Raw genomic sequence first — 72,089 nt, 5'->3', positions numbered from 1 at the left:
CCTCTGTACCCCCTTGTACCACGCTGTGTAACGCTGTACCTGCCCTGTACCTCTGTATCCCCTGGTACCACGCTGTGTAACGCTGTACCTGCCCTGTACCTCTGTACCCCCTGGTACCACGCTGTGTAATGCTGTACCTGCACTGTACCTCTGTATCCCTTGGTACCACGCTGTGTAACGCTGTACCTGCACTGTACCTCTGTACTCCCTGGTACCACGCTGTGTAATGCTGTACCTGCCCTGTAGCTCTGTATCCCCTGGTACCGCACTGTATAATGCTGTACCTGCACTGTACCTCTGTATCCCCTGGTACCACGCTGTGTAACGCAGTACCTGCCCTGTACCTCTGTATCCCCTGGTACCACGCTGTGTAATGCTGTACCTGCACTGTACCTCTGTACTCCCTGGTACCACGCTGTGTAACGCTGTACCTGCCTTGTACCTCTGTACCCCCTGGTACCACGCTGTGTAACGCTGTACCTGCCCTGTACCTCTGTACCCCCTGGTACCACACTGTGTAACGCTGTTCCTGACCTGTACCTCTGTATCCCCTGGTACCACGCTGTGTAACGCTGTACCTGCCCTGTACCTCTGTATCCCGTGGTACCACGCTGTGTAACGCTGTACCTGCCCTGTACCCCTGTACTCCCTGGTACCATGCTGTGTAACACTGCACCTGTCCTGTACATCTGTATCCCCTGGTACCACGCTGTGTAACGCTGTACCTGCCCTGTACCCCTGTACCCCCTGGTACCACGCTGTGTAACGCTGTACCTGCCCTGTACCTCTGTACTCCATGGTACCACGCTGTGTAATGCTGTACCTGCCCTGTACCCCAGTACCCCCTGGTACCACGCTGTGTAACGCTGTACCTGCCCTGTACCTCTGTACTCCCTGGTACCACGCTGTGTAACGCTGTACCTGCCCTGTACCTCTATACTCCCTGGTACCACGCTGTGTAATGCTGTACCTGCCCTTACCCCCTGGTACCACCTGTGTAACGCTGTACCTGCCCTGTACCTCTGTACTCCCTGGTACCACGCTGTGTAACGCTGTACCTACCCTGTACCCCGGTACTCCCTGGTACCACGCTGTGTAACGCTGTACCTGCCCTGTACCTCTGTACTCCCTGGTACCACGCTGTGTAACACTGTACCTGCCCTGTACCTCTGTACTCCTTGGTACCACGCTGTGTAACGCTGTACCTGCCCTGTACCCCTGTACCCCCTGGTACCACGCTGTGTAACACTGTACCTGCCCTGTACCTCTGTACTCCCTGGTACAACGCTGTATAATGCTGTACCTGCCCTGTACCTCTGTACTCCCTGGTACCACCTGTGTAACGCTGTACCTGCCCTGTACCCTTGTACCCCCTGGTACCACCAGTGTAACGCTGTACCTGCCCTGTACCCCAGTACCCCCTGGTACCACGCTGTGTAACGCTGTACCTGCCCTGTACCCCTGTACCCCCTGGTACTACACTGTGTATCGCTGTACCTGCCCTGTACCTCTGTACTCCCTGGTACCACGCTGTGTAACGCTGTACCTGCCCTGTACCTCTGTACTCCCTGGTACCACGCTGTGTAACACTGTACCTGCCCTGTACCTCTGTACTCCCTGGTACCACCTGTGTAACGCTGTACCTGCCCTGTACCCCTGTACCCCCTGGTACCACGCTGTGTAACGCTGTACCTGCCCTGTACCCCTGTACCCCCTGGTACCACACTGTGTAATGCTGTACCTGCCCTGTACCTCTGTAATCCCTGGTACCACGCTGTGTAATGCTGTACCTGCCCTGTACCTCTGTACTCCCTGGTACCACGCTGTGTAACGTTGTACCTGCCCTGTACCCCTGTACCCCCTGGTACCACGCTGTGTAACGCTGTACCTGCACTGTACCCCTGTACCCCCTGGTACCACGCTGTGTAGCGCTGTACCTGCCCTATACCCCTGTATCCCCTGGTACCACGCTGTGTAACACTGTACCTTCCCTGTGCCTCTGTACCCCCTGGTACCACGCTGTGTAACGCTGTACCTGTCCTGTACATCTGTATCCCCTGGTACCACGCTGTGTAACGCTGTACCTGCCCTGTACCCCTGTACCCCCTGGTACCACGCTGTGTAACGCTGTACCTGCCCTGTACCTCTGTACTCCCTGGTACCATGCTGTGTAATGCTGTACCTGCCCTGTACCCCCTCGTACCACGCTGTGTAACGCTGTACCTGCCCTGTACCTCTGTACTCCCTGGTACCACGCTGTGTAACACTGTAACTGCCCTGTACCTCTATACTCCCTGGTACCACGCTGTGTAACGCTGTACCTGTCCTGTAGCTCTGTACCCCCTGGTACCACGCTGTGTAACGCTGTACCTGCCCTGTACCCCTGTACTACCTGGTACCACGCTGTGTAACGCTGTACCTGCCCTGTACCTTTGTACCCCCTGGTACCACGCTGTGTAACGCTGTACCTGCCCTGTACCTCTGTACTCCCTGGTACCACGCTGTGTAACACTGTACCTGCCCTGTACCTCTATACTCCCTGGTACCACGCTGAGTAACGCTGTACCTGTCTTGTAGCTCTGTACCCCCTGGTACCACGCTGTGTAACGCTGTACCTGCCCTGTACCCCTGTACCCCCTGGTACCATGCTGTGTAACGCTGTACCTGCCCTGTACCTCTATACTCCCTGGTACCACCTGTGTAACGCTGTACCTGCCCTGTACCTCTATACTCCCTGGTACCACGCTGTGTAACGCTGTACCTGCCCTGTACCCCTGTACCCCCTGGTACCACACTGTGTAATGCTGTACCTGCCCTGTACCTCTGTACTCCCTGGTACCACGCTGTGTAACGCTGTACCTGCCCTGTACCTCTGTACTCCCTGGTACCACGCTGTGTAACACTGTACCTGCCCTGTACCTCTGTACTCCCTGGTACCACCTGTGTAACGCTGTACCTGCCCTGTACCCCTTGGTACCACGCTGTGTAACGCTGTACCTGCCCTGTACCCCTGTATCCCCTGGTACCACACTGTGTATCGCTGAACCTGCCCTGTACCTCTGTACTCCCTGGTACCACGCTGTGTAACGCTGTACCTGCCCTGTACCTCTGTACTCCCTGGTACCACGCTGTGTAACACTGTACCTTCCCTGTACCCCTGTACCCCCTGGTACCACGCTGTGTAACGCTGTACCTGCCCTGTACCCCTGTACCCCCTGGTACCACACTGTGTAACGCTGTACCTGCCCTGTACCTCTGTACTCCCTGGTACAACGCTGTATAATGCTGTACCTGCCCTGTACCTCTATACTCCCTGGTACCATGCTGTGTAACGCTGTACCTGCCCTGTACCCCTGTTCCCCCTGGTACCACACTGTGTAATGCTGTACCTGCCCTGTACCTCTGTACCCCCTGGTACCACGCTGTGTAGCGATGTACCTGCCCTGTACCCCTGTACCCCCTGGTACCACACTGTGTAATGCTGTACCTGCCCTGTACCTCTGTACCCCCTGGTACCATGCTGTGTAGCGCTGTACCTGCCCTGTACCCCTGTACTCCCTGGTACCACGCTGTGTAACACTGTACCTGCCCTGTACCTCTGTACTCCCTGGTACAACGCTGTATAATGCTGTACCTGCCCTGTACCTCTGTACCCCCTGGTACCACACTGTGTAATGCTGTACCTGCCCTGTACCCCCTGGTACCACACTGTGTAATGCTGTACCTGCCCTGTACCTCTGTACTCCCTGGTACCACGCTGTGTAACGCTGTACCTGCCCTGTACCTCTGTACTCCCTGGTACCACGCTGTGTAACACTGTACCTGCCCTGTACCTCTGTACTCCCTGGTACCACCTGTGTAACGCTGTACCTGCCCTGTACCCCTGTACCCCTTGGTACCACGCTGTGTAACGCTGTACCTGCCCTGTACCCCTGTACCCCCTGGTACCACACTGTGTATCGCTGAACCTGCCCTGTACCTCTGTACTCCCTGGTACCACGCTGTGTAACGCTGTACCTGCCCTGTACCTCTGTACTCCCTGGTACCACGCTGTGTAACACTGTACCTTCCCTGTACCACTGTACCCCCTGGTACCACGCTGTGTAACGCTGTACCTGCCCTGTACCCCTGTACCCCCTGGTACCACGCTGTGTAACGCTGTACCTGCCCTGTACCTCTGTACTCCCTGGTACAACGCTGAATAATGCTGTACCTGCCCTGTACCTCTATACTCCCTGATACCATGCTGTGTAACGCTGTACCTGCCCTGTACCCCTGTACCCCCTGGTACCACACTGTGTAATGCTGTACCTGCCCTGTACCTCTGTACCCCCTGGTACCACGCTGTGTAGCGCTGTACCTGCCCTGTACCCCTGTACCCCCTGGTACCACACTGTGTAATGCTGTACCTGCCCTGTACCTCTGTACCCCCTGGTACCACGCTGTGTAGCGCTGTACCTGCCCTGTACCCCTGTACTCCCTGGTACCACGCTGTGTAACACTGTACCTGCCCTGTACCTCTGTACTCCCTGGTACAACGCTGTATAATGCTGTACCTGCCCTGTACCTCTGTACTCCCTGGTACCACCTGTGTAACGCTGTACCTGCCCTGTACCCTTGTACCCCCTGGTACCACCAGTGTAACGCTGTACCTGCCCTGTACCCCAGTACCCCCTGGTACCACGCTGTGTAACGCTGTACCTGCCCTGTACCCCCTGGTACTACACTGTGTATCGCTGTACCTGCCCTGTACCTCTGTACTCCCTGGTACCACGCTGTGTAACGCTGTACCTGCCCTGTACCTCTGTACTCCCTGGTACCACGCTGTGTAACACTGTACCTGCCCTGTACCTCTGTACTCCCTGGTACCACCTGTGTAACGCTGTACCTGCCCTGTACCCCTGTACCCCCTGGTACCACGCTGTATAACGCTGTACCTGCCCTGTACCCCTGTACCCCCTGGTACCACACTGTGTAATGCTGTACCTGCCCTGTACCTCTGTAATCCCTGGCACCACGCTGTGTAACGCTGTACCTGCCCTGTACCTCTGTACTCCCTGGTACCACGCTGTGTAACACTGTACCTGCCCTGTACCTCTGTACTCCCTGGTACAACGCTGTATAATGCTGTACCTGCCCTATACCTCTGTACTCCCTGGTACCACCTGTGTAACGCTGTACCTGCCCTGTACCCTTGTACCCCCTGGTACCACCAGTGTAACGCTGTACCTGCCCTGTACCCCAGTACCCCCTGGTACCACGCTGTGTAACGCTGTACCTGCCCTGTACCCCCTGGTACTACACTGTGTATCGCTGTACCTGCCCTGTACCTCTGTACTCCCTGGTACCACGCTGTGTAACGCTGTACCTGCCCTGTACCTCTGTACTCCCTGGTACCACGCTGTGTAACACTGTACCTGCCCTGTACCTCTGTACTCCCTGGTACCACCTGTGTAACGCTGTACCTGCCCTGTACCCCTGTACCCCCTGGTACCACGCTGTGTAACGCTGTACCTGCCCTGTACCCCTGTACCCCCTGGTACCACACTGTGTAATGCTGTACCTGCCCTGTACCTCTGTAATCCCTGGCACCACGCTGTGTAACGCTGTACCTGCCCTGTACCTCTGTACTCCCTGGTACCACGCTGTGTAACACTGTACCTTCCCTGTACCCCTGTACCCCCTGGTACCAAACTGTGTAATGCTGTACCTGCCCTATGCCTCTGTACCCCCTGGTACCACGCTGTGTAACGCTGTACCTGCCCTGTACCTCTGTACCCCCTGGTACCACGCTGTGTAACGTTGTACCTGCCCTGTACCCCTGTACCCCCTGGTACCACGCTGTGTAACACTGTACCTGCCCTGTACCTCTGTACTCCCTGGTACCACCTGTGTAACGCTGTACCTGCCCTGTACCCCTTGGTACCACGCTTTGTAACGCTGTACCTGCCCTGTACCCCTGTACCCCCTGGTACCACACTGTGTATCGCTGAACCTGCCCTGTACCTCTGTACTCCCTGGTACCACGCTGTGTAACGCTGTACCTGCCCTGTACCTCTGTACTCCCTGGTACCACGCTGTGTAACACTGTACCTTCCCTGTACCACTGTACCCCCTGGTACCACGCTGTGTAACGCTGTACCTGCCCTGTACCCCTGTACCCCCTGGTACCACGCTGTGTAACGCTGTACCTGCCCTGTACCTCTGTACTCCCTGGTACCACACTGTATAATGCTGTACCTGCCCTGTACCTCTATACTCCCTGGTACCATGCTGTGTAACGCTGTACCTGCCCTGTACCCCTGTACCCCCTGGTACCACACTGTGTAATGCTGTACCTGCCCTGTACCTCTGTACCCCCTGGTACCACGCTGTGTAGCGCTGTACCTGCCCTGTACCCCTGTACCCCCTGGTACCACACTGTGTAATGCTGTACCTGCCCTGTACCTCTGTACCCCCTGGTACCACGCTGTGTAGCGCTGTACCTGCCCTGTACCCCTGTACTCCCTGGTACCACGCTGTGTAACACTGTACCTGCCCTGTACCTCTGTACTCCCTGGTACAACGCTGTATAATGCTGTACCTGCCCTGTACCTCTGTACTCCCTGGTACCACCTGTGTAACGCTGTACCTGCCCTGTACCCTTGTACCCCCTGGTACCACCAGTGTAACGCTGTACCTGCCCTGTACCCCAGTACCCCCTGGTACCACGCTGTGTAACGCTGTACCTGCCATGTACCCCCTGGTACTACACTGTGTATCGCTGTACCTGCCCTGTACCTCTGTACTCCCTGGTACCACGCTGTGTAACGCTGTACCTGCCCTGTACCTCTGTACTCCCTGGTACCACGCTGTGTAACACTGTACCTGCCCTGTACCTCTGTACTCCCTGGTACCACCTGTGTAACGCTGTACCTGCCCTGTACCCCTGTACCCCCTGGTACCACGCTGTGTAACGCTGTACCTGCCCTGTACCCCTGTACCCCCTGGTACCACACTGTGTGATGCTGTACCTGCCCTGTACCTCTGTAATCCCTGGCACCACGCTGTGTAACGCTGTACCTGCCCTGTACCTCTGTACTCCCTGGTACCACGCTGTGTAACACTGTACCTGCCCTGTACCTCTGTACTCCCTGGTACAACGCTGTATAATTCTGTACCTGCCCTGTACCTCTGTACTCCCTGGTACCACCTGTGTAACGCTGTACCTGCCCTGTACCCTTGTACCCCCTGGTACCACCAGTGTAACGCTGTACCTGCCCTGTACCCCAGTACCCCCTGGTACCACGCTGTGTAACGCTGTACCTGCCCTGTACCCCCTGGTACTACACTGTGTATCGCTGTACCTGCCCTGTACCTCTGTACTCCCTGGTACCACGTTGTGTAACGCTGTACCTGCCCTGTACCTCTGTACTCCCTGGTACCACGCTGTGTAACACTGTACCTGCCCTGTACCTCTGTACTCCCTGGTACCACCTGTGTAACGCTGTACCTGCCCTGTACCCCTGTACCCCCTGGTACCACGCTGTGTAACGCTGTACCTGCCCTGTACCCCTGTACCCCCTGGTACCACACTGTGTAATGCTGTACCTGCCCTGTACCTCTGTAATCCCTGGCACCACGCTGTGTAACGCTGTACCTGCCCTGTACCTCTGTACTCCCTGGTACCACGCTGTGTAACACTGTACCTTCCCTGTACCCCTGTACCCCCTGGTACCAAACTGTGTAATGCTGTACCTGCCCTATGCCTCTGTACCCCCTGGTACCACGCTGTGTAACGCTGTACCTGCCCTGTACCTCTGTACCCCCTGGTACCACGCTGTGTAACGTTGTACCTGCCCTGTACCCCTGTACCCCCTGGTACCACGCTGTGTAACGCTGTACCTGCACTGTACCCCCTGGTACCACGCTGTGTAGCGCTGTACCTGCCCTATACCCCTGTATCCCCTGGTACCACGCTGTGTAACACTGTACCTGCCCTGTACCTCTGTACCCCCCCTGGTACCACGCTGTGTAACGCTGTACCTGTCCTGTACATCTGTATCCCCTGGTACCACGCTGTGTAACGCTGTACCTGCCCTGTACCCCTGTACCCCCTGGTACCACGCTGTGTAACGCTGTACCTGCCCTGTACCTCTGTACTCCCTGGTACCACGCTGTGTAATGCTGTACCTGCCCTGTACCCCTGTACCCCCTGGTACCACGCTGTGTAACGCTGTACCTGCCCTGTACCTCTGTACTCCCTGGTACCACGCTGTGTAACACTGTAACTGCCCTGTACCTCTATACTCCCTGGTACCACGCTGTGTAAAGCTGTACCTGTCCTGTAGCTCTGTACCCCCTGGTACCACGCTGTGTAACGCTGTACCTGCCCTGTACCCCTGTACCCCCTGGTACCACGCTGTGTAACGCTGTACCTGCCCTGTACCTTTGTACCCCCTGGTACCACGCTGTGTAACGCTGTACCTGCCCTATACCTCTGTACTCCCTTGTACCACGCTGTGTAACACTGTACCTGCCCTGTACCTCTATACTCCCTGGTACCACGCTGTGTAACGCTGTACCTGTCCTGTAGCTCTGTACCCCCTGGTACCACGCTGTGTAACGCTGTACCTGCCCTGTACCCCTGTACCCCCTGGTACCACGCTGTGCAACGCTGTACCTGCCCTGTACCTCTATACTCCCTGGTACCACCTGTGTAACGCTGTACCTGCCCTGTACCTCTATACTCCCTGGTACCACGCTGTGTAACGCTGTACCTGCCCTGTACCCCTGTAGCCCCTGGTACCACACTGTGTAATGCTGTACCTGCCCTGTACCTCTGTACTCCCTGGTACCACGCTGTGTAACGCTGTACCTGCCCTGTACCTCTGTACTCCCTGGTACCACCTGTGTAACGCTGTACCTGCCCTGTACCCCTGTACCCCTTGGTACCACGCTGTGTAACGCTGTACCTGCCCTGTACCCCTGTACCCCCTGGTACCACACTGTGTATCGCTGAACCTGCCCTGTACCTCTGTACTCCCTGGTACCACGCTGTGTAACGCTGTACCTGCCCTGTACCTCTGTACTCCCTGGTACCACGCTGTGTAACACTGTACCTTCCCTGTACCCCTGTACCCCCTGGTACCACGCTGTGTAACGCTGTACCTGCCCTGTACCCCTGTACCCCCTGGTACCGCGCTGTGTAACGCTGTACCTGCCCTGTACCTCTGTACTCCCTGGTACAACGCTGTATAATGCTGTACCTGCCCTGTACCTCTATACTCCCTGGTACCATGCTGTGTAACGCTGTACCTGCCCTGTACCCCTGTACCCCCTGGTACCACACTGTGTAATGCTGTACCTGCCCTGTACCTCTGTACCCCCTGGTACCACGCTGTGTAGCGCTGTACCTGCCCTGTACCCCTGTACCCCCTGGTACCACACTGTGTAATGCTGTACCTGCCCTGTACCTCTGTACCCCCTGGTACCACGCTGTGTAGCGCTGTACCTGCCCTGTACCCCTGTACCCCCTGGTACCACGCTGTGTAGCGCTGTACCTGCCCTGTACCTCTGTACTCCCTGGTACCACGCTGTGTAACGCTGTACCTGCCCTGTACCCCTGTACCCCCTGGTACCACGCTGTGTAACGCTGTACCTGCCCTGTACCTCTGTACCCCCTGGTACCACGCTGTGTAACGCTGTATCTGCCCTGTACCTCTGTACTCCCTGGTACTACGCTGTGTAGCGCTGTACCTGCCCTGTACCCCTGTACCCCCTGGTACCACGCTGTGTAACGCTGTACCTTCCCTGTAGCTCTGTACCCCCTGGTACCACGCTGTGTAACGCTGTACCTTCCCTGTACCTCTGTACTCCCTGGTACCACGCTGTGTAACGCTGTACCTGCACTGTAGCTCTGTACTCCCTGGTACCACACTGTGTAGCGCTGTACCTGCCCTGTACCTCTGTACTCCCTGGTACCACGCTGTGTAACGCTGTATCTGCCCTGTACCTCTGTACTCCCCGGTACCACGCTGTGTAACGCTGTACCTTCCCTGTAGCTCTGTACCCCCTGGTACCACGCTGTGTAACGCTGTACCTTCCCTGTACCTCTGTACTCCCTGGTACCACGCTGTGTAACGCTGTATCTGCCCTGTATCTCTGTACTCCCTGGTACCACGCTGTGTAGCGCTGTACCTGCCCTGTACCCCTGTACCCCTTGGTACCACGCTGTGTAACGCTGTACCTTCCCTGTAGCTCTGTATTCCCTGGTACCACGCTGTGTAACGCTGTACCTTCCCTGTACCTCTGTACTCCCTGGTACCACGCTGTGTAACGCTGTACCTGCACTGTGCCTCTGTACCCCCCCTGGTACCACGATGTGTAACGCTTTACCTGCCCTGTACCTCTGTACTCCCTGGTACCCCGCTGTGCAACGCTGTACCTGCCCTGTACCTCTATACTCCCTGGTACCACCTGTGTAACGCTGTACCTTCCCTGTAGCTCTGTACCCCCTGGTACCACGCTGTGTAACGCTGTACCTTCCCTGTACCTCTGTACTCCCTGGTACCACGCTGTGTAACGCTGTACCTGTCCTGTACCTCTGTACTCCCTGGTACCACGCTGTGTAGCGCTGTACCTGCCCTGTACCCCTGTACCCCCTGGTACCACGCTGTGTAATGCTGTACCTGCCCTGTACCTCTGTACCCCCTGGTACCACGCTGTGTAACGCTGTACCTGCCCTGTACCCCTGTACCCCCTGGTACCACGCTGTGTAACGCTGTACCTGCCCTGTACCCCTGTACCCCCTGGTACCACGCTGTGTAATGCTGTACCTGCCCTGTACCTCTGTACCCCCTGGTACCACGCTGTGTAACGCTGTACCTGCCCTGTACCCCTGTACACCCTGGTACCACGCTGTGTAACGCTGTACCTGCCCTGTACCTCTGTACCCCCTGGTACCACGCTGTGTAAGGCTGTACCTGCGCTGTACCTCTGTATCCCCTGGTACCATGCTGTGTAACGCTGTACCTGTCCTGTACATCTGTATCCCCTGGTACCACGCTGTGTAACGCTGTACCTGCCCTGTACCTCTGTACTCCCTGGTACCACGCTGTGTAATGCTGTACCTGCCCTGTACCCCTGTACCCCCTGGTACCACGCTGTGTAACGCTGTACCTGCCCTGTACCTCTGTACTCCCTGGTACCACGCTGTGTAACACTGTACCTGCCCTGTACCTCTATACTCCCTGGTACCACGCTGTGTAACGCTGTACCTGTCCTGTAGCTCTGTACCCCCTGGTACCACGCTGTGTAACGCTGTACCTGCCCTGTACCCCTGTACCCCCTGGTACCACGCTGTGTAACGCTGTACCTGCCCTGTACCTTTGTACCCCCTGGTACCACGCTGTGTAACGCTGTACCTGCCCTGTACCGCTGTACTCCCTGGTACCACGCTGTGTAACACTGTACCTGCCCTGTACCTCTATACTCCCTGGTACCACGCTGTGTAACGCTGTACCTGTCCTGTAGCTCTGTACCCCCTGGTACCACGCTGTGTAACGCTGTACCTGCCCTGTACCCCTGTACCCCCTGGTACCACGCTGTGTAACGCTGTACCTGCCCTGTACCTCTATACTCCCTGGTACCACATGTGTAACGCTGTACATGCCCTGTACCTCTATACTCCCTGGTACCACGCTGTGTAACGCTGTACCTGCCCTGTACCCCTGTACCCCCTTGTACCACACTGTGTAATGCTGTACCTGCCCTGTACCTCTGTACTCCCTGGTACCACGCTGTGTAACGCTGTACCTGCCCTGTACCTCTGTACTCCCTGGTACCACGCTGTGTAACACTGTACCTGCCCTGTACCTCTGTACTCCCTGGTACCACCTGTGTAACGCTGTACCTGCCCTGTACCCCTGTACCCCTTGGTACCACGCTATGTAACGCTGTACCTGCCCTGTACCCCTGTACCCCCTGGTACCACACTGTGTATCGCTGAACCTGCCCTGTACCTCTGTACTCCCTGGTACCACGCTGTGTAACACTGTACCTGCCCTGTACCTCTGTACTCCCTGGTACCACGCTGTGTAACACTGTACCTTCCCTGTACCCCTGTACCCCCTGGTACCACGCTGTGTAACGCTGTACCTGCCCTGTACCCCTGTACCCCCTGGTACCACGCTGTGTAACGCTGTACCTGCCCTGTACTTCTGTACTCCCTGGTACCACGCTGTGTAGCGCTGTACCTGCCCTGTACCTCTATACTCCCTGGTACCACGCTGTGTAACGCTGTACCTTCCCTGTAGCTCTGTATTCCCTGGTACCACGCTGTGTAACGCTGTACCTTCCCTGTACCTCTGTACTCCCTGGTACCACGCTGTGTAACGCTGTACCTGCACTGTGCCTCTGTACCCCCCCTGGTACCACGATGTGTAACGCTTTACCTGCCCTGTACCTCTGTACTCCCTGGTACCACGCTGTGTAACGCTGTATCTGCCCTGTACCTCTGTACTCCCTGGTACCACGCTGTGTAACGCTTTACCTGCCCTGTACCTCTGTACTCCCTGGTACCACGCTGTGTAACGCTGTATCTGCCCTGTACCTCTGTACTCCCTGGTTCCACGCTGTGTAGCGCTGTACCTGCCCTGTACCTCTATACTCCCTGGTACCACGCTGTGTAACGCTGTACCTTCCCTGTAGCTCTGTACTCCCTGGTACCACGCTGTGTAACGCTGTACCTTCCCTGTACCTCTGTACTCCCTGGTACCACGCTGTGTAACGCTGTACCTTCCCTGTAGCTCTGTACTCCCTGGTACCACGCTGTGTAACGCTGTACCTTCCCTGTACCTCTGTACTCCCTGGTACCATGCTGTGTAACGCTGTACCTTCCCTGTAGCTCTGTACCCCCTGGTTCCACGCTGTGTAACGCTGTACCTTCCCTGTACCTCTGTACTCCCTGGTACCACGCTGTGTAACGCTGTACCTGTCCTGTACCTCTGTACTCCCTGGTACCACGCTGTGTAGCGCTGTACCTGCCCTGTACCTCTATACTCCCTGGTACCATGCTGTGTAATGCTGTACCTGCCATGTACCCCTGTACCCCCTGGTACCACGCTGTGTAATGCTGTACCTGCCCTGTACCTCTGTACCCCCTGGTACCACGCTGTGTAACGCTGTACCTGCCCTGTACCCCTGTACCCCCTGGTACCACGCTGTGTGATGCTGTACCTGACCTGTACCTCTGTACCCCCTGGTAACACGCTGTGTAACGCTGTACCTGCCCTGTACCCCCTGGTACCACGCTGTGTAATGCTGTACCTGCCCTGTACCTCTGTACCCCCTGGTACCACGCTGTGTAATGCTGTACCTGCCCTGTACCTCTGTACCCCCTGGTACCACGCTGTGTAATGCTGTACCTGCGCTGTACCTCTGTATCCCCTGGTACCACGCTATGTAACGCTGTACCTGCGCTGTACCACTGTACCCCCTGGTACCACGCTGTGTAATGCTGTATCTGCCCTGTACCTCTGTACTCCCTGGTACCACGCTGTGTAGCGCTGTACCTGCCCTGTACCCCCTGGTACCACGCTGTGTAACGCTGTAGGACAGATGTACTAAAAGAAATAAAGTGGAGAGAGATAAAGTACCGGCCAATCATCTCCTGCCATGTTACCGGCTGTGCTTGGAAACTGTAGTTTATCTGTCTCCAAGGCTTGGTACATCTGCCTGTCCTGTAGCTCTGCTCCCCTGATACCAGGCTGTGTAATATGCTACAATGTAACTAATGGGACAGACGGTAACGAGGACAAGCTGTGACTAGGCACAGTGCACAGACCATACGCTTGCAGCACCTTCTGTATCATATAATCACTATAGCTTTCCCCACCTCATGCCCCCTCCCTGTCCCACGCACTGATTGGAGGGCTCAGACACCAGTACCTGCCCCCCCAGTCCTCCCCTGCCTCAGCTCTCAGCACATCAGAGGGAAGAGATTTGGGGAACATTGCAGACTGTAGTGTCCCGAAGTTACATCTGTCTGGCACAGGGATGTCCCTGAGCTCAAGAGCTTACGCTTTTTCCGTGGAGGCATTAGTGGGTTCCTCTACTAAGAGAGCGCTGGAGGAACATGGAGGGGAGAGCCAGCATGGGGCCCCAGATACAGCGGAGGGGGCCACACTTTGCCAGATGGCCCCCAGGGATGAGGAGCCTGGTTAGTGTTGGGGCTCTGTGGCAGCTGCTGCATAGGGGAGATTTATAGGGCAAATACTCCCCAGACTTCCCAGAGATACCCCCACATCCCCCTACTGCTGCCCATTGCATCACCAGGACACACAACTCCTGAGGTGCCACCAACCTGCCGGGATCACAGGGTTCCCAGGGAACCACTTAATGGGGGTTATTAGGGATGTGCCCCCCTAACGCCACGGGCCAGTGACAGCTATAATTGTAACTGCCCCACATATTCCTTTCTCGTTGTATTATTACCCCTGTGGTATATAGCGTCCATCAGCTCCTGAGTTATTCCAGGGATTTTATCCGGCTATATAACCCCTTGTTGCTCTATTCCCAGCAGAGAAGCGTCCCAAATCCTCTGCGCCACTTTCTCCGGACACCGCACCTCACAGCGCAATAAGGGTGGAGCTGCAGGGCTGCGAACTGTGGCGGAGATTTCACGAGATAGGAACCGAGATGATCATCACCAAGGCCGGGAGGTAGGAGACCAACGCAGGAGAGGTCATCATTATATTCCCTGTATTATATTATCCAGCATTATATTATCCAGTGATATATTCCCAGCATTATATTATCCAGTGATATATTCCCCCACATTATATTATCCAGCATTATATTATCCAGTGATGATATTATCCAGTATTATATTATCCAGTGATATATTCCCAGCATTATATAACCCAGCATTATATTATCCAGTGATATATTCCCAGCATTATATTATCCAGTGATATATTCCCAGCATTATATTATCCAGTGATATATTCCCAGCATTATATTATCCTGCATTATATTATCCAGTGATATATTCCCAGCATTATATTCCCCCGTATTATATTATTCAGTGATATATTCCCAGCATTACATTATCCAGTGATATATTCCCAGCATTATATTATCCAGTGATATATTCCCAGCATTATATTATCCTGCATTATATTATCCAGTGATATATTCCCAGCATTATATTATCCAGTGATATATTCCCAGCATTATATTATCCAGCATTATATTATCCAGTGATATATTTCCCAGCATTATATTATCCAGCATTATATTATCCAGTATTATATTATCCAGTGATATATTCCCAGCATTATATTATCCAGCATTATATTATCCAGTGATATATTCCCAGCATTATATTATCCAGTGATATATTATCCAGTGATATATTCCCAGCATTATATTATCCAGTGATATATTATCCAGTGATATATTCCCAGCATTATATTATCCAGTGATATATTCCCAGCATTATATTATCCAGTGATATATTCCCCCACATTATATTATCCAGTATTATATTATCCAGTATTATATTATCCAGTGATATATTCCCAGCATTATATTATCCAGTGATATATTATCCAGTATTATATTATCCAGTGATATATTCCCAGGATTATATAACCCAGCATTATATTATCCAGTGATATATTCCCAGTATTATATTTCCAGCATTATATTATTCAGTGATATATTCCCAGCATTATATTATCCAGTGATATATTCCCAGCATTATATTATCCTGCATTATATTATCCAGTGATATATTCCCAGCATTATATTCCCCCGTATTATATTATTCAGTGATATATTCCCAGCATTATATTATCCAGTGATATATTCCCAGCATTATATTATCCAGTGATATATTATCCAGTGATATATTCCCAGTATTATATTATCCAGTGATATATTCCCAGCATTATATTATCCAGTGATATATTCCCCCACATTATATTATCCAGCATTATATTATCCAGTGATATATTATCCAGTATTATATTATCCATTGATATATTCCCAGGATTATATAACCCAGCATTATATTATCCAGTGATATATTCCCAGCATTATATTTCCAGCATTATATTATTCAGTGATATATTCCCAGCAATATATTATCCAGTGATATATTCCCAGCATTATATTATCCTGCATTATATTATCCAGTGATATATTCCCAGCATTATATTCCCCCGTATTATATTATTCAGTGATATATTCCCAGCATTATATTATCCAGTGATATATTCCCAGCATTATATTATCCTGCATTATATTATCCAGTGATATATTCCCAGCATTATATTATCCAGTGATATATTCCCAGCATTATATTATCCAGCATTATATTATCCAGTGATATATTTATTTCCCAGCATTATATTATCCAGCATTATATTATCCAGTATTATATTATCCAGTGATATATTCCCAGCATTAATTCCCCCGTATTATATTATTCAGTGATATATTCCCCCGCATTGTAATATTCAGCATTATATTCCCTGCATTATATTATCCAGTGATATATTCCCAGCATTATATTATCCAGTGATATACTCCCAGCATTATATTATCCAGAGTTATATTCCCTGCATTATATTATCCAATGATATATTCCCAGCATTATATTCCCCCGTATTATATTATTCAGTGATATATTCCCCCGCATTATAATATCCAGCATTATATTCCCTGCATTATATTACCCAGTGATATATTCCCCAGCATTATATTATCCAGTGATATATTCCCCCCGCATTATATTATCCAGTGATATATTCCCAGCATTATATTATCCAGTATTATATTCCCAGCATTATATTATCCAGTATTATATTATCCAGTATTATATTACCCAGTGATATATTCCCAGCATTACATTATCCAGCATTATATTCACAGCAATATATTATCTAGCATTATATTATGTAGCGTTATATCCCCCAGCGTTATATTATCCAACATTATATTATCCAGTAAAATATTCCCCTGCATTATATTATCCAGCGTTATCTCCCCAGCATTATATAACCCAGAATGTTATTATCCAGCATTATATTATCCAGCATTATATTATCCAGCATTATATTCCCAGCATTATATTATCCAGTGAAATATTCCCGTGCATTATATTCCCAGCATTTATTATTCAGCATTAAATTGTCCAGCATTATATTACCAGTGTTATATTCACCAACATTATATAAAAATTATTACCCAGCATTATATTAACAGCGTTATATTTACCTGCATTATATTACCAAGCATTATATATATATATATATATATATATATACACACATTATATTACCCAGCATTCCGTCCCAGCACTATATTCCCATTATACAGTATTCAACACTATATTCCCAGCATTAAATTATCTAGCATCTCTAATATTTGCATTATATCACAAAGCATTATATTATCCATCATTATATCTCCAGCATTATATAACCCAGAATTATATTATCCAGCATTACATTATGCAGCATTGTATCCCCAGCATTACATTATCCAGCATTATATCTCCAGCATTATATAACCCAGCATTATATTCCTCAGCATTATAACCCCTAACATATTATCCAGCATTATATTATCCAGCATTATATTCCCCCACATAATATTATCCAGCATTATATTCCTCCACATAATATTATCCAGCATTATATTCCCCCACATATTATTATCCAGCATTATATTATCCAGCATTATATTCCTCCACATAATATTATATTATCCAGCATTATATTCCCCCACATAATATTATCTAGCATTATATTATCCAGCATCATATTCCTCCACATAATATTATCCAGCATTATATTCCTCCACATAATATTATCCAGCGTTATATAGCCCAACTTTCCCAGCAATATTTTCCCAGTGTTATATTCCCAGCATTATATTATCTAGCAATATACAGTATCATCCAGCATTATATTATCCAGCATTATATTATCCAGCATTATATTATCTAGCAAGATACAGTATCATCCAGCATTATATTATCCAGCATTATATTATCTAGCAAGATACAGTATCATCCAGCATTATATTATCCAGCATTATATTATCTAGCAAGATACAGTATCATCCAGCATTATATTATCCAGCATTATATTATCCAGCATTATATTATCTAGCAAGATACAGTATCATCCAGCATTATATTATCCAGCATTATATTATCCAGCATTATATTATCTAGCAAGATACAGTATCATCCAGCATTATATTATCTAGCGTTATATATTCCGAGCATTATATTACCTAGCGTTATATTCCCAGCATTATATTATCTAGCGTTATATTCCCAGCATTATATTATCTAGCGTTATATTCCCTGCATTATATTATTTAGCATTATATCCCAGCATTATATTATCTAGCGTTATATTCCCAGCATTGTATTATCTAGCGTTATATTCCCAGCATTATATCCCAGCATTATATTATCTAGCGTTATATTCCCAGCATTGTATTTTCTAGCGTTATATTCCCAGCATTGTATTATCTAGCGTTATATTCCAAGCGTTATATTATCTAGCATTATATTCCCAGCATTATATTATCTAGCATTATGTTCCCAGCATTATATTCCCAGCATTATATTATCTAGAGTTATATTCCCAGCATTATATTATCTAGCGTTATATTCCCAGTATTATATTATCTAGCGTTATATTCCCAGCATTATATTATCTAGCGTTATATTCCCAGCATTATATTATCTAGCGCTATTTTCCCAGCATTATATTATCTAGCATCATATTCCCAGCACTATATTATCTTGCATTATATTCCCAGCACTATTATCTAGCGTTATATTCCCAGCATTATATTATCTAGCATTATATTCCCAGCACTATATTATCTAGCATTATATTCCCAGCATTATTATCTAGCGTTATATTCCCAGCATTATATTATCTAACGTTATATTCCCAGCATTGTATTATCTAGTGTTATATTCCCAGCATTATATTATCTAGCGTTATATTCCAAGCATTATATTATCTAGCGTTATATTCCCAGCATTATATTATGTAGCATTATATCCCAGCATTATATTATCTAGCGTTATATTCCCAGCATTATATTATCTAGCGCTATTTTCCCAGCATTATATTATCTAGCGTTATATTCCCAGCATTATATTATCTAGCGCTATTTTCCCAGCATTATATTATCTAGCGTTATATTCCCAGCATTATATTATCTAGCGTTATATTCCCAGCATTGTATTATCTAGCGTTATATTCCCAGCATTATATTATCTAGCGTTATATTCCCAGCATTATATTATCTAGCGTTATACTCCCAGCATTGTATTATCTAGTGTTATATTCCCAGCATTATATTATCTAGCGTTATATTCCAAGCATTATATTATCTAGCGTTATATTCCCAGCATTATATTATCTAGCAGTATATTCCCAGCATTATATTATCTAGCGTTATACTCCCAGCATTATATTATCTTGCGTTATATTCCCAGCATTATATTATCTAGCGTTATATTTCCAGTATTATATTATCTAGCGTTATATTCCCAGTATTATATTATCTAGCGTTATATTCCCAGCATATTATCTAGCGTTATATTCCCAGCATTATATTATCTAGCGTTATATTCCCAGCATTATATTAACTAGCGTTATATTCCCAGCATTATATTATCTAGCGTTATATTCCCAGCATATTATCTAGCGTTATATTCCCAGCATTATATTATCCAGCGTTATATTCCCAGCATTATATTATCTAGCGTTATACTCCCAGCATTACATTATCTAGCGTTATATTTCCAGTATTATATTATCTAGCGTTATATTCCCAGCATTATATTATCTAGCGTTATATTCCCAGCATTATATTACCTAGCGTTATATTCCCAGTACAGGTTGAGTATCCCATATCCAAATATTCCGAAATACGGAATATTCCGAAATACGGACATTTTTGACTGAGAGTGAGATAGTGAAACCTTTGTTTTTTGATGGCTCAATGTACACAAACTTTGTTTAATACACATAGGTATTAAAAATATTGTATTAAATGACCTTCAGGCTGTGTGTATAAGGTGTATATGAAACATAAATTAATTATGTGAATGTAGACACACTTTGTTTAATGCACAAAGTTATAAAAAATATTGGCTAAAATTACCTTCAGGTTGTGTGTATAAGGTGTATATGAAACATAAATGCATTCTGTGCTTAGATTTAGGTCCCATCACCATGATATCTCATTATGGTATGCAATTATTCCGAAATACGGAAAAATCCGATATCCAAAATACCTCTGGTCCCAAGCATTTTGGATAAGGGATACTCAACCTGTATTATATTATCTAGCGTTATATTTCCAGTATTATTTTATCTAGTATTATATTCCCAGCATTATATTATCTAGCGTTATATTCCCAGCATTATATTATCTAGCGTTATATTCCCAGCATTATATTATCTAGCGTTATATTCCCAGCATTATATTATCCAGCGTTATATTCCCAGCATATTATCTAGCGTTATATTCCCAGCATTATATTATCCAGCGTTATATTCCCAGCATTATATTATCTAGCGTTATACTCCCAGCATTACATTATCTAGCGTTATATTCCCAGCATTATATTATCTAGCGTTATATTCCCAGCATTATATTACAGGTTGAGTATCCCTTATCCAAAATGCTTGGGACCAGAGGAATTTTGGATATCGGATTTTTCCGTATTTTGGAATAATTGCATACCATAATGAGATATTATGGTGATGGGACCTAAATCTAAGCATATAATGCATTTATGTTACATATACACCTTATACACACACAGCCTGAAGGTAATTTTAGCCAATATTTTTTATAACTTTGTGCATTAAACAAAGTGTGTGTACATTCACACAATTCATTTATGTATTATATACACCTTATACACACAGCCTGAAGGTCATTTAATACAATATTTTTAATAACTTTGAGTATGAAACAAAGTTTGTGTACATTGAGCCACCAAAAAACAAAGGTTTCATTATTTCACTCTCACTCAAAAAAGTCCGTATTTCGGAATATTCCGTATTTCGGAATATTTGGATATGGGATATTCAACCTGTATCTAGCGTTATATTCCCAGCATTATATTATCTAGCGTTATATTCCCAGCATTATATTATCTAGCGTTATACTCCCAGCATTATATTATCTAGCGTTATATTTCCAGTATTATATTATCTAGCGTTATATTCCCAGCATTATATTATCTAGCGTTATATTCCCATTTGCAGATAACCAATGCTCCATACATACTACATATACTATAAATAATACATATTTTAAATATATTCATTCCATTGCATAGTACTTTCTCTGTGGGTGTCACTGTGGTCTCTTGACATGGGTCCCTGTCAGGACTGAAACGCTGACATTTCCCATGTACATATTGCTGCTATGAGTGAATGATTGTGACGTTACCATGCAGTGAAATGACTGCCTGCTGAGCTCTCTCTCACCCATTGCTCTATACTGGGGGCTTCATGCTCCTATGATGCTTTGGAGACTCTGCCCCCCAGCACCATGCTGTCAGTCTATGTGAGTGTCTCTTATCGTGGATTATAGCGCCACTTACACCTGAAACACATCTCATCCCATCAGGACACAGCCCACGTCTTTATTCCTGGTATGGGATGTGTCCTGATGAAGGTCACAGTACACAGAGGCCTATATACTGTACATAGGGTTACCTTATTATTCCTTTAATAATGAATTACACAGGTTCTGTGGCTGGGTGACTTCAAGCCTGCGGGTCACCTGGTTTTACTCAGCCACAGAACAAGTGTAATCCATGAGGGACCCGGGTTATAGGGATAGTATGGTAAGCATATATATATATATATATATATATATACAGGGCTCCCTGCGAGCCATCTGATGCCGGCTCAGGACACACAGGGGGTGATAGATCAGTGTCCTCGCTGCAGCAGGAGTTTCTGTTTATCTTACTGTCTGCAACAGATGGATCATTACCTCCTGCAGCAAATGCTTAGCAGCCCCCAACACACCCTACAGGGGAGTCACAGTGTATAATGTATACAGGAGCTGTATATAATAATATATATAATATACAATGGCCGTCTTGTGAGTGTCGCTGTGTAATAACAGTATCCACATTTCTGTCCTGGATAAGGAGAATGTTCCCCTCTGTACGAATCAAAGTGAAGGGTCTGGAACCGGCCAAACAGTATTATATCGCCATGGACATCATCCCTGTGGACTCCAAGCGATACAGGTCTGTATAACATTATCATCATCATCCCATCCGGTAATGCTCTGCACCTGTATACACCTGTTCCAATCTGCCATTGCCCCGCAGGTATGTCTATCACAGCTCTCAGTGGATGGTGGCCGGGAATACGGACCACACCTGCATCTCCCCCCGACTCTACCTCCACCCCGACTCCCCCTGCTCCGGGGAGACCTGGATGCGGCAGATCGTCAGCTTTGATCGGGTCAAACTAACCAACAATGAGATGGATGACAAAGGACATGTAGGTATATATTCTATATATTATTATATTTATATCATTACCTATTCTATATATCATTATATTATTACCTGTCATATATATATATATATATTCTATATACTATTATATTTATATCATTACCTATTCTATATATCATTATATTATTACCTGTCATATATATATATTCTATATACTATTATATTTATATCATTACCTATTCTATATATCATTATATTATTACCTGTCATATATATATATTCTATATACTATTATATTTATATCATTACCTATTCTATATATCATTATATTATTACCTGTCATATATATATATTCTATATACTATTATATTTATATCATTACCTATTCTATATATCATTATATTATTACCTGTCATATATATATATTCTATATACTATTATATTTATATCATTACCTATTCTATATATCATTATATTATTACCTGTCATATATATACAGGTTGAGTATCCCATATCCAAATATCCGAAATACGGAATATTCCGAAATACGGACTTTTTTGACTGAGAGTGAGATAGTGAAACCTTTGTTTTTTGATGGCTCAATGTACACAAACTTTGTTTAATACACAAAGTTATTAAAAATATTGTATTAAATGACCTTCAGGCTGTGTGTATAAGGTGTATATGAAACATAAATGAATTGTGTGAATGTACACACACTTTGTTTAATGCACAAAGTTATAAAAAATATTGGCTAAAATGACCTTCAGGCTGTGTGTATAAGGTGTATATGTAACATAAATGCATTCTGTGCTTAGATTTAGGTCCCATCACCATGATATCTCATTATGGTATGCAGTTATTCCAAAATACGGAAAAATCCCATATCCAAAATACCTCTGGTCCCAAGCATTTTGGATAAGGGAGACTCAACCTGTGTATATATATATATATATATATATATATATATATATATATTCTATATATTATTACATCTGTTTTTTATTTCAGTTTTATATAGTATTACCACATCAATTTCAATATTATTATATCTACACATATTATTATGTCCCCAAGTTATTATTTCTATATATTATCACATCTATACATTGTAAATCATAAAGTCTTCTCTGTATCTATTCTACAAATTGTATATATAGTCTATACATTATTACATCCTTTATTTAAATATTACGTATATTATATAACATCCATACATGGTACTTTATAATATTTATACAGCTTACATCTTTATATATTATATATTATATATACCATACTATTACATCTATATATTCTATATTTGATTTCCTCACTTTTTATTTTCCATATGTTATCACGTGTGTGTACAGTATGTGTGTGTGTGTGTATGTATATATATATATATATATATATATATCATATCTACACATTTATATTAACTATTTGTTCTGTTTAAATATGATATATAATATCATATCTATACATTCAATATAATTTCTAAATACTATAACTTCCTCTATTCATATATTAAGTATGTTATTATATCGATTTATTATACTGTGTATTATTTACATCTTTTCTGTGTACATCCTATATATTGTATATAGTCTACATTTGATTACATTGAATTTTTTTTTTATTTTACATATCACTACATCTTTATATTTTATAAAGAATATATAATTTATTTTATACATTTTATACACTGTATATATATATTTTTTAATAACATTACTAATGCATGTTTTTATAAAGATATATATATATATATATATATATATATATATAGTGCTAAGCCTCTATTTATATTATGTATATATTATGTATATATTAATACAGTTATACTTTTTTTTATATATTTGTATGTAACTTCATTTTTACATGTCCTATTTATTATTAGAGTTATTTCTACACGTATATCAATTGTATAGGTCCAAATAGGGGTTTCTGTATGATTTAGCGTTGGCTGCGCTCGCCACGCATCGGGGCTGATGCTCGCCACACTATTATATTCCCTCTCGGGTGGTGGCATAGACCACCAGCCGATTGGGAATTCCAGGCTGTGGTCGGGATTCTGACCACCCGCATTTCACCGGCTGTTGGGATTCCTGTTTCAGTATCCTGAACGCCAAGATCCTGACAACCTGTAAATTAACCGCATCCCCTACATATTATATATGATTGTATATAGGATTGTTCTATATTTTATTATACAGATGGAGCCATGCTTATTGAGTGTGGCTACATCACAGGCGGCGAGCGGCGTTCCTTGGCACACCTGCACCTCGGCGCACCGCCGAGCATACCCAGACGCTCACATTTGCTCCCATTCACACGCACCGCGTTCGCTCCCGCCGGTCCACCTCACAAGGCGCGCCCAGGCACAGATGGAGCCACGATTAGCGTGGCTCTATCTGTAATTATCTAACAATAATGATACAATCCAAATGAATAGAACAGCTGCTGTATATACATATATAGAATACTGTATTTATTTTATATATGCCTTTATTGATTAGATATTGTGTAAGTATTCCATACTGTCCAGCCATAGAGAATGGCTCTATATTATGTTCTATATACAGCTTCTCACTGGTGTGATCACCTCTGCCTGTCAATCAGGGTGGGAGGGGACGTGCCAATGGCATTAGAACGCTGTTGGTGGGGCACAGTCTGGACAACGTAGCTACGCTGCACAGGTAGGAAGCTACTTGGCGGGTGCAAAAGCAATGCTGCCGTGCAATGATTTTGCAATCGTGCGGGGGAAGGGGGAGGGTTTGGCATGCAGGGCAGCCTAGCCCTGTGCTGGGCGTCCCCCCGCATGTCAGAAAAACTAATTGTAGATGTGTTAAACTTAGGACATCTTTGATCGGGTCTGTAACATCCCCCGGAGAGAGAGAGAGAGAGAGAGAGAGAGAGAGAGAGGAATGGTGGCACAAGAGATACTGAGAGAGCTCCTGATAGATAAAGAGATAGAGAGAGGGAAGAGGGTACATGGTGGCTTGAGAATACCGAGGGTTAAGTCACAGGTATAACTGCTGGACTGCAGGAGCAGTGAGAGAGACTGTGCACTGTGGATGCTGCTGGAGCACAGCGAGGGTTATAGCACAGGTATAACTGCTGGACTGCAGGAGCAGTGAGAGAGACTGTGCACTGTGGATGCTGCTGGAGCACAGCGAGGGTTATAGCACAGGTGTAATTGCTGGACTGCAGGAGCAGTGAGAGAGACTGTGCACTGTGGATGCTGCTGGAGCACAGTGAGGGTTATAGCACAGGTGTAATTGCTGGACTGCAGGAGCAGTGAGAGAGACTGTGCACTGTGGATGCTGCTGGAGCACAGCGAGGGTTATAGCACATGTGTAATTGCTGGACTGCAGGAGCAGTGAGAGAGACTGTGCACTGTGGATGCTGCTGGAGCACAGCGAGGGTTATAGCACAGGTGTAATTGCTGGACGGCAGGAGCAGTGAGAGAGACTGTGCACTGTGGATGCTGCTGGAGCACAGCGAGGGTTATAGCACAGGTGTAATTGCTGGACTGCAGGAGCAGTGAGAGAGACTGCACTGTGGATGCTGCTGGAGCACAGCGAGGGTTATAGCACAGGTGTAATTGCTGGACTGCAGGAGCAGTGAGAGAGACTGTGCACTGTGGGTGCTGCTGGAGCACAGCGAGGGTTATAGCACAGGTGTAATTGCTGGACTGCAGGAGCAGTGAGAGAGACTGTGCACTGTGGATGCTGCTGGAGCACAGCGAGGGTTATAGCACAGGTGTAATTGCTGGACTGCAGGAGCAGTGAGACGGACTGTGCACTGTGGATGCTGCTGGAGCACAGTGAGGGTTATAGCACAGGTGTAATTGCTGGACTGCAGGAGCAGTGAGACTGTGCACTGTGGATGCTGCTGGAGCACAGTGAGGGTTATAGCACAGGTGTAATTGCTGGACTGCAGGAGCAGTGAGAGAGACTGTGCACTGTGGATGCTGCTGGAGCACAGCGAGGGTTATAGCACAGGTATAACTGCTGGACTGCAGGAGCAGTGAGAGAGACTGTGCACTGTGGATGCTGCTGGAGCACAGCGAGGGGTAGAGCACAGGTGTAATTGCTGGACTGCAGGAGCAGTGAGAGAAACTGTGCACTGTGGATGCTGCTGGAGCACAGCGAGGGGTATAGCACAGGTGTAATTGCTGGACTGCAGGAGCAGTGAGAGAGACTGTGCACTGTGGATGCTGCTGGAGCACAGCGAGGGTTATAGCACAGGTGTAATTGCTGGACTGCAGGAGCAGTGAGAGAGACTGTGCACTGTGGATGCTGCTGGAGCACAGTGAGGGTTATAGCACAGGTGTAATTGCTGGACTGCAGGAGCAGTGAGAGAGACTGTGCACTGTGGATCCTGCTGGAGCACAGCGAGGGATATAGCACAGGTGTAATTGCTGGACTGCAGGAGCAGTGAGAGAGACTGTGCACTGTGATGCTGCTGGAGCACAGCGAGGGTTATAGCACATGTGTAATTGCTGGACTGCAGGAGCAGTGAGAGAGACTGTGCACTGTGGATGCTGCTGGAGCACAGCGAGGGTTATAGCACAGGTGTAATTGCTGGACTGCAGGAGCAGTGAGAGAGACTGTGCACTGTGGATGCTGCTGGAGCACAGCGAGGGTTATAGCACAGGTGTAATTGCTGGACTGCAGGAGCAGTGAGAGAGACTGTGCACTGTGGATGCTGCTGGAGCACAGTGAGGGTTATAGCACAGGTGTAATTGCTGGACTGCAGGAGCAGTGAGAGAGACTGTGCACTGTGGATGCTGCTGGAGCACAGCGAGGGTTATAGCACATGTGTAATTGCTGGACTGCAGGAGCAGTGAGAGAGACTGTGCACTGTGGATGCTGCTGGAGCACAGCGAGGGTTATAGCACAGGTGTAATTGCTGGACTGCAGGAGCAGTGAGAGAGACTGTGCACTGTGGATGCTGCTGGAGCACAGTGAGGGTTATAGCACAGGTGTAATTGCTGGACTGCAGGAGCAGTGAGAGAGACTGTGCACTGTGGATGCTGCTGGAGCACAGCGAGGGTTATAGCACATGTGTAATTGCTGGACTGCAGGAGCAGTGAGAGAGACTGTGCACTGTGGATGCTGCTGGAGCACAGCGAGGGTTATAGCACAGGTGTAATTGCTGGACTGCAGGAGCAGTGAGAGAGACTGTGCACTGTGGATGCTGCTGGAGCACAGCGAGGGTTATAGCACAGGTGTAATTGCTGGACTGCAGGAGCAGTGAGAGAGACTGTGCACTGTGGATGCTGCTGGAGCACAGCGAGGGTTATAGCACAGGTGTAATTGCTGGACTGCAGGAGCAGTGAGACGGACTGTGCACTGTGGATGCTGCTGGAGCACAGTGAGGGTTATAGCACAGGTGTAATTGCTGGACTGCAGGAGCAGTGAGACTGTGCACTGTGGATGCTGCTGGAGCACAGCGAGGGTTATAGCACAGGTGTAATTGCTGGACTGCAGGAGCAGTGAGAGAGACTGTGCACTGTGGATGCTGCTGGAGCACAGCGAGGGTTATAGCACAGGTATAACTGCTGGACTGCAGGAGCAGTGAGAGAGACTGTGCACTGTGGATGCTGCTGGAGCACAGCGAGGGTTATAGCACAGGTATAACTGCTGGACTGCAGGAGCAGTGAGAGAGACTGTGCACTGTGGATGCTGCTGGAGCACAGCGAGGGGTAGAGCACAGGTGTAATTGCTGGACTGCAGGAGCATTGAGAGAGACTGTGCACTGTGGATGCTGCTGGAGCACAGCGAGGGTTATAGCACAGGTGTAATTGCTGGACTGCAGGAGCAGTGAGAGAGACTGTGCACTGTGGATGCTGCTGGAGCACAGCGAGGGTTATAGCACAGGTGTAATTGCTGGACTGCAGGAGCAGTGAGAGAGACTGTGCACTGTGGATGCTGCTGGAGCACAGCGAGGGTTATAGCACAGGTGTAATTGCTGGACTGCAGGAGCAGTGAGAGAGACTGTGCACTGTGGATGCTGCTGGAGCACAGCGAGGGTTATAGCACAGGTGTAATTGCTGGACTGCAGGAGCAGTGAGAGAGACTGTGCACTGTGGATGCTGCTGGAGCACAGCGAGGGTTATAGCACAGGTGTAATTGCTGGACTGCAGGAGCAGTGAGACGGACTGTGCACTGTGGATGCTGCTAGAGCACAGCGAGGGTTATAGCACAGGTGTAATTGCTGGACTGCAGGAGCAGTGAGACTGTGCACTGTGGATGCTGCTGGAGCACAGCGAGGGTTATAGCACAGGTGTAATTGCTGGACTGCAGGAGCAGTGAGAGAGACTGTGCACTGTGGATGCTGCTGGAGCACAGCGAGAGTTATAGCACAGGTGTAATTGCTGGACTGCAGGAGCAGTGAGAGAGACTGTGCACTGTGGATGCTGCTGGAGCACAGCGAGGGTTATAGCACAGGTGTAATTGCTGGACTGCAGGAGCAGTGAGAGAGACTGTGCACTGTGGAAGCTGCTGGAGCACAGCTAGGGTTATAGCACAGGTGTAATTGCTGGACTACAGGAGCAGTGAGAGAGACTGTGCACTGTGGATGCTGCTGGAGAACAGCGAGGGTTATAGCACATGTGTAATTGCTGGACTGCAGGAGCAGTGAGAGAGACTGTGCACTGTGGATGCTGCTGGAGCACAGCGAGGGTTATAGCACAGGTGTAATTGCTGGACTGCAGGAGCAGTGAGAGAGACTGTGCACTGTGGATGCTGCTGGAGCACAGCGAGGGTTATAGCACATGTGTAATTGCTGGACTGCAGGAGCAGTGAGAGAGACTGTGCACTGTGGATGCTGCTGGAGCACAGCGAGGGTTATAGCACAGGTGTAATTGCTGGACTGCAGGAGCAGTGAGAGAGACTGTGCACTGTGGATGCTGCTGGAGCACAGCGAGGGTTATAGCACAGGTGTAATTGCTGGACTGCAGGAGCAGTGAGAGAGACTGTGCACTGTGGATGCTGCTGGAGCACAGCGAGGGTTATAGCACAGGTGTAATTGCTGGACTGCAGGAGCAGTGAGAGAGACTGTGCACTGTGGATGCTGCTGGAGCACAGCGAGGGTTATAGCACAGGTGTAATTGCTGGACTGCAGGAGCAGTGAGAGAGACTGTGCACTGTGGATGCTGCTGGAGCACAGCGAGGGTTATAGCACAGGTGTAATTGCTGGACTGCAGGAGCAGTGAGAGAGACTGTGCACTGTGGATGCTGCTGGAGCACAGCGAGGGTTATAGCATAGGTGTAATTGCTGGACTGCAGGAGCAGTGAGAGAGACTGTGCACTGTGGATGGTGCTGGAGCACAGCGAGGGGTATAGCACAGGTGTAATTGCTGGACTGCAGGAGCAGTGAGAGAGACTGTGCACTGTGGATGCTGCTGGAGCACAGCGAGGGTTATAACACAGGAGTAATTGCTGGACTGCAGGAGCAGTGAGAGAGACTGTGCACTGTGGATGGTGCTGGAGCACAGCGAGGGGTATAGCACAGGTGTAATTGCTGGACTGCAGGAGCAGTGAGAGAGACTGTGCACTGTGGATCCTGCTGGAGCACAGCGAGGGATATAGCACAGGTGTAATTGCTGGACTGCAGGAGCAGTGAGAGAGACTGTGCACTGTGATGCTGCTGGAGCACAGTGAGGGTTATAGCACAGGTGTAATTGCTGGACTGCAGGAGCAGTGAGAGAGACTGTGCACTGTGGATGCTGCTGGAGCACAGCGAGGGTTATAGCACAGGTGTAATTGCTGGACTGCAGGAGCAGTGAGAGAGACTGTGCACTGTGGATGCTGCTGGAGCACAGCGAGGGTTATAGCACAGGTGTAATTGCTGGACTGCAGGAGCAGTGAGAGAGACTGTGCACTGTGGATGCTGCTGGAGAACATAGAGGGTTATAGCACAGGTGTAATTGCTGGACTGCAGGAGCAGTGAGAGAGACTGTGCACTGTGGATGCTGCTGGAGCACAGCGAGGGTTATAGAACAGGTGTAATTGCTGGACTGCAGGAGCAGTGAGAGAGACTGTGCACTGTGGATGCTGCTGGAGCACAGCGAGGGTTATAGCATAGGTGTAATTGCTGGACTGCAGGAGCAGTGAGAGAGACTGTGCACTGTGGATGCTGCTGGAGCACAGCGAGGGTTATAGCACAGGTGTAATTGCTGGACTGCAGGAGCAGTGAGAGAGACTGTGCACTGTGGATGCTGCTGGAGCACAGCGAGGGTTATAGCACAGGTGTAATTGCTGGACTGCAGGAGCAGTGAGAGAGACTGTGCACTGTGGATGCTGCTGGAGCACAGAGAGTTATAGCACAGGTGTAATTGCTGGACTGCAGGAGCAGTGAGAGAGACTGTGCACTGTGGATGCTGCTGGAGCACAGAGAGTTATAGCACAGGTGTAATTGCTGGACTGCAGGAGCAGTGAGAGAGATTGTGCACTGTGGATGCTGCTGGAGCACAGAGGGTTATAGCACAGGTGTAATTGCTGGACTGCAGGAGCAGTGAGAGAGACTGTGCACTGTGGATGCTGCTGGAGCACAGCGAGGGTTATAGCACAGGTGTAATTGCTGGACTGCAGGAGCAGTGAGAGAGACTGTGCACTGTGGATGCTGCTGGAGCACAGCGAGGGTTATAGCACAGGTGTAATTGCTGGACTGCAGGAGCAGTGAGAGAGACTGTGCACTGTGGATGCTGCTGGAGCACAGCGAGGGTTATAGCACAGGTGTAATTGCTGGACTACAGGAGCAGTGAGTGAGACTGTGCACTGTGGATGCTGCTGGAGCACAGCGAGGGTTATAGCACAGGTGTAATTGCTGGACTGCAGGAGCAGTGAGAGAGACTGTGCACTGTGGATGCTGCTGGAGCACAGCGAGGGGTATAGCACAGGTGTAATTGCTGGACTGCAGGAGCAGTGAGAGAGACTGTGCACTGTGGATGCTGCTGGAGCACAGCGAGGGGTATAGCACAGGTGTAATTGCTGGACTGCAGGAGCAGTGAGAGAGACTGTGCACTGTGGATGCTGCTGGAGCACAGAGGGTTATAGCACAGGTGTAATTGCTGGACTGCAGGAGCAGTGAGAGACTGTGCACTGTGGATGCTGCTGGAGTACAGTGAGGGTTATAGCACAGGTGTAATTGCTGGACTGCAGGAGCAGTGAGAGAGACTGTGCACTGTGGATGCTGTTGGAGCACAGCGAGAATTATAGCACAGGTGTAATTGCTGGACTGCAGGAGCAGTGAGAGAGACTGTGCACTGTGGATGCTGCTGGAGCACAGTGAGGGATATAGCACAGGTGTAATTGCTGGACTGCAGGAGCAGTGAGAGAGACTGTGCACTGTGGATGCTGCTGGAGCACAGCGAGGGTTATAGCACAGGTGTAATTGCAGGACTGCAGGAGCAGTGAGAGAGACTGTGCACTGTGGAAGCTGCTGGAGCACAGCTAGGGTTATAGCACAGGTGTAATTGCTGGACTACAGGAGCAGTGAGAGAGACTGTGCACTGTGGATGCTGCTGGAGAACAGCGAGGGTTATAGCACAGGTGTAATTGCTGGACTGCAGGAGCAGAGAGAGAGACTGTGCACTGTGGATGCTGCTGGAGCACAGTGAGGGTTATAGCACAGGTGTAATTGCTGGACTGCAGGAGCAAAGAGAGAGACTGTGCACTGTGGATGCTGCTGGAGCACAGTGAGGGTAATAGCACAGGTGTAATTGCTGGACTGCAGGAGCAGTGAGAGAGACTGTGCACTGTGGATGCTGCTGGAGCACAGCGAGGGTTATAGCACAGGTGTAATTGCTGGACTGCAGGAGCAGTGAGAGAGACTGTGCACTGTGGATGCTGCTGGAGCACAGCGAGGGTTATAGACAGGTGTAATTGCTGGACTGCAGGAGCAGTGAGAGGGACTGTGCACTGTGGATGCTGCTGGAGCACAGCGAGGGTTATAGCACAGGTGTAATTGCTGGACTGCAGGAGCAGTGAGAGAGACTGTGCACTGTGGAAGCTGCTGGAGCACAGCTAGGGTTATAGCACAGGTGTAATTGCTGGACTACAGGAGCAGTGAGAGAGACTGTGCACTGTGGATGCTGCTGGAGAACAGCGAGGGTTATAGCACAGGTGTAATTGCTGGACTGCAGGAGCAGAGAGAGAGACTGTGCACTGTGGATGCTGCTGGAGCACAGTGAGGGTTATAGCACAGGTGTAATTGCTGGACTGCAGGAGCAAAGAGAGAGACTGTGCACTGTGGATGCTGCTGGAGCACAGCGAGGGTTATAGCACAGGTGTAATTGCTGGACTGCAGGAGCAGTGAGAGAGACTGTGCACTGTGGATGCTGCTGGAGCACAGTGAGGGTTATAGCACAGGTGTAATTGCTGGACTGCAGGAGCAGTGAGAGAGACTGTGCACTGTGGATGCTGCTGGAGCACAGCGAGGGTTATAGCACAGGTGTAATTGCTGGACTGCAGGAGCAGTGAGAGAGACTGTGCACTGTGGATGCTGCTGGAGCACAGCGAGGGTTATAGACAGGTGTAATTGCTGGACTGCAGGAGCAGTGAGAGGGACTGTGCACTGTGGATGCTGCTGGAGCACAGCGAGGGTTATAGCACAGGTGTAATTGCTGGACTGCAGGAGCAGTGAGAGAGACTGTGCACTGTGGATGCTGCTGGAGCACAGCGAGGGTTATAGCACAGGTGTAGTTGCTGGACTGCAGGAGCAGTGAGAGAGACTGTGCACTGTGGATGCTGCTGGAGCACAGCGAGGGTTATAGCACAGGTGTAATTGCTGGACTGCAGGAGCAGTGAGAGAGACTGTGCACTGTGGATGCTGCTGGAGCACAGCGAGGGGTATAGCACAGGTGTAATTGCTGGACTGCAGGAGCAGTGAGAGAGACTGTGCACTGTGGATGCTGCTGGAGCACAGCGAGGGTTATAGCACAGGTGTAATTGCTGGACTGCAGGAGCAGTGAGAGAAACTGTGCACTGAGATGCTGCTGGAGCACAGCGAGGGTTATAGCATAGGTGTAATTGCTGGACTGCAGGAGCAGTGAGAGAGACTGTGCAGTGTGATTGCTGCTGGAGCACAGCGAGGGTTATAGCACAGGTGTAATTGCTGGACTGCAGGAGCAGTGAGAGAGACTGTGCACTGTGGATGCTGCTGGAGCACAGCGAGGGTTATAGCACAGGTGTAATTGCTGGACTGCAGGAGCAGTGAGACGGACTGTGCACTGTGGATGCTGCTGGAGCACAGTGAGGGTTATAGCACAGGTGTAATTGCTGGACTGCAGGAGCAGTGAGAGAGACTGTGCACTGTGGATGCTGCTGGAGCACAGCGAGGGTTATAGCACAGGTGTAATTGCTGGACTGCAGGAGCAGTGAGAGAGACTGTGCACTGTGGATGCTGCTGGAGCACAGCGAGGGTTATAGCACAGGTGTAATTGCTGGACTGCAGGAGCAGTGAGACAGACTGTGCACTGTGGATGCTACCGGTGCATAGCGAGGGTTATAGCACAGGTGTAATTGCTGGACTGTAGGAGCAGTGAGAGAGACTGCACTGTGGATGCTGCTGGAGCACAGCGAGGGGTATAGCACAGGTGTAATTGCTGGGCTGCAGGAGCAGTGAGAGAGACTGCACTGTGGATGCTGCTGGAGCACAGCGAGGGTTATAGCACAGGTATAATTGCTGGACTGCAGGAGCAGTGAGAGACTGTGCACTGTGATGCTGCTGGAGCACAGCGAGGGTTATAGCACAGGTGTAATTGCTGGACTGCAGGAGCATTGAGAGAGACTGCACTGTGGATGCTGCTGGAGCACAGCGAGGGTTATAGCACAGGTGTAATTGCTGGACTGCAGGAGCATTGAGAGAGACTGCACTGTGGATGCTGCTGGAGCACAGCGAGGGTTATAGCACAGGTGTAATTGCTGGACTGCAGGAGCAGTGAGAGGGACTGTGCACTGTGGATGCTGCTGGAGCACAGCGAGGGTTATAGCACAGGTGTAATTGCTGGACTGCAGGAGCAGTGAGAGAGACTGTGCACTGTGGATGCTGCTGGAGCACAGCGAGGGTTATAGCACAGGTGTAATTGCTGGACTGCAGGAGCAGTGAGAGAGACTGCACTGTGGATGCTGGTGGAGCACAGCGAGGGTTATAGCACAGGTGTAATTGCTGGACTGCAGGAGCAGTGAGAGAGACTGTGCACTGTGGATGCTGCTGGAGCACAGAGGGTTATAGCACAGGTGTAATTGCTGGACTGCAGGAGCAGTGAGAGACTGTGCACTGTGGATGCTGCTGGAGCACAGCGAGGGTTATAGCACAGGTGTAATTGCTGGACTGCAGGAGCAGTGAGTGAGACTGTGCACTGTGGATGCTGCTGGAGTACAGTGAGGGTTATAGCACAGGTGTAATTGCTGGACTGCAGGAGCAGTGAGAGAGACTGTGCACTGTGGATGCTGCTGGAGCACAGCGAGGGTTATAGCACAGGTGTAATTGCAGGACTGCAGGAGCAGTGAGAGAGACTGTGCACTGTGGATGCTGTTGGAGCACAGCGAGAATTATAGCACAGGTGTTTTTGCTGGACTGCAGGAGCAGTGAGAGAGACTGTGCACTGTGGATGCTGCTGGAGCACAGCGAGGGTTATAGCACAGGTGTAATTGCAGGACTGCAGGAGCAGTGAGAGAGACTGTGCACTGTGGATGCTGCTGGAGCACAGCGAGGGTTATAGCACAGGTGTAATTGCTGGACTGCAGGAGCAGTGAGAGAGACTGTGCACTGTGGATGCAGCTGGAGCATAGTGAGGGTTATAGCACAGGTGTAATTGCTGGACTGCAGGAGCAGAGAGAGAGACTGTGCACTGTGAATGCTGCTGGAGCACAGCGAGGGTTATAGCACAGGTGTAATTGCTGGACTGCAGGAGCAGTGAGAGAGACTGTGCACTGTGGATGCTGCTAGAGCACAGCGAGGGTTATAGCACAGGTGTAATTGCTGGACTGCAGGAGCAGTGAGAGAGACTGTGCACTGTGGATGCTGCTGGAGCACAGCGAGGGTTATAGCACAGGTGTAATTGCTGGACTGCAGGAGCAGTGAGAGAGACTGTGCACTGTGGATGCTGCTGGAGCACAGCGAGGGGTATAGCACAGGTGTAATTGCTGGAATGCAGGAGCAGTGAGAGAGACTGTGCACTGTGGATGCTGCTGGAGCACAGCGAGGGTTATAGCACAGGTGTAATTGCTGGACTGCAGGAGCAGTGAGAGAGACTGTGCACTGTGGATGCTGCTGGAGCACAGCGAGGGTTATAGCACAGGTGTAATTGCTGGACTGCAGGAGCAGTGAGAGAGACTGTGCACTGTGGATGCTGCTGGAGCACAGCGAGGGGTATAGCACAGGTGTAATTGCTGGACTGCAGGAGCAGTGAGAGAGACTGTGCACTGTAGATGCTGCTGGAGCACAGCGAGTGTTATAGCACAGGTGTAATTGCTGGACTGCAGGAGCAGTGAGAGAGACTGTGCACTGTGGATGCTGCTGGAGCACAGCGAGGGTTATAGCACAGGTGTAATTGCTGGACTGCAGGAGCAGTGAGAGAGACTGTGCACTGTGGATGCTGCTGGAGCACAGTGAGGGTTATAGCACAGGTGTAATTGCTGGACTGCAGGAGCAGTGAGAGAGACTGTGCAGTGTGATTGCTGCTGGAGCACAGCGAGGGTTATAGCACAGGTGTAATTGCTGGACTGCAGGAGCAGTGAGAGAGACTGTGCACTGTGGATGCTGCTGGAGCACAGCGAGGGTTATAGCACAGGTGTAATTGCTGGACTGCAGGAGCAGTGAGACGGACTGTGCACTGTGGATGCTGCTGGAGCACAGTGAGGGTTATAGCACAGGTGTAATTGCTGGACTGCAGGAGCAGTGAGAGAGACTGTGCACTGTGGATGCTGCTGGAGCACAGCGAGGGTTATAGCACAGGTGTAATTGCTGGACTGCAGGAGCAGTGAGAGAGACTGTGCACTGTGGATGCTGCTGGAGTACAGCAAGGGTTATAGCACAGGTGTAATTGCTGGACTGCAGGAGCAGTGAGAGAGACTGTGCACTGTGGATGCTGCTGGAGCACAGCGAGGGGTATAGCACAGGTGTAATTGCTGGACTGCAGGAGCAGTGAGAGAGACTGTGCACTGTGGATGCTGCTGGAGCACAGCGAGGGTTATAGCACAGGTGTAATTGCTGGACTGCAGGAGCAGTGAGAGAGACTGTGCACTGTGGATGCTGCTGGAGCACAGCGAGGGTTATAGCACAGGTGTAATTGCTGGACTGCAGGAGCAGTGAGAGACTGTGCACTGTGGATGCTGCTGGAGCACAGCGAGGGTTATAGCACAGGTGTAATTGCTGGACTGCAGGAGCAGTGAGAGAGACTGCACTGTGGATGCTGCTGGAGCACAGCGAGGGTTATAGCACAGGTGTAATTGCTGGACTGCAGGAGCAGTGAGAGAGACTGTGCACTGTGGATGCTGCTGGAGCACAGCGAGGGTTATAGCACAGGTGTAATAGCTGGACAGCAGGAGCACTGAGAGAGACTGCACTGTGGATGCTGCTGGAGCACAGCGAGGGGTATAGCACAGGTGTAATTGCTGGACTGCAGGAGCAGTGAGAGACTGTGCACTGTGGATGCTGCTGGAGCACAGCGAGGGTTATAGCACAGGTGTAATTGCTGGACTGCAGGAGCAGTGAGAGAGACTGTGCACTGTGATTGCTGCTGGAGCACAGCGAGGGTTATAGCACAGGTGTAATTGCTGGACTGCAGGAGCAGTGAGAGAGACTGTGCACTGTGGGTGCTGCTGGAGCACAGCGAGGGTTATAGCACAGGTGTAATTGCTGGACTGCAGGAGCAGTGAGAGAGACTGCACTGTGGATGCTGCTGGAGCACAGCGAGGGTTATAGCACAGGTGTAATTGCTGGACTGCAGGAGCAGTGAGAGAGACTGTGCACTGTGGATGCTGCTGGAGCACAGCGAGGGTTATAGCACAGGTGTAATTGCTGGACTGCAGGAGCAGTGAGAGCGACTGTGCACTGTGGATGCTGCTGGAGCACAGCGAGGGTTATAGCACAGGTGTAATTGCTGGACTGCAGGAGCAGTGAGAGAGACTGTGCACTGTGGATGCTGCTGGAGCACAGCGAGGGTTATAGCACAGGTGTAATTGCTGGACTGCAGGAGCAGTGAGAGACTGTGCACTGTGGATGCTGCTGGAGCACAGCGAGGGTTATAGCACAGGTGTAATTGCTGGACTGCAGGAGCAGTGAGAGAGACTGTGCACTGTGGATGCTGCTGGAGCACAGCGAGGGGTATAGCACAGGTGTAATTGCTGGACTGCAGGAGCAGTGAGAGAGACTGTGCACTGTGGATGCTGCTGGAGCACAGCGAGGGTTATAGCACAGGTGTAATTGCTGGACTGCAGGAGCAGTGAGAGAGACTGCACTGTGGATGCTGCTGGAGCACAGCGAGGGTTATAGCACAGGTGTAATTGCTGGACTGCAGGAGCAGTGAGAGAGACTGCACTGTGGATGCTGCTGGAGCACAGCGAGGGTTATAGCACAGGTGTAATTGCTGGACTGCAGGAGCAGTGAGAGAGACTGTGCACTGTGGATGCTGCTGGAGCACAGCGAGGGGTATAGCACAGGTGTAATTGCTGGACTGCAGGAGCAGTGAGAGAGACTGTGCACTGTGGATGCTGCTGGAGCACAGCGAGGGTTATAGCACAGGTGTAATTGCTGGACTGCAGGAGCAGTGAGAGAGACTGCACTGTGGATGCTGCTGGAGCACAGCGAGGGTTATAGCAGAGGTGTAATTGCTGGACTGCAGGAGCAGTGAGAGAGACTGCACTGTGGATGCTGCTGGAGCACAGCGAGGGTTATAGCACAGGTGTAATTGCTGGACTGCAGGAGCAGTGAGAGAGACTGTGCACTGTGGATGCTGCTGGAGCACAGCGAGGGTTATAGCACAGGTGTAATTGCAGGACTGCAGGAGCAGTGAGAGAGACTGTGCACTGTGGATGCTGCTGGAGCACAGCGAGGGTTATAGCACAGGTGTAATTGCTGGACTGCAGGAGCAGTGAGAGAGACTGTGCACTGTGGATGCTGCTGGAGCACAGCGAGGGGTATAGCACAGGTGTAATTGCTGGACTGCAGGAGCAGTGAGAGAGACTGTGCACTGTGGATGCTGCTGGAGCACAGCGAGGGTTATAGCACAGGTGTAATTGCTGGACTGCAGGAGCAGTGAGAGAGACTGTGCACTGTGGATGCTGCTGGAGCACAGCGAGGGTTATAGCACAGGTGTAATTGCTGGACTGCAGGAGCAGTGAGAGAGACTGCGCACTGTGGATGCTGCTGGAGCACAGCGAGGGTTATAGCACAGGTGTAATTGCTGGACTGCAGGAGCAGTGAGACTGTGCACTGTGGATGCTGCTGGAGCACAGTGAGGGTTATAGCACAGGTGTAATTGCTGGACTGCAGGAGCAGTGAGAGAGACTGTGCACTGTGGATGCTGCTGGAGCACAGCGAGGGTTATAGCACAGGTGTAATTGCTGGACTGCAGGAGCAGTGAGACTGTGCACTGTGGATGCTGCTGGAGCACAGTGAGGGTTATAGCACAGGTGTAATTGGTGGACTGCAGGAGCAGTGAGAGAGACTGTGCACTGTGGATGCTGCTGGAGCACAGCGAGGGTTATAGCACAGGTGTAATTGCTGGACTGCAGGAGCAGTGAGAGAGACTCATGGAAGCCAGAAAGAGAATATTGCTACAAATCTCTTAGTCTTTCCAGGAGCTCTCCAGAAGGAAACGGCAGGAACACTGGAGAACAAGGAAATTCCGCAACCAGCAGCCATAGTTGTACTGACCTACAGGCAATGAGTGAGTGCACAGGAGGCTGCCTCTAAGATGCCTGGCCTGGATTGGTTGATGCCGCTAAGCTGCCCATACATCCAGGAATGGGATTGGTCAGTTGCACTTAGAAGTGAGAGCAAGATGGTGGCATCCATATATTGCAGTATGGCAGCCCCTGCTGGAGCTCCCAACTCCTCTGTGGGGAGTGATCCTGTGCGAGGAGCAGGGCAACAGCAGCATCTGCCCTGAATAAACTCTCCGTTTAATGGTTTACATAATAAATTATCCCCTAAACCTACACAGATCGAAGCTCAAGCCCCAAATATTATTTTTTCACATTGTGATGTTGATGTAGCTGAAGTCCGGCATAGACCAGCGTCGTCTTGAGAATGAAACTGAACTCAATTTAAATACATTTCTGCGTCTTAGTTTCACATGTGTATCTCACTGAGAGATCTCTGTGCGTGATCCAGCTGCTTCCTGCGTTCCCCCCAATAACAGACACTTAACACCAATGAGATATCCGGGAGCGAGTTCCTCAGACATTTCCTAAGGGCAGAGGGAGAACGTTCTAGGGAATAATATAGGGACCCTATTGTCCTCTCAGTGTGGATAACCACTAAGGTGTGGAATATAGCCGCCAACATAGAGGGTCAGTCCCAGCAGAAGGTAGAGACCTTTTCTGATCCGTGTCCCAGGAATGTCTGGGAGCAATAATACCACACAGAGCACCCAGCAGTGGAGCCAGAAAGGGAATGGGGAGCAAGAATGTTCCTGTAAGAAGCTATACGCCTCATTCATGTTCGTAAGTAAAGCAAAACAGCAAGCAACTGGGCAAAACCACGTTGCACTGCAGGCGGGGCAGATGTAACATGTGCAGAGAGATTTAGGGGTATACTTAGCAACAAATCAGATTCTAGCTATTATCTAATAGAAGGTGCAAAAAAAATTAGTGGCCTGCCTATAACTTTTTCTCTGTTCTTTGATCCTTTTGCAGTCTGTAGTTGCCCAGGGGGTGAATTCTGGGGATCATTGTAGATGAATCACCATGAAGTCTGTCATCTACCTGCAGGCGTCATATTATTTATTTATTAGCTGTTTCTTATATAGCGCAGCATATTCCATTGCGCTTTAAACATGGGGTGACAGTGGGACACATCTTACACCAGCACCTGCACTGTCACATGGCTGATGGTGTGGCAGAAAATCACACGTTGGCACCCAGTGTATTCTACCATTGCTATGAGGCAACGTTCCCCAGATATTCTGCTCTTAGAAGGCTACCCATGCTCGCTATTCTACCAACTAGCCATTCTGCAGGACGGATGTGTGTCTACTGGGAGCTGATGACACACAGATGTGAGGTATTACTTGTGGCCTCCAAGCTCTGTATAATCTTTTTACACCTCTACCTTGAGGACATATTGCACATTGTGTAGACCAGACATCAATTGGACGCCTTGGGCTGGATGTGATGAAGTCCGAGTTGGCCGGAGGTGTGGGTTCCTGGCAGAACTCAGACGTTTTTTAAAGCAGCGTGGTTTTGCCTTGTAAATGACTGCTGCTTTAAAAAAAGTCAGAATTCGGTCAGAAACCCGCACCGCCAGCCAACTCGGACTTCATTACGTTCAGCCGCTTGTCTCAGGAAAGGAAGAATTGATGGAGAAGTGAAGACAGAAAGAACAAGTTAGGGAGAAGTGACGGAGAAGTGAGGAATAAGTAAAGGAAAAGTGAGGATATTAGGGAGAGGTAAAGAAGCGAAGGGGAAGTTTGGGATAAGTGAGGGAAAAGTGAAGGTGATGTGAAAGAGAAGTCATGAAGAAGTGAAGAAGTTTAGAACTGAGGGAGGAGTGGTAGAGAAACGAAGGACAAGAAGCAGAAGTTATGGAGAAGTGAGATAAACATGGGAGGTGAAGAGAAGGGTAGAAATGAGTGAAACATTATAGAAAAGTGAGTAATAAAGGAAGGAGTAATGAAGATATAAGCTCAGCAGATGTGATGGAGAAGTAAGTGAAACGTGGGATGTTAGGTATGAGGAAAAAAGGAGCGAAAATGAGGGAAGAGGGAAAGACAAGAGAAATTTGATGGCGAAGTGAAGATGTGAAAAATACGTTTAGTAGGAGTAAGGGAGAGATGGAAGAGGGACTGTGCACTGTGGATGCTGCTGGGGCAGACGTAAGAAATAAAGAGAGACACAAAGGAAGGGGTAAGGAACAAGTTAAGAAAAGGGAGTTGGCAATAAAGTAAAAAAAAGAGGGAGAAATGGAGGAGGAGTGAAGGAGGAATGGAGGAAGAGGGAAGGAGAAAAGAAGAAGGAATAAAGGAGGAGTGAAGAGGAATGAAGTCAGTGAAGGAGGAATGGAGGAGAAGTGAATGAGGACTAAAGGAATAGTGAAGGAGGTGCAAAGCTGGAGTGAAAGTGGAATGTAGCGGGATTGAAGGAGGAATAAACTAGTAATAATGGAGGAGTGAGGAAGGAGGAATAAATTAGTAATAATGGAGGAGTGAGGAAGGAGGAGTGAAGAAGGTGTAAAGGAGGAATAAACGAGTAATAATGGAGGAGTGAAGAAGGTGTAAAGAAGGAATAAACGAGTAATAATGGAGGAGTGAGGAAGGAGGAATAAATGAGTAATAATGGAGGAGTGAGGAAGGAGGAGTGAGGAAGGTGTAAAGGAGGAATAAATGAGTAATAATGGAGGAGTGAAGAAGGTGTAAAGGAGGAATAAATGAGTAATAATGGAGGAGTGAGGAAGGAGGAATAAATTAGTAATAATGGAGGAGTGAGGAAGGAGGAGTAAAGAAGGTGTAAAGGAGGAATAAATGAGTAATAATGGAGGAGTGAAGAAGGTGTAAAGGAGGAATAAATGAGTAATAATGGAGGAGTGAGGAAGGAGGAATAAATTAGTAATAATGGAGGAGTGAGGAAGGAGGAGTGAAGGTGTAAAGGAGGAATAAACGAGTAATAATGGAGGAGTGAAGGTGTAAAGGAGGAATAAACAAGTAATAATGGAGGAGTGAAGAAGGTGTAAAGGAGGAATAAACAAGTAATAATGGAGGAGTGAAGGTGTAAAGGAGGAATAAATGAGTAATAATGGAGGAGTGAAGAAGGTGTAAAGGAGGAATAAACGAGTAATAATGGAGGAGTGAAGGTGTAAAGGAGGAATAAATGAGTAATAATGGAGGAGTGAAGAAGGTGTAAAGGAGGAATAAACAAGTAATAATGGAGGAGTGAAGAAGGTGTAAAGGAGGAATAAATGAGTAATAATGGAGGAGTGAAGAAGGTGTAAAGGAGGAATAAAGGAGTAATAATGGAGGAGTGAAGAAGGTGTAAAGGAGGAATAAAGGAGTAATAATGGAGGAGTGAAGAAGGTGTAAAGGAGGAATAAAGGAGTAATAATGAAGGAGTGAAGAAGGTGTAAAGGAGGAATAAAGGAGTAATAATGGAGGAGTGAAGAAGGTGTAAAGGAGGAATAAAGGAGTAATAATGGAGGAGTGAGGAAGGAGGAGTGAAGAAGGTGTAAAGGAGGAATAAACTAGTAATAATGTAGGAGTGAAGAAGGAGTGAAGAAGATGTAAAGGAGGAATAAAGGAGGAGTGAAGAAGAAGGAGGAGTGAAGAAGGTGTAAAGGAGGAATAAAGGAGTAATAATGGAGGAGTGAAGAAGGTGTAAAGGAGGAATAAAGGAGTAATAATGGAGGAGTGAAGAAGGAGGAGTGAAGAAGGTGTAAAGGAGTAATAATGGAGGAGTGAAGAAGGTGTAAAGTAGGAATAAAGGAGTAATAATGGAGGAGTGAAGAAGGTGTAAAGGAGGAATAAAGGAGTAATAATGGAGGAGTGAAGAAGGTGTAAAGGAGGAATAAAGGAGTAATAATGGAGGAGTGAAGAAGGAGGAGTGAAGAAGGTGTAAAGGAGTAATAATGGAGGAGTGAAGAAGGTGTAAATGAGGAATAAAGGAGTAATAATGGAGGAGTGAAGAAGGTGTAAAGGAGGAATAAAGGAGTAATAATGGAGGAGTGAAGAAGGTGTAAAGGAGGAATAAAGGAGTAATAATGGAGGAGTGAAGAAGGTGTAAAGGAGGAATAAAGGAGTAATAATGGAGGACTGAAGAAGGTGTAAAGGAGGAATAAACTAGTAATAATGGAGGAGTGAAGAAGGTGTAAAGGAGGAATAAAGGAGTAATAATGGAGGAGTGAAGAAGGAGGAGTGAAGAAGGTGTAAATGAGGAATAAAGGAGTAATAATGGAGGAGTGAAGAAGGTGTAAAGGAGGAATAAAGGAGTAATAATGGAGGAGTGAAGGTGTAAAGGAGGAATAAACTAGTAATAATGGAGGAGTGAAGGTGTTAGACAGAAGTGGAAGCCAATAACTTCTTATAATAATCCCTGAGAGGCCATTGCTGACAAAAAAAACAGGAAAAAGTGTCAGTTGCTGAGGATACTCCTGATTCCTACATTACACCTGTATATATCTACAAGGGGCTCTAGAACCCAGCAATGGGCAGAAGACTTCTAGATTGGCCAATAAATGCATAGTAATAATACACAAGTTGTGTAAGAGGAGAATTGCCAGATTGGGGTGTTTCAGGATCACAGGTGGATATATTCCGTTTATTTCAGAGTTTATTTCTGCCTCCTAAAACAAAGTTTTAATTGGATTACATCTGGACAAATATTTAATACGGATATAATGTCATAGTCCCTGCGCTTGTGTGTAGTGTTATACTGAGTAACTATCAGAGGGTCTCCTGAATCAAATCCCAAATGTGTGGTAACGTCTGTGCTTTACCTGTCAGGTGTTACACACCGGCGACAACTAACCCTGCGTTATATTGTAGATTATTCTGCAGTCCATGCACAAGTACAAACCCCGGGTGCATGTCATTGTCCAAGACTCCAGGTTCGAGCTGTCCCAGATCCAGTCATTACCAGCGGAGGGCGTCAGAACATTCTCATTCAAAGAAACAGAATTCACTACAGTGACGGCGTACCAGAACCAGCAGGTGGGTGGCCGGCGGTACTCATCATACTGTATATCAGAGGCCATCTATGGCGGTTGTTGGTGGACTAAAAGACCCAGAATGTCTGGATAGGGCTGGAATTAGAATATACAGAGTAATTGCTGTATAACTGTGATGTCCAGCTGTGAGCTGTTATCTTCACTATCACTGGCACGTTATAATTGCTGATGAATGACTAATTACTTAGTAACAGAATAGTAAGAAACTAATTACATGATCTAAGATAGAATTGTGCATCTCAAACCCCATGGCCTGATGATCCCTATCTGAGGATGGCCTGATGATCCCTACGTGAAGATGGCCTGATGATCCCTACGTGAAGATGGCCTGATGATCCCTATCTGATGATGGCTTGATGATCCCTACATGAAGATGGCCTATTTAAAGATGACCAGGTGACCCTTATCTGAAGCTGGCCTGATGACCCTTATCTGAAGCTGGCCTGATGACCCTTATCTGAAGCTGGCCAGGTGACCCTTATCTGAAGCTGGCCGGATGATCCCTATGTGAAGATGACGGAATGATCCCTATGTTGAAATGGCTAAATAATCCCTTTCTGATGATGGCTGGATAATCCCTATCTGAGAATAAAAACATGGCCCAAATGATCCCTATCTGTAGCTGGACAAATTATTCCTATGTTAAAATGTCCTGATAATCTGTATCTTAAAATCCCTGGGTGATCCCTACCTGAAGATCTGTCTGTCTTACATTTGCAGCAGGGGGCAGAGATCAGTACAGGGGGAGCTGGAGAATGAGCAGGGAGAGAACATATCACACACGTGTTACATGTACAAGCGAAGAGAGAGGTGGCAGGGATGGGTTTAGTATGAAATATCGTCAATCAGAATCCCGAAGGTCAAATTACCGACAACAATTGACCGATGGTCAAAATCCTGACAAGTCAAAATTCTGATGTCAAAATCCCGACATTTTAAAATACTGCCAAGGTCAAAATCCCGACATTTAAAATGTCAACAGGTCAAAAAGTCGACACAAATTTTTCATTCTTTTTGGTGTGTATGTCGACATAGGTCAACATGGACACTGCGTTCGCCATGCTTCAGACACTATTCTATACCTCCTCCAGGTCCACTGGGATGGTAAAGTATGAACAAGTCATTTCCAATGAAAAAATCATGAAAAACTCAAGTCGACTTTTTAACCTGTCAACATTCAAAATGTCAGTATTTTGACCTTATCAGTATTTTAAATGTCGGTATTTTGACCATGTCAGGATTTTGACCTTGTCGGAATTTTAGCGGTCGGTGAATGGTTGCCAGTATTTTGACCGTCGGGATTTTGATTGTAGGTAAATTAAGCGCATTGCGGCGGGGATGGTGGGCACTGGTGCTACCTGCTCAGAAATCGCTTATTGTGATTTCCCCAAATATCCCAGATACAGTATGTGCTGCTTATCTGGGGCGATCGGAAAAGTAGCGGGATAGGTTTTACTACAGTAAAATTACACTTTTACTTACTTTTATTTTTGAACAGCTGAATGACCAGCGTCCCGGCGTTTATAGAATATGATGGGTAATTAATGAGCTCCTGACAAATAGCCAGAAACGTAATGGTAGAATAGAAGGAGCTGTAAATAAATGTTTCCATTGACTTGCTGTAACATGACAGAAGCTACATGGCTAGTACTTTATCTCTCTCCAACCTGTGATAAGTCCGGGCCTTTAGGTGTAATAAACATGTCTCTCGCTTCTCAGATTTACATTAAGGTCATGTGCGTTCATTCTCTCCGCAGATCACTAAACTGAAGATAGACAGAAATCCTTTTGCAAAGGGCTTCAGGGACCCTGGCCGGAACAGGTAACGTCATTGTGCCCGGTGATGTACATAGCCGGCCTGCGTCCGGGAGACCTGCGCACGGTAACATGGCTTTTCTCTTACAGAGGTGTCCTGGATGGACTTCTGGAGACCTACCCCTGGAGACCGTCGCTTGCCTTAGAGTTCAAAGCGTTTGGGGGCGAGACACCTGGTAAGAGGACTTCCCGATACATTGTGGTATTACGAGGGACGAGCAGAGATATTACTATTACACGGCAGGTGGTGATACGGAGTTACTATTACACTGCATGTGGTGATACGGTGTTACTATTACACTGCAGGTGGTGATACGGAGTTACTATTACACTGCATGTGGTGATACGGTGTTACTATTACACTGCAGGTGGTGATACGGTGTTACTATTACACTGCAGGTGGTGATACGGAGTTACTATTACACTGCATGTGGTGATATGGTGTTACTATTACACTGCAGGTGGTGATACGGAGTTACTATTACACTGCATGTGGTGATACGGTGTTACTATTACACTGCAGGTGGTGATACGGAGTTACTATTACACTGCATGTGGTGATACGATGTTACCATTACACTGCATGTGGTGATACGGTGTTACTATTACACTGCATGTGGTGATACGGTGTTACGGTTACACTGCATGTGGTGATACGGTGTTACTATTACACTGCATGTGGTGATACGGGGTTACTATTACACTGCAGGTGGTGATACGGTGTTACTATTACACTGCATGTGGTGATACGGGGTTACTATTACACTGCATGTGGTGATACAGTGTTACTATTACACTGCAGGTGGTGATACGGTGTTACTATTACACATCAGGTGGTGATACAGTGTTACTATTACACTGCATGTGGTGATACGGTGTTACTACTACACTGCATGTAGTGATACGGTGTTACTATTACACTGCATGTGGTGATACGGGGTTACTATTACACTGCAGGTGGTGATACGGTGTTACTATTACACTGCATGTGGTGATACGGGGTTACTATTACACTGCATGTGGTGATACGGTGTTACTATTACACTGCAGGTGGTGATACGGTGTTACTATTACACTGCAGGTGGTGATACAGTGTTACTATTACACTGCATGTGGTGATACGGTGTTACTACTACACTGCATGTAGTGATACGGTGTTACTATTACACTGTATGTGGTGATACGGTGTTACTATTACACTGCATGTGGTGATACAGTGTTACTGTTACACTGCATGTGGTGATACTGTGTTACTATTACACTGCATGTGGTGATACGGGGTTACTATTACACTGCATGTGGTGATACAGTGTTACTATTACACTGCATGTGGTGATACGGTGTTACTATTACACTGCATGTAGTGATACGGTGTTACTATTACACTGCATGTGGTGATACGGTGTTACTATTACACTGCATGTGGTGATACAGTGTTACTATTACACTGCATGTGGTGATACGGTGTTACTATTACACTGCATGTGGTGATACAGTGTTACTATTACACTGCATGTGGTGATACGGTGTTACTATTACATTGCATGTGGTGATACAGTGTTACTATTACATTGCATGTGGTGATACGGGGTTACTATTACACTGCAGGTGGTGATACAGTATAACTATTACACTGCATGTGGTGATACGGGGTTACTATTACACTGCATGTGGTGATACGGGGTTACTATTACACTGCAGGTGGTGATACGGGGTTACTATTACACTGCAGGTGGTGATACGGTGTTACTATTACACTGCATGTGGTGATACGGGGTTACTATTACACTGCAGGTGGTGATACGGGGTTACTATTACACTGCAGGTGGTGATACGGTGTTACTATTACACTGCATGTGGTGATACGGGGTTACTATTACACTGCATGTGGTGATACGGAGTTACTATTACACTGCAGGTGGTGATACGGGGTTACTATTACACTGCATGTGGTGATACGGAGTTACTATTACACTGCATGTGGTGATACGGAGTTACTATTACACTGCATGTGGTGATACGGGGTTACTATTACACTGCATGTGGTGATACGGAGTTACTGTTACACTGCACGTGGTGATAGTGTTACTATTACACTGCGGGTGGTGATACAGTGTTACTGTTACACTGCATGTGGTGATACGGTGTTACTGTTACACTGCATGTGGTGATACAGTGTTACTATTATACTGCAGGTGGTGATACGGGGTTACTATTACACTGCATGTGGTGATACGGTGTTACTATTACACTGCATGTGGTGATACGGTGTTGCTGTTACACTGCATGTGGTGATACGGTGTTACTGTTACACTGCATGTGGTGATGCGGTGTTACTGTTACACTGCATGTGGTGATACGGTGTTACTGTTACACTGCATGTGGTGATACGGTGTTACTGTTACACTGCATGTGGTGATACGGTGTTACTGTTACACTGCATGTGGTGATACGGTGTTACTGTTACACTGCATGTGGTGATACGGTGTTACTGTTACACTGCATGTGGTGATACGGTGTTACTGTTACACTGCATGTGGTGATACGGTGTTACTGTTACACTGCATGTGGTGATACGGTGTTACTGTTACACTGCATGTTGTGATACGGTGTTACTGTTACACTGCATGTGGTGATACAGTGTTACTGTTACACTGCATGTTGTGATACGGTGTTACTGTTACACTGCATGTGGTGATGCGGTGTTACTGTTACACTGCATGTGGTGATACGGTGTTACTGTTACACTGCATGTGGTGATACGGTGTTACTGTTACACTGCAGGTGGTGATACGGTGTTACTGTTACACTGCATGTGGTGATACGGTGTTACTGTTACACTGCATGTGGTGATACGGTGTTACTGTTACACTGCATGTGGTGATACGGTGTTACTGTTACACTGCATGTGGTGATACGGTGTTACTATTACACTGCATGTGGTGATACGGTGTTACTGTTACACTGCATGTGGTGATACAGTGTTACTGTTACACTGCATGTGGTGATACGGTGTTACTGTTACACTGCATGTGGTGATACGGTGTTACTGTTACACTGCATGTTGTGATACGGTGTTACTGTTACACTGCATGTGGTGATGCGGTGTTACTGTTACACTGCATGTGGTGATACGGTGTTACTGTTACACTGCAGGTGGTGATACGGTGTTACTGTTACACTGCATGTGGTGATACGGTGTTACTGTTACACTGCATGTGGTGATACGGTGTTACTGTTACACTGCATGTGGTGATACGGTGTTGCTGTTACACTGCATGTGGTGATACAGTGTTACTGTTACACTGCATGTGGTGATGCGGTGTTACTGTTACACTGCATGTGGTGATACGGTGTTACTGTTACACTGCATGTGGTGATACGGTGTTACTGTTACACTGCATGTGGTGATACGGTGTTGCTGTTACACTGCAGGTGGTGATACGGTGTTACTGTTACACTGCATGTGGTGATACGGTGTTACTGTTACACTGCATGTGGTGATACGGTGTTACTATTACACTGCGGGTGGTGATACGGTGTTACTGTTACACTGCATGTGGTGATACGGTGTTACTGTTACACCGCATGTGGTGATACGGTGTTACTATTACACTGCGGGTGGTGATACGGTGTTACTATTACACTGCATGTGGTGATACGGTGTTACTATTACCCTGCATGTGGTGATACGGTGTTACTGTTACACTGCATGTGGTGATACGGTGTTACTGTTACACTGCATGTGGTGATACGGGGTTACTATTACACTGCATGTGGCGATACGGTGTTACTGTTACACTGCATGTGGTGAAACAGAGTTACTATTACACTGCAGGTGGTGATACAGAGTTACTATTACACTGCAGGTGGTGATACGGGGTTACTATTACAATGCAGGTGGTGATACGGTGTTACTATTACACTGCATGTGGTGATACGGAGTTACTATTACACTGCAGGTGGTGATACGGAGTTACTATTACACTGCATGTGGTGATACAGAGTTACTATTACACTGCAGGTGGTGATACGGAGTTACTATTACACTGCATGTGGTGATACGGAGTTACTATTACACTGCAGGTGGTGATACGGTGTTACTATTACACTGCATGTGGTGATACAGAGTTACTATTACACTGCAGGTGGTGATACGAAGTTACTATTACACTGCATGTGGTGATACAGAGTTATTATTACACTGCATGTGGTGATACGGAGTTGCTATTACACTGCAGGTGGTGATACGGGGTTACTATTACACTGCATGTGGTGATACGGAGTTACTATCACACTGCAGGTGGTGATACGAAGTTACTATTACACTGCAGGTGGTGATACGGTGTTACTATTACACTGCATGTGGTGATACAGAGTTACTATTACACTGCAGGTGGTGATACGAAGTTACTATTACACTGCATGTGGTGATACAGAGTTATTATTACACTGCATGTGGTGATACGGGGTTACTATTACACTGCAGGTGGTGATACGGGGTTACTATTACACTGCAGGTGGTGATACAGTATAACTATTACACTGCATGTGGTGATACGGGGTTACTATTACACTGCAGGTGGTGATACGGGGTTACTATTACACTGCAGGTGGTGATACGGTGTTACTATTACACTGCATGTGGTGATACGGGGTTACTATTACACTGCATGTGGTGATACGGAGTTACTATTACACTGCAGGTGGTGATACGGGGTTACTATTACACTGCATGTGGTGATACGGAGTTACTATTACACTGCATGTGGTGATACGGAGTTACTATTACACTGCATGTGGTGATACGGAGTTACTGTTACACTGCACGTGGTGATACGGTGTTACTATTACACTGCATGTGGTGATACGGTGTTACTATTACACTGCAGGTGGTGATAGTGTTACTATTACACTGCGGGTGGTGATACAGTGTTACTGTTACACTGCATGTGGTGATACAGTGTTACTATTATACTGCAGGTGGTGATAGTGTTACTATTACACTGCGGGTGGTGATACAGTGTTACTGTTACACTGCATGTGGTGATACAGTGTTACTATTATACTGCAGGTGGTGATACGGGGTTACTATTACACTGCATGTGGTGATACGGTGTTACTATTACACTGCATGTGGTGATACGGTGTTACTATTACACTGCATGTGGTGATACAGTGTTACGGTTACACTGCATGTGGTGATACAGTGTTACTATTACACTGCATGTGGTGATACGGTGTTACTATTACCCTGCATGTGGTGATACGGTGTTACTATTACACTGCATGTGGTGATACGGTGTTACTATTACACTGCATGTGGTGATACGGTGTTACTGTTACCCTGCATGTGGTGATACGGTGTTACTATTACACTGCATGTGGTGATACGGTGTTACTGTTACACTGCATGTGGTGATACGGTGTTACTGTTACACTGCATGTGGTGATACAATGTTACTATTACACTGCAGGTAGTGATACGGTGTTACTGTTACACTGCATGTGGTGATATGGTGTTACTATTACACTGCATGTGGTGATACAATGTTACTATTACACTGCAGGTAGTGATACGGTGTTACTGTTACACTGCATGTGGTGATACGGTGTTACTGTTACACTGGATGTGGTGATACAGTGTTACTATTACACTGCATGTGGTGATACGGTGTTACAGTTACACTGCATGTGGTGATACGAATGGTTGAAGTGAAAATTTTGAAGTGGGGGTATGCAAAAGTGAAGGATGTAATTATGCGCGCGCTGAAGGCGCGCGTGCTCCAGAAAAGGGGGCGTGGTCACGCAAAAGGGGGCATGGCCACGCAAAAGGGGTGTGTAGTAGAACCCCTTATACTATCTAGTACTGGTGCCCCTTTCACCTAATAGCACACGGTACGAGCCGAAATTCACATTATAGCACATGGTACGAGCCGAAATTCACATGATAGCACACGGTACGAGCCGAAATTCACATTATAGCACACGGTACGAGCCGAAATTCACATTATAGCACACTGAATGAGCCGAAATTCACATTATAGCACACAGAATGAGCCGAAATTCACATTATAGCACACTGAATGAGCCGAAATTCACATTATAGCACATTGAATGAGCCGAAACTCACATTATAGCACACTGAATAAGCCACAATTCACATTATAGCACACTGAATGAGCCGAAACTCACATTATAGCACACTGAATAAGCCAAAATTCACATTATAGCACACTGAATGAGCCGAAACTCACATTATAGCACACTGAATGAGCCGAAGCTCACATTATAGCACACTGACTGAGCCAACATTCACATTATAGCACACTGAATGAGCCGAAACTCACATTATAGCACACTGAATAAGCCAAAATTCACATTATAGCACACTGAATGAGCCGAAACTCACATTATAGCACACTGAATGAGCCAAAATTCACATTATAGCACACTGAATGAGCCGAATCTCACATTATAGCACACTGAATGAGCCGAAGCTCACATTATAGCACACTGACTGAGCCAAAATTCACATTATAGCACACTGAATGAGCCGAAACTCACATTATAGCACACTGAATGAGCCGAAACTCACATTATAGCACACTGAATGAGCCAAAATTCACATTATAGCACACTGAATGAGCCGAAACTCACATTATAGCACACTGAATGAGCCGAAGCTCACATTATAGCACACTGACTGAGCCGAAATTCACATTATAGCACACTGAATGAGCCGAAACTCACATTATAGCACACTGAATGAGCCGAAACTCACATTATAGCACACTGAATGAGCCGAAACTCACATTATAGCACACTGAATGAGCCGAAGCTCACATTATAGCACACTGAATGAGCCGAAACTCACATTAAAGCACACTGAATGAGCCGAAACTCACATTATAGCACACTGAATAAGCCAAAGTTCACATTATAGCACACTGAATGAGCCGAAATTATGGGAGAGGGAGAGTGTCAGCAGGGACATAGGGACAGTGACAGAGAGAATGACAGCAGTGCCAGGGAGAGTGACAGCAGGGACATAGGGACAGTGACAGAGAGAATGACAGCATTGCCAGGGAGAGTGAGACCCCTACCTATCCCCTATTGATTATAGGCACATTGCCCCAGGGACAGGTTGGAGTGACCTGGGCCTTGCGCCCAGATCATCCTTAATCACCTGAGGGGGGCACTTATTAACTGGGCCTAGCGCCCCCTAACTGCGCACAGGCCAGAGGCCTGACTTCACCCACGGGCCTAGCACCCGCCTAACATGGGCCTAATGCCTAGGGTCACCTTATTTACCTAAAGGGCCACTCTGAACTAGGGCCTTATGCCCTCTACATGGGGACAGGCCTATTGCCTGAATTATCCCCACGGGCCTAGTGCCCGCCTACTGCGCCACAGGCCTGTAGCCTGATTGTGCCCACCGATTTAGTGTCCGAACCCTGATGGTCTAGGGAGGGGATGGGGTGGAGGGGGGGTTATGACAGGTGCCCTATTTGTCCTGGTGGGAGAGGCACCAGGGGGGAGCTTCATTAGCTCTTTTGCTTTCCACCCCTGGAAAGCAAAAGTGGCCTCTCCGGCCCTCAGCTTCTGTCTTCTGCCGCTGCCCATCCTGGCCAGTGGCGCCACCTCTTCTGTCTTCTGCCGCTGGCCTGTTCTAGCCAGCGGTGCCGCCTCTTCTGTCTTCTGCCGCTGGCCTGTCTGACCAGCGCCGCCAACTGTTCTTCCTCTCCTGGAGCGCGTCTTCAGCCTCTTCCGCGGCCAACGGACCTCTTCGCCACTCTTCCGCGCGGCCTCCTCTCTTCTCCTCATCCCAGCGGCATCCGACGTCAGGTGCTGGGGTCATGATGTGGCGAGCACTGATTGGCTCGCCGCGGCCGCCTGTGATTGGCTGCCGATCCGTAAGCCGCGATTGGCTCACATATGGCGCCAATCTTTAAATGCCTCCGCCGCTGCAGCCTCATCAGCGCTGGGATCAGACACTTGATCCCAGCGCTGTCCGCCGCCACGTTCTGCCAGTCCACCAGCGCTGTCTGCTGCAGAGTCCTGTAGGGGACGCAGGTCCCATGATGCTGCTGCAATAAAAAATAAAAAAACTTCCGGGTCTGTGGAGAAGTGGCGGTATACCATACCGTTGTATACCGCCCCACTTCGACCACTGGATACAGTGTTACTATTACACTGCATGTGGTGATACGGTGTTACTATTACACTGCATGTGGTGATATGGTGTTACTATTACACTGCATGTGGTGATACGGTGTTACTGTTACACTGCAGGTGGTGATACGGTGTTACTATTACACTGCATGTGGTGATATGGTGTTACTGTTACACTGCATGTGGTGATATGGTGTTACTGTTACACTGCAGGTGGTGATACGGTGTTACTATCACACTGCATGTGGTGATACGGTGTTACTATTACACTGCATGTGGTGATATGGTGTTACTGTTACACTGCAGGTGGTGATACGGTGTTACTGTTACACTGCAGGTGGTGATACAGTGTTACTATTACACTGCATGTGGTGATACGGTGTTAATGTTACACTGCAGGTGGTGATACAGTGTTACTATTACACTGCATGTGGTGATACGGTGTTACTGTTACACTGCAGGTGGTGATACAGTGTTACTATTACACTGCATGTGGTGATACGGTGTTAATGTTACACTGCATGTGGTAATACGGTGTTACTATCACACTGCATGTGGTGATACGGTGTTACTATTACACTGCATGTGGTGATATGGTGTTACTGTTACACTGCAGGTGGTGATACGGTGTTACTATTACACTGCATGTGGTGATACGGTGTTACTGTTACACTGCATGTGGTGATACGGTGTTACTATTACACTGCAGGTGGGGATACGGTGTTACTATTACACTGCATGTGGGGATACGGTGTTACTGTTACACTGCATGTGGTGATACGGTGTTACTGTTACACTGCATGTGGGGATACGGTGTTACTGTTACACTGCATGTGGTGATACGGTGTTACTGTTACACTGCATGTGGTGATACGGTGTTACTACTACACTGCATGTGGTGATACGGTGTTACTACTACACTGCATGTGGTGATACGGTGTTACTATTACACTGCATGTGGTGATACAATGTTACTATTACACTGCAGGTGGTGATACGGTGTTACTGTTACACTGCATGTGGTGATACGGTGTTACTATTACACTGCATGTGGTGATACAGTGTTACTATTACACTGCAGGTGGTGATACGGTGTTACTGTTACACTGCATGTGGTGATACGGTGTTACTATTACACTGCATGTGGTGATACAGTGTTACTATTACACTGCAGGTGGTGATACGGTGTTACTGTTACACTGCATGTGGTGATACGGTGTTACTATTACACTGCATGTGGTGATACAGTGTTACTATTACACTGCATGTGGTGATACGGTGTTACAGTTACACTGCATGTGGTGATACAATGTTACTATTACACTGCAGGTGGTGATACGGTGTTACTGTTACACTGCATGTGGTGATACGGTGTTACTATTAGACTGCATGTGGTGATACAGTGTTACTATTACACTGCATGTGGTGATACGGTGTTACTATTACACTGCATGTGGTGATACGGTGTTACTATTACACTGCATGTGGTGATACAGAGTTACTATTACACTGCAGGTGGTGATACGGTGTTACTGTTACACTGCATGTGGTGATACGGTGTTACTATTACACTGCATGTGGTGATACAGTGTTACTATTACACTGCATGTGGTGATACGGTGTTACAGTTACACTGCATGTGGTGATACGAATGGTTGAAGTGAAAATTTTGAAGTGGGGGTATGCAAAAGTGAAGGATGTAAATATGCGCGCACTGAAGGCGCGCGTGCTCCAGAAAAGGGGCGTGGCCACGCAGAAGGGGGTGTGGCCACGCAAAAGGGGTGTGTAGTAGAACCCCTTATACTATCTAGTACTGGTGCCCCTTTCACCTTATAGCACACGGTACGAGCAGAAATTCACATTATAGCACACTGAATGAGCCGAAATTCACATTATAGCACACTGAATGAGCCGAAATTCACATTATAGCACATTGAATGAGCCGAAACTCACATTATAGCACACTGAATGAGCCAAAATTCACATTATAGCACACTGAATGAGCCGAAACTCACATTATAGCACACTGAATGAGCCGAAACTCACATTATAGCACACTGAATAAGCCGAAACTCACATTATAGCACACTGAATGAGCCGAAACTCACATTATAGCACACTGAATAAGCCAAAATTCACATTATAGCACACTGAATGAGCCGAAATTATGGGAGAGGGAGAGTGTCAGCAGGGACATAGGGACAGTGACAGAGAGAATGACAGCAGTGCCAGGGAGAGTGACAGCAGGGACAAAGGGACAGTGACAGAGAGAATGACAGCAGTGCCAGGAAGAGTGAGACCCCTACCTGTCCCCTATTGATTATAGGCACATCGCCCCAGGGACAGGTTGGAGTGACCTGGGCCTTGCGCCCAGATCATCCTTAATCACCTGAGGGGGGGCACTTATTAACTGGGCCTAGCGCCCCCTAACTGCGCACAGGCCAGAGGCCTGACTTCACCCACGGGCCTAGCACCCGCCTAACATGAGGCCAGTTGGGTGATCTGGGCCTAATGCCTAGGGTCACCTTATTTACCTAAAGGGCCACTCTGAACTAGGGCCTTATGCCCTCTACATGGGGACAGGCCTAATGCCTGAATTATCCCCACGGGCCTAGTGCCCGCCTACTGCGCCACAGGCCTGTAGCCTGATTGTGCCCACCGATTTAGTGTCCGAACCCTGATGGTCTAGGGAGGGGATGGGGTGGAGGGGGGGTTATGACAGGTGCCCTATTTGTCCTGGTGGGAGAGGCACCAGGGGGGAGCTTCATTAGCTCTTTTGCTTTCCACCCCTGGAAAGCAAAAGTGGCCTCTCCGGCCCTCAGCTTCTGTCTTCTGCCGCTGCCCATCCTGGCCAGTGGCGCCACCTCTTCTGTCTTCTGCCGCTGGCCTGTCCTAGCCAGCGGCGCCGCCTCTTCTGTCTTCTGCCGCTGGCCTGTCTGGCCAGCTCCGCCGACTGTTCTTCCTCTCCTGGAGCGCGTCTTCAGCCTCTTCCACGGCCAACGGACCTCTTCGCCACTCTTCTGCGCTGCCTCCTCTCTTCTCCTCATCCCAGCGACATCCGACGTCAGGTGCTGGGGTCATGATGTGGCGAGCACTGATTGGCTCGCCGCGGCCGCCTGTGATTGGCTGCCGATCCGTAAGCCGCGATTGGCTCACATATGGCGCCAATCTTTAAATGCCTCCGCCGCTGCAGCCTCATCAGCGCTGGGATCAGACACTTGATCCCAGCGCTGTCCGCCGCCACGTTCTGCCAGTCCACCAGCGCTGTCTGCTGCAGAGTCCTGTAGGGGACGCAGGTCCCATGATGCTGCTGCAATAAAAAATAAAAAAACTTCTGGGTCTGTGGAGAAGTGGCGGTATACCATACCGTTGTATACCGCCCCACTTCGACCACTGGATACGGTGTTACTATTACACTGCATGTGGTGATACGGTGTTACTATTACACTGCATGTGGTGATACGGTGTTACTATTACACTGCAGGTGGTGATATGGTGTTACTATTACACTGCATGTGGTGATATGGTGTTACTATTACACTGCAGGTGGTGATACGGTGTTACTATTACACTGCAGGTGGTGATACGGTGTTACTATTACACTGCATGTGGTGATACGGTGTTACTGTTACACTGCGGGTGGTGATACGGTGTTACTATTACACGGCAGGTGGTGATACGGTGTTACTGTTACACTGCATGTGGTGATACGGTGTTACTATTACACGGCAGGTGGTGATACGGTGTTACTGTTACACTGCATGTGGTGATACGGTGTTACTGTTACACTGCATGTGGTGATACGGTGTTACTGTTACACTGCATGTGGTGATACGGTGTTACTATTACACTGCATGTGGTGATACGGTGTTACTATTACACTGCATGTGGTGATACGGTGTTACTGTTACACTGCATGTGGTGATACGGTGTTACTGTTACACTGCATGTGGGGATACGGTGTTACTATTACACTGCATGTGGTGATACGGTGTTACTGTTACACTGCATGTGGTGATACGGTGTTACTGTTACACTGCATGTGGTGATACGGTGTTACTATTACACTGCATGTGGTGATACGGTGTTACTGTTACACTGCATGTGGTGATACGGTGTTACTGTTACACTGCATGTGGGGATACGGTGTTGCTATTACACTGCATGTGGTGATCCGGTGTTAGTTACACTGCATGTGGTGATACGGTGTTACTATTACCCTGCATGTGGTGATACAGTGTTACTGTTACACTGCATGTGGTGATACGGTGTTACTATTACACTGCATGTGGTGATACGGTGTTACTGTTACACTGCATGTGGTGATACGGTGTTACTATTACACTGCATGTGGTGATATGGTGTTACTGTTACACTGCAGGTGGTGATACGGTGTTACTGTTACACTGCATGTGGTGATACGGTGTTACTATTACACTGCATGTGGTGATACAATGTTACTATTACACTGCAGGTAGTGATACGGTGTTACTGTTACACTGCATGTGGTGATACGGTGTTACTATTACACTGCATGTGGTGATACAGTGTTACTATTACACTGCATGTGGTGATACAGTGTTACTATTACACTGCATGTGGTGATACAGTGTTACTATTACACTGCATGTGGTGATACGGTGTTAGTGTTACACTGCATGTGGTGATACGGTGTTACAGTTACACTGCATGTGGTGATACGAATGGTTGAAGTGGAAATTTTGAAGTGGGGGTATGCAAAAGTTAAGGATGTAATTATTCACGCGCTAAAGGCGCGCGTGCTCCAGAAAAGGGGCGTGGTCATGCAAAAGGGGGCGTGGCCACACAAAAGGGGTGTGTAGTAGAACCCCTTATACTATCTAGTACTGGTGCCCCTTTCACCTTATAGCACACGGTACGAGCCGAAATTCACATTATAGCACACGGTACGAGCCGAAATTCACATTATAGCACACGGTACGAGCCGAAATTCACATTATAGCACACTGAATGAGCCGAAATTCACATTATAGCACACTGAATGAGCCGAAATTCACATTATAGCACATTGAATGAGCCGAAACTCACATTATAGCACACTGAATGAGCCGAAACTCACATTATAGCACACTGAATAAGCCAAAATTCACATTATAGCACACTGAATGAGCCGAAACTCACATTATAGCACACTGAATAAGCCAAAATTCACATTATAGCACACTGAATGAGCCGAAATTCACATTATAGCACACTGAATGAGCCGAAATTCACATTATAGCACACTGAATGAGCCGAAACTCACATTATAGCATACTGAATAAGCCAAAATTCACATTATAGCACACTGAATGAGCCGAAACTCACATTATAGCACACTGAATGAGCCGAAACTCACATTATAGCACACTGAATAAGCCAAAATTCACATTATAGCACAATGAATGAGCCGAAATTATGGGAGAGGGAGAGTGTCAGCAGGGACATAGGGACAGTGACAGAGAGAATGACAGCAGTGCCAGGGAGAGTGACAGCAGGGACATAGGGACAGTGACAGAGAGAATGACAGCATTGCCAGGGAGAGTGAGACCCCTACCTATCCCCTATTGATTATAGGCACATTGCCCCAGGGACAGGTTGGAGTGACCTGGGCCTTGCGCCCAGATCATCCTTAATCACCTGAGGGGGGGCACTTATTAACTGGGCCTAGCGCCCCCTAACTGCGCACAGGCCAGAGGCCTGACTTCACCCACGGGCCTAGCACCCGCCTAACATGGGGCCAGTTGGGTGATCTGGGCCTAATGCCTAGGGTCACCTTATTTACCTAAAGGGCCACTCTGAACTAGGGCCTTATGCCCTCTACATGGGGACAGGCCTAATGCCTGAATTATCCCCACGGGCCTAGTGCCCGCCTACTGCGCCACAGGCCTGTAGCCTGATTGTGCCCACCGATTTAGTGTCCGAACCCTGATGGTCTAGGGAGGGGATGGGGTGGAGGGGGGGTTATGACAGGTGCCCTACTTGTCCTGGTGGGAGAGGCACCAGGGGGGAGCTTCATTAGCTCTTTTGCTTTCCACCCCTATTACATCTACATTACATCTACTATTACATGTACAGGACAGAGTAATCCCCGGGCACGTACAGAACAGAGTAATTCCTGGGCACGTACAGCACAGAGTAATGCCCGGGCACGTACAGTACAGAGTAATGTCCGGGGCACATACAGCACAGAGTAATGCCCGGGCACGTACAGCACAGAGTAATGCCCGGGCACGTACAGAACAGAGTAATGCCCGGGCACGTACAGCACAGAGTAATGCCCGGGCACGTACAGAACAGAGTAATGCCCGGGCACGTACAGCACGGAGTAATGCCTGGGGCACGTACAGCACAGAGTAATGCCCGGGCACGTACAGCACAGATCACTGTGGGTAGCCGGTTACGTGGCGGCAGGAATGGGGGGATTCTGTTAGGAGGAGATGACATAATTCTGCACATTTCCTGCAGTTACAGCTATTACTATAATTACAGGAGAAGGTTTGAATCTTCCCATTTAGGAACCTGCAGACAGAAGAGCAGCCGCCCCACCAGTAACGCCTGCGTGAGCTGCACATGTAACCTTTCTGTCCCCCCACACATCAGACTCCTACGGTTATATATACACTGTATTCCTGCAAGCAGGGCCCTCCGGCCACTTTATCCGCCTGTGACTGCACAATCCTGGTTACTGCGGAGTGCCTTGCAGCATTTCATGGTAACAGAGTAGACTGCCAGTAATTACTGTATGTAGCATGTCCAGCATTTGGCAGCTGATGGCAGCAGGTACAGGGCACATGTCCAGCATTTAGCAGCTGATGGCAGCGGGTACAGGGCACATGTCCAGCATTTAGCAGCTGATGGCAGCGGGTACAGGGCACATGTCCAGCATTTGGCAGCTGATGGCAGCGGGTACAGGGCACGTGTCCAGCATTTGGCAGCTGATGGCAGCGGGTACAGGGCACATGTCCAGCATTTAGCAGCTGATGGCAGCGGGTACAGGGCACATGTCCAGCATTTGGCAGCTGATGGCAGCGGGTACAGGGCACGTGTCCAGCATTTGGCAGCTGATGGTAGCGGGTACAGGGCACGTGTCCAGCATTTGGCAGCTGATGGCAGCGGGTACAGGGCACATGTCCTGCATTTAGCAGCTGATGGCAGCGGGTACAGGGCACATGTCCAGCATTTGGCAGCTGATGGCAGCAGGTACAGGGCACATGTCCAGCATTTAGCAGCTGATGGCAGCGGATACAGGGCACATGTCCAGCATTTAGCAGCTGATGGCAGCGGGTACAGGGCACATGTCCAGCATTTAGCAGCTGATGGCAGCGGGTACAGGGCACATGTCCAGCATTTAGCAGCTGATGGCAGCGGGTACAGGGCACATGTCCAGCATTTAGCAGCTGATGGCAGCGGGTACAGGGCACATGTCCAGCATTTAGCAGCTGATGGCAGCGGGTACAGGGCACATGTCCAGCATTTAGCAGCTGATGGCAGCGGGTACAGGGCACATGTCCAGCATTTAGCAGCTGATGGCAGTGGGTACAGGGCACATGTCCAGCATTTAGCAGCTGATGGCAGCGGATACAGGGCACATGTCCAGCATTTGGCAGCTGATGGCAGCGGGTACAGGGCACATGTCCAGCATTTAGCAGCTGATGGCAGCAGGTACAGGGCACATGTCCAGCATTTAGCAGCTGATGGCAGCGGGTACAGGGCACATGTCCTGCATTTAGCAGCTGATGGCAGCGGGTACAGGGCACATGTCCTGCATTTAGCAGCTGATGGCAGCGGGTACAGGGCACATGTCCAGCATTTAGCAGCTGATGGCAGCGGGTACAGGGCACATGTCCAGCATTTGGCAGCTGATGGCAGCGGGTACAGGGCACATGTCCAGCATTTAGCAGCTGATGGCAGCGGGTACAGGGCACATGTCCAGCATTTAGCAGCTGATGGCAGCGGATACAGGGCACATGTCCAGCATTTAGCAGCTGATGGCAGCGGGTACAGGGCACATGTCCAGCATTTAGCAGCTGATGGCAGCGGGTACAGGGCACATGTCCAGCATTTGGCAGCTGATGGCAGCGGGTACAGGGCACATGTCCAGCATTTAGCAGCTGATGGCAGCGGGTACAGGTCACATGTCCAGCATTTAGCAGCTGATGGCAGCGGATACAGGGCACGTGTCCAGCATTTAGCAGCTGATGGCAGCGGTACAGGGCACATGTCCAGCATTTGGCAGCTGATGGCGGCGGGTACAGGGCACATGTCCAGCATTTAACAGCTGATGGCGGCGGGTACAGGGCACATGTCCAGCATTTAGCAGCTGATGACAGTGGATACAGGGCACATGTCCAGCATTTAGCAGCTGATGGCAGCGGTACAGGGCACATGTCCAGCATTTGGCAGCTGATGGCGGCGGGTACAGGGCACATGTCCAGCATTTAGCAGCTGATGGCAGCGGGTACAGGGCACATGTCCAGCATTTAGCAGCTGATGGCAGCGGATACAGGGCACATGTCCAGCATTTAGCAGCTGATGGCAGCGGTACAGGGCACATGTCCAGCATTTGGCAGCTGATGGCGGCGGGTACAGGGCACATGTCCAGCATTTAGCAGCTGATGGCAGTGGGTACAGGGCACATGTCCAGCATTTAGCAGCTGATGGCAGCGGGTACAGGGCACATGTCCAGCATTTAGCAGCTGATGGCAGCGGGTACAGGGCACATGTCCAGCATTTAGCAGCTGATGGCAGCGGGTACAGGGCACATGTCCAGCATTTAGCAGCTGATGGCAGCGGGTACAGGGCACATGTCCAGCATTTGGCAGCTGATGGCAGCGGGTACAGGGCACATGTCCAGCATTTGGCAGCTGATGGCAGCGGGTACAGGGCACATGTCCAGCATTTGGCAGCTGATGGCAGCGGGTACAGGGCACATGTCCAGCATTTAGCAGCTGATGGCAGCGGGTACAGGGCACATGTCCAGCATTTAGCAGCTGATGGCAGCGGGTACAGGGCACATGTCCAGCATTTAGCAGCTGATGGCAGCGGGTACAGGGCACATGTCCTGCACGTCTGTTCCTTATTGTTATTATCTGCGCCACGTTGCCACTTGTAGAATTGCGCTGATTTCTGCCATTTCTCTCCCCAGGTGGCAGCTCAGGTTCCTCCCCCATCACCTCCAGTGGCGGGGCGCCATCTCCTCTGCTCTCTCCATCCTGCTCCCCTCCCACGTTCCACCTGCCCCCCTGTAACCTCGGCATCCCGTGCCCGGAGAACTACCTGCCGTTCTGCTACAAGATCTGCCCCAGCGGCGTCCTGAGACAGCGCTCCTTCTTGTTACCAAGTCCGGATAAACAGGGGGGTCCTGGCGCCCACCCGCTCCCTCCGCTAATGCTGGATGTTCCCCTCTTGTCTTCATTTGGCATCTCCAAAAGCAGCAAACTGGAAACCTTCAAGGGGCACTGCTTCCCGTCTCCTGCCAGTCACATGTTCTACAGGCTGCCCACATCCGGGAACATTGCCCGGGAAACCCTTAACTGCTCCTTACATCCTCCCTACGGCTTCTACGGCTACAACCTCTCTGTGCCGTCGCACCTGATCACCGCAGCAAACCATCTAAAGATGACGGACAGTTTTCCCAGCTCGTTTAGAGACGTACGTCCCAGTATCCCCCACTGGCCGCCATCCGTCAACCACTGCCTATAGTGGGACATTGGGAACATTGTGACAATGCAGAGATAATCGGTGACGCGTCTATACCCGCCTCCTCTCGCTGGCTCTGTGCCGCTATGTCATACAGAAGACGAATCATACCATGGATGACCCGGTGACTGTAATAGCCACAGGCGGCTTCTGGAGGCGACAATAATACTTAGAACATGTTATAATGTAATGGCTAAACTATGCGCCAAGAAGACGTGCGCTTCCGGTATAGACGTCAGGTATTCCCTGAGCGCAGAATATGCGTCTGCAGCTACGGCTATCTTTATGTGCTTATAACCCGTCCTTGTTTGATTACCATAAACCAACCGCCGGCAACATGCCTGAGAATTATCATTATTATTGTTATATACAAATCATGAACATCTGATAATTGTCCACGTGGCGATATAGATATATACTGTATATATATATATATATATATATATATATATATACACACACACATTATGTCAGCAGCAATTAATAAGAAAGAAAAGCTAAAACAAATATTTTGCACAAGTGGAAATGGCGACTTTACGCTTCTTGTTTTGCTAATCAGATGAACGTTGAATAAAAGTGCTATATACTGTGTCTGGAGATATTGCATCTAGGCATATACTGTATATAATAAAGTGCAATAAGTGCGCAAGTGGATTTATATCCTGGATACATCTGTTTCGTGTTGCCGGGACGTAATGAGGTTTTTTTTGTTTTGTCAGCAAATATCACAATTCCGTACGGAGGAAATAATTTCAGGTCGGTATAGTGAAATAGAAGCAATTTTCTGACTTTTCCGTCCATTAAAGCATCGATGTGGCGCAGTGTTATCCGTCATACAGCGGCGTATTATGCCTACAAATCCCTCGTTATTACCGTCTGGCATCACTTTGCCGCCGTTCAGCTGGAATCAGGCTGGGCAAATATGGGCAAAATTAGTAAATGTTCCCCCTGCTCTATCCAACACCCGCTCACCCATGTGGGGTGTGTAAATGTGGGATTTAATAAGGGGAAAGTGTGCATTATACTCTGGCATTTCATGTGGGAAGAATATAAATGATGCAATAAATCGAGCTGCATTTGTGCAAACTTCCCGTCAAACACCAAACGCCGCGGCTCAATTCAGCAAAAATCTTCCTATTGTCCAAAATCTTATCAGGCAAAATCGACACAATGGTGGTCATTCCGAGTTGATCGCTAGCTGCATTCGTTCGCTGCGCAGCGATGAGGCTAAAAAACGGCACTTCTGCACATGCGGCGCAATGCGCACGCGCGTCGTACTATTACAACAAACTATGTAGTTTCACACAAGGTCTAGCGATGCTTTTCAGTCGCACTGCTGGCTGCAGAGTGATTGACATGAAGTGGGCGTTTCTGGGTGTCAACTGAGCGTTTTCAGGGAGTGTTCGAAAAAAACGGAGGCGTGTCAGGAAAAACACAGGCGTGGCTGGGAGAACGCAGGGCGTGTTTGTGACGTCAAAACAGGAACTGAACAGTCTGAAGTGATCGCAAGCGCTGAGTAGGTTTTGAGCTACTGTAAAACTGCACAAAAAAACTTTGTAGTCGCTCTGCGATCCATTCGTTCGCACTTCTGCTAAGCTAAAATACACTCCCAGAGGGCGGCGGTTTAGCGTTTGCACGGCTGCTAAAAACTGCTAGCGAGCGAACAACTCGGAATGACCCCCAATATTTCTATTTTTTTTTCCCACAGCTATTCAGCAAAACACTTCATAGGAACCGCGACTGCGGTAACACGATGACCTTTTACTTCTTGTTGTGCGCACGCTCAGTCATGCGAGTCCTCCACTTCCCTGCGGCGTGACGCGCGGCGAGTGTTACGTAAGGTACACCCTATACTATTATCTGTCCACTCTGGCCGGCTGGAAGGACAGTCTGGTAATGTCTGGGAGCAAATGACAATCCACCACTTTCTCCCAAACACTGGAAAACGGACAAAATGCCGCAAGTCGTTCCGACAAATTGGTAAAATCCGTTTGATACACTATAACCAGTTTATCTGAACGACCAGTTTTGCCTGGTAAATGATTGCCCCTTTAAAACAACGTCCGAGTTTGGCAGGTGCTCCCGCACATCCGGTGACCCTGGACGCTATTATATCCGCCCCCCATTGTCACCTACAATCAAAATCCCGACAACAATTGACCGACAGACAAAATCCCAACAAGGTTGATTTCCCAACATTTAAAATACCGACAAGGTCAAAATACTGACATTTAAAATGTCGACAGGTCAAAAAGTCGACACAAGTTTTTCATTGTTTTTTGTGTGTATGTTGTCATTGGTCGACATCGTGTAAGCGTACCGCGTCCCCTCGCATGGCTCACCGCTGCGCTCGGCACACTATTATATCCCCCCTCCAGGTCCACCGGGATGGTAAAGTATGAACAAGTCGGTTTCCATGAAAAAATCCTGAGACTCTTTTGATCCGTTGACATTTTAAATGTCGGTATTTTGACCTTGTCAGTATTTTGATAGTAGGTAAATTAAGCGCATACCCTATATACAGGACATTTATATATAAAACCACATAAATATAAATGTATACAGGCTAATAGAAATCCTATGGGGGTTATTCAGGTCGTATCGCTACGCGATGTCCTCGGCGGCAGTGCGCACCGCAGGTACCATCCTGCACGTACGTGGCTGCTGAATGCGTTCGGGTCACAGCGGGTGCGAACGCCTCTGCCTGACTGACAGGCAGAGGCGTTTGTGGGGCAGGTGGGGGGACGGCAATGGAGAAAAAGGGGGGCGGGTTGGCGGTGTTTGCGGGGCAGCTGCATGAAATCATACGCAGCAGCTCCAATGGGAAAATGGCGACTGACTGCCTGCATACGCAGCATAGCTGCGGCTGCAGGGGGTGTAGTATGTTTTGCCGGCGGTCGGGGGTGCAGGAGACTGGGGCAGAGTTTACGGATCCTGCAGGGACTGATGGAACAACGCCCTCTGTCCCTGCAGAACTCCTGATTTGTAAGGATTTTCTTTATATTACGGCAATCACAAACGGTTTTATATAAAGTAACTATTCTCAGGAAGCGCTATAGTGATCACTGGATTTCTCCCTACCGTGCGATACAGCGAGACGGGTATTAACGGAGAAGATATTTGCGTTATCTTCTCCATTAACCCTTTGCTGAATAGCGTGTTGACATTATAAATGCAGAAACACTCGTTTAAGTATTTTTAACATGATAAAAATCGTCCTGAATTGAGCCCCAAGAAAATGGCAAATTATTTACGCTATAACGGCATGTGGAATTTATTAGGGGTCAACACTGACTGATTCATTGTGGGCAATAATAATTAATACGTCGAAAATATGATTTTTACATTTTTTTATTAAATAGCCATTATTAATTTCTTATTTTCTTACAGGGACAACAATTATGTAATTATTAACATACTCTTTTTATTGTCATTGGTGCTGCCCATATGAGGTCACTTTTAGTTCCCAACCTGTCCCTGCGTGCTCTGCACCGTCGCGGCAGAGCGCCCCCTCAGTGGTCAGAGGGGGCTACTGCAGGTAGCACTGTACAGTCCCCTGTGTGTGTATATATAGAGGAATAATAACCCTGACTTGCACCATGCGGTGAGGCCCAGGCACCATTCCCCATTTTCTCGCTGTTTCGGTAAAAGTTACCACCAAGAAACCACAAAGTTTCCCAGCCAAGACAATCTGCGTCCTCTATAGCTGCAGCTTATTACCAGCTCTCCGCGGCGGATTACTGAGCGATACCACCCATCTGCGGGATACAATATGGAAGTACCGGGCTGTGCGGCTAATCCGTTACAGCTTACCCTGTAATTACATGACAATTTGTATGACAATTATGTAAACCAATGTGGATTGTATGGCAATAAACGCAGAGGAAGGCAGCGATCCAGCTCAGCAAATATTCACCTCCCCGGCTCTGCCAGCCGCCACATGCTGTTCCAATAAAACCTTAGACAGGAGAAGGGGCAAATATCATTTCCTGCAGAACTTTCCAACGGGAATGTTTACAAATTTGTGCTGACTGCTAATATGTAAACTGACCTTATTGTCAGCAGATGTACGCAGGACACCGGCCTTATCCTCAAACCACCTACACCACGGGAAGGAGCGTTCCCCAAACACGCCTGGCTGGATATATGGTCTATGTTCCGCGTTTGTGCCCTGAGGATATTTTCCGTCATCCATTCCTCTCTGGCCAGAGGGAGGACGTCACTATTGGGAAAGCATCACTAACACCGCAGCGATATTCCATATCATTATTAGGCCCAGATTTATCAAGCATTGGAGAATGATACATTGCACGGTGATAAAGAGCGCAATTCAGACCTGATTGCTGTTGTGCGATTTCTCAAAGAGGCCGATTATCGATCGACTGCGCATGCGTACGGATCGTGATGCGCAGGCGCGACGCCAAACTGTGAACAAATCCAGCATCTTTTTTTATCGCTAGGTGAACGCCGGCTGATTGACAGGAAGCACCCGTTTGTGGGTGGCAACTGAGCGTTTTCAGGGCGGGTATGTGACGTCAGCTCCGGCCCCGATCAGCCTGATTGTATCGCACTGTAGGAGTAGGTCCTGGGCTGCGCACACTCTGGAGACATCATTCGATGGTGAGTTTCGAACAGATTTGCAGCTGACCGGCGTTCGCAAGGATTTTCGCACGTCATACGCAGACATGCACGGGGCGGGTATTCACTCTGTCTGGGCGGTAACTATCTGATCACAGACCTTAGCAAATTCGTAGAGGATAGATCAGGTCTGAACGGGTCAAAAGTACCAACCAATCAGCTCCTAACTGCCATGTTACAGGCTGCATTAGAAAAATGACAGTTGGAAGCTGATTGGTTGGTTCTTTATCACCATGCAATTTATCACTCTCCAAGGCTTGATAAATCTGGGCCTTAGTCTGGCAATGTCTGTATTAGAGATGAGCAGATTCGGTTCTCAGAGAACCGAACCCTATCAGACTTTGCCTTCCGAGTCCATATCCGAGCCCGGCTCAGGTTTTCCCGCCTGACTCGGAAACCAGAACGCAGCAAAATGTCATCATCCCGCTGTCGGATTCTCGCAGGATCTGGATTCCATATAAGGAGCCGCGCGTCGTGGCCATTTTCACTCCAGTCTCGGAGAGTGTATAGAGAGGACGTGTCCTCAGTGTTCAGTGTCTGTGTGGGGGCGGGAAAGTGGGGTGGCGAGTGTTGTGCTGTGTTGTGCTGCTCAGTCCAGTCCAGTGTAGTCAGTGTGTTGTGCTGCATCAGTCCAGCCAGTCACAGTGTTGGTGTTCTCTGCTGCCGTATATCCAGTGTAGCTGTATAAAGTGGTGCTGTGTTGTGCAGACCAATGGGAGTGTCCTGTGTCATCAGTAATTCCAGTGATGATATACGCTGCTATATGTCCACTGCTGCAGTATAATAATTATAACAACAACAACCTGTTGTGCTGCATCAGACCAGTGGTAGTGTCCTGTGTCATCAGTAATTCCAGTCACTCCTGTGACGCATATTGTCTCATATAACTCCCAAAAAATAATGGAGAACAAAAATTTTGAGGATAAAATAGGAAAAGATCAAGAAGAACCACTTCCTCCTAGTGCTGAAGCTGCTGCCACTAACCATGACATAGACGATGAAATGCCATCAACGTCATCTGCCAAGGCCGATGCTCAATGTGATAGTAGAGGGCGTGTAAAATCCAAAAAGCTAAAGTTCGGTAAAAAGAACCAAAAAAATAGAAATTTAAATCGTCTACGGAGAAACGTAAACTTGCCAATATGCCATTTACGACACGGAGTGGCAAGGAACGGCTGAGGCCCTGGCCTATGTTCATGGCTAGTGGTTCAGCTTCACATGATGATGGAAGCCCTCATCCTCCCGCTAGAAAAATTAAAAGACTTAAGCTGGAAAGAGCACAGAAAAGAACTGTGCGCTCTGAGATGGTATCACAAATCCCCAAGGAGAGTCCAAGTGTGTCAGCGGTTGCGATGCCTGACCTTCCCAACACTGGACGGGAAGAGGTGGCTCCTTCCACCATTTGCACGCCCCCTGCAAGTGCTGGAAGGAGAACCCACAGTCCAGTTCCTGATAGTCAAATTGAAGATGTCACTGTTGAAGTACACCAGGATGAAGATATGGGTGTTGCTGGCGCTGGGGAGGAAGTTGACGATGAGGATTCTGATGGTGATGTGGTTTGTTTAAGTCAGGCACCCGGGGAGACACCTGTTGTCCTTGGGACGAAGAAGCCCATTGTGATTCCTGGGCAAACTAACAAAAAAGCCTCCTCTTCAGTGTGGAATTATTTCTCACAAATCCAGACAACAGGTGTCAAGCCATCTGTTGCCTCTCTCAATCTGTAATAAGTAGGGGTAAGGATGTTAACCAACTAGGAACATCCTCCCTTATATGTCACCTGCAGTGTATTCATCAGAAGTCACTGTCAAGTTCAGAAACTTTGGGTAAGAGCGTAAGCAGTCCACTAACACCTAAATCCCTTCTTCCTCCTGTACCCAAGCTCCTGCAAGCCACACCACCAACTACCTCAACGTCAACTTCCTCCTCAGTCAGGAACGTCCGTAGTCCTGCAGGCCATGTCACTGTCAAGACTGAGGAGTCCTCTCCTAACCGGGATTCCTCCGTAGGATCCTTGAGTGTTACGCCTACTGTTGCTGCCGCTGCTGCTGTTGTTATTGCTGCTGGGAGTCGATTGTCATCCCAGAGGGGAAGTCGGAAGACCACTTGTACTACTTCCAGTAAGCAATTGACGATCCAACAGTCCTTTGTGAGGAAGATGAAATATCACAGCAGTCATCCTGCTGCAAAGGGGATAACTGAGGCCTTGACAGCTATGTTGGTGTTAGACGTGCGTCCGGTATCCACCATTAGTTCAGTGGAACTTAAAGATTTGATAGAGATAGTGTGTCCCCGGTATCAAATCCCATCTAGGTTCCACTTCTCTAGACAGGCGATACCGAGAATGTACACAGACATCAGAAAAAGAGTCACCAGTGACCTACAAAATGCGGTTGTATCCAGTGTCCACTTAACCACGGACATGTGGACAAGTGGAGCAGGGCAGGGTCAGGACTATATGACTGTAACAGCCCACTGGGTAGATGTATTGCCTCCCGCAGCAACAACAGCAGCGGCACCAGTAGCAGCATCTCGCAAACGCCAACTCGTTCATAGGCAGGCTACGCTATGTATCACAGCTTTCCATAAGAGGCACACAGCTGACAACCTCTTATGGAAACTGAGGAACATCATCGCAATTGGACTCTCCTGGGAATTGTGATATCGGGACAACGCCACCAATATTGTGCGTGCATTACATGTGGGCAAATTCCAGCATGTTCCATGTTTTGCACATGCAATTAATTTGGTGGTGCAGAAATTTTTGAAAAATGAGAGGGGTGTGCAGGAGATGCTGTCGGTGGCCCGAAAAATTGCGGCCCACTTTCGGCATTCTGCCACTGCGTGCTGGAGACTGGAGCGCAAGCAAACACTCCTGAACCTGCCCCACCATCAACAGAAGCAAGAGGTGGTAACGAGGTGGAATTCAACACTCTATATGCTTCAGAGGATGGAAGAGCTGCAAAAGGCCATTCAAGCCTATACATCTGCCCACGATATAGGCAAAGGAGAGGTAATGCACCTGACTCAAGCGCAGTGGAGAATGATTTCCGTCTTGTGCAAGGCTCTCCAACCCTTCGAACTTGCCACACGTGAAGTCAGTTCAGACACTGCCAGCTTGAGTCAGGTCATTCCCCTCATCAGGCTTTTGCAGAAGCAGCTGGATAAATTGAAGGAGTAGCTAAGACGGAGCGATTCTGCAAAGTATGTGGGACTTGTGGATGGAGCCTTTCAGTCGCTTTTCCAGGATTCAAGGGCGGTCAATCTGTTGAAATCAGAGCACTACATTTTGGCCACCGTGCTCGATCCTAGGTTTAAAGCCTATGTTGTAGCTCTCTTTCCAGCA

General features: G+C 48.3%; 1 protein-coding gene across 2 annotated transcripts; it reads left to right on the top strand.

Annotated features, from left to right (window-relative positions):
- Window positions 1-13,994: 13,994 nt before the first annotated feature.
- TBX22 (T-box transcription factor 22) lies at window positions 13,995-64,699 on the top strand. 2 transcript variants are annotated; one of them, XM_063935768.1, is made up of 8 exons: window positions 13,995-14,200; window positions 14,564-14,702; window positions 22,205-22,306; window positions 22,391-22,565; window positions 44,217-44,381; window positions 46,156-46,220; window positions 46,304-46,389; window positions 63,555-64,699. In XM_063935768.1, exons 1-8 carry the CDS (start codon window positions 14,038-14,040, stop codon window positions 64,109-64,111), a joined length of 1,452 nt encoding a protein of 483 aa, XP_063791838.1. In that variant the 5' UTR covers window positions 13,995-14,037; the 3' UTR covers window positions 64,112-64,699. The 2 variants fall into 2 exon arrangements, with proteins under 2 accessions (XP_063791838.1, XP_063791837.1); XM_063935767.1 differs by having other exon boundaries at window positions 14,561-14,702.
- Window positions 64,700-72,089: the final 7,390 nt, after the last annotated feature.

Source organism: Pseudophryne corroboree, chromosome 8, assembly GCF_028390025.1.
Source record: "Pseudophryne corroboree isolate aPseCor3 chromosome 8, aPseCor3.hap2, whole genome shotgun sequence".
NCBI lineage: Eukaryota > Metazoa > Chordata > Amphibia > Anura > Myobatrachidae > Pseudophryne > Pseudophryne corroboree.
The sequence above is the reverse complement of the archived record's forward strand: the minus strand, read 5'-3'. Positions and strand labels throughout refer to the sequence as shown.

Bases quoted from the DNA above. Each gene is read 5' to 3' on its own strand.
- TBX22 (XM_063935767.1), top strand. From the start codon at position 14,038: ATGTCCCTGAGCTCAAGAGCTTACGCTTTTTCCGTGGAGGCATTAGTG. The intron at 22,307-22,390 runs GTCTGTATAACA...ATTGCCCCGCAG, and splicing joins GTGGACTCCAAGCGATACAG to GTATGTCTATCACAGCTCTC. The intron at 44,382-46,155 runs GTGGGTGGCCGG...TTCTCTCCGCAG, and splicing joins CGGCGTACCAGAACCAGCAG to ATCACTAAACTGAAGATAGA.